Source organism: Papaver somniferum, chromosome 9 (genome assembly GCF_003573695.1).
Source record: "Papaver somniferum cultivar HN1 chromosome 9, ASM357369v1, whole genome shotgun sequence".
NCBI lineage: Eukaryota > Viridiplantae > Streptophyta > Magnoliopsida > Ranunculales > Papaveraceae > Papaver > Papaver somniferum.
The window spans coordinates 3,231,390-3,303,478 of record NC_039366.1 but is presented as its reverse complement, the minus strand read 5'-3'; the positions used below and the strand labels follow the sequence as shown (position 1 = coordinate 3,303,478).

The window sequence follows — 72,089 nt, the reverse complement described above, 5'->3', positions numbered from 1 at the left end:
TTATTTGCAACCTTATTATATCGTAGGCGTCAGCTGGAGAAAATTGTTCTTGACAAGCATGAGGATACCGTGAGCAAGATGGGAGCAATTTTAGCTACTGGAATTCTTGATGCTGGTGGTAGAAATGTGACAATCAGGCTGCATTCTAAACACAGGCATGATAAAGTCACCGCAATAGTTGGATTGGCAGTCTTTAGCCAGTTTTGGTATTGGTATCCGCTAATATATTTCATTAGTCTTGCCTTTTCCCCCACCGCATTCATTGGCCTAAATTATGACCTTAATGTCCCAAAGTTTGAACTCCTGTCAAACGCCAAACCATCTCTATTTGAGTACCCTAAACCCACAACTCCCCCTGCTACAACATCGGCTGTAAAACCCCCCACTGCTATTCTATCCACATCTGCTAAAGCAAAAACTCGTGCAAAGAAAGACGCGGATCAGAAAGCTATTGCCGAGAAGTCAACTGAGAAGGAGTCTTCTTCAGCCGATGGGGACTCCATGCAGGTATTGCTCAGCTGTGACTCTTATCTTTGGAGCATTTTAACTCTATTGGTGTTCGTGGAACTAGCCTCTTGACAAAAAAACTTGATATCGTGTTGTTGTTTGTTGGATTTTTTTCAGGTGGATGGCTCTTCATCTTCGGTGGAGAAGAAGGTAGCTCCAGAGCCAGAATCCACTTTCGAAATATTAACTAACCCTGCTAGGGTTGTGCCAGCACAGGAGAAGTATATTAAGTTCCTTGAGGATAGTAGATGTTCACCAGTAAGTTTAGCCCCATCAGGATTTGTTTTGTTGAAGGATCTCCAACCAGAAGATGTGGAAGTGCTCTCTCTCCATCTCACTGACACACCCAGCTCCATCACCGCACCTGCCACAACAGCTGCTCCGCAAGGACCACCTCTTGTAGCAGCAATGGCTGTTGATGAGGAACCTCAACCTCCTCAACCTTTCGATTATACCGCATGATCTGCTTCTTTTTGGCTTTATCACAAATCTTCAATTGCAACCACGACAGTATGCTATTCTACCGGCTAGCAGCACTTGGGAAGTAAGAAAGGAGGAGGGTATTCTTTTGTGTTATGTATAGAATGTTTATCTAGTATATTCTGTTTTTCGTCATTCAGAAATCCTGATTGTTACAGATATTTGCAATTTGCATGAATAAAGTGAATTTTGTGTGACAATGGGAACTAACAAGTCTCAAATATTTTTTTTTCTTATATATTTATCCATTTGAAAGAACAAAAATATGTGTAGTTTTGTAGAAGCCAATTATATACTTTGTGAAAAAGAATTATAACTTTGCATATAATTTGTGGTTTAAGATGTCTTGTCGTAAAAAAATCTGTGTGAGGAGGAAATTGAAATTTTGGATTTTATATAATTTGTGGTTTATGAAAAACAACTGTATCCAGATCTTCCTTGTCATCCATAAATGAGGACCAACAAGTTTCTATAAATGAAAACCAACGAGACATGATAGTATAGTCACCGAGGTGGTCATGAATGAAGTTAGCAATCTCTTTTGATGAATTTTTTAGAAGTATTTTGTAATGTTTCGGAAAGCACCCACCTTGATCTTTCATCAACAGACTCGCTGCATATACCGCACCAGAAAATAACTTTTCTCGCGCCTGTTAGTAAATAATATATTGAGTAAATTGGTAACACATAATAATCATATTAGTAGGTAAAAGTCTTTGTTGAAAGTTTCATATTCAGTTTTGTCGAGATAAAGATGGAGAGTGATGCATGGGTTGAAGCCGAATTTTAATTAATTTGGTGATAAAAATGTTGGTTTTGATGATGATCACGGTTGAGAATTTAAGGGTACCTGTATTTTGTCAATCTGGTGATGAAAATCTCTCGTAGTCTGGGGTGGCTGTGAGAGATTTGACTAAGAAACAAAGATATTTCAAGGGAAGGGAAGGACGAAAGCCATACGCAACAGAAAACTAAGACATGTGATTTGATTCCAAAATTAAGTTGTTCTTCTGAGTTCTGATAATTTCCAAAATGTTGTTACGAGTTCATTTTCCTCTGAAGCTTTATTATTCCTTTTGCTACGGTTGGTTTCATCATTCCATGTTGTTGTCTTTGCTTTTAAACAAGAAGTGGAGGCACTTTTGAAATGGAAATAAACCCTTGTGAATCAAAATCATTCTCTCCTGTCTACTTGGAAGTTAAATTCCACTGCGAGTAAAACTAATCCATGCAAGTGGCATGAATTTTTTTTGTAACAATGAGGTAAGCGTCACCGAATTGAATACAATTGGTTGGGGTTTACAGGTACGCTGCATGATTTAAATTTTTCATCTTTCTCCAACTTTGTTATTATTGACTTGAGCTACAACGAACTCTTCGGAATATTCCAACTCAAATCGGAAATCTTTCACATGGGCATTTCTTTTAAAAGCATGCCCAATCACTCTAGAAGATTTTTGGTCACAAAAGTTTCTACTCAATGTCCAGTACTACTATCCTAAAAGCTCTACCAGCTCTAAATATAAAAAGTAACTCTGCGGTGCAATCTATAGTTCCCTTGGAGGGGACTAATCAAGTTTCTCTGCATGAACCCAAAGAAAAAACATTGCCACTTAAAGGATTGGAAGATAGTTTTATTGCACTTCTGGATGATGATGATAACATATCTATCACATCATCTTCCTCCACTCCTACATTTCCACTAGGTTTTGAACCATTGACGATGGATGTACCAGATGATGCTAGTTCAACCCATCATGTTCAATCTCAAGAAGTGTATTCAAGAAGGAACATCACAGAATGCAAGAGACACAAGTTAATACTTCAGGTTGAAGCCAAAAAAAGTATCAAAAAAGAGGGCCACACTTTTAACAAATGAGTCTCAAGATTCTTACATGGAATGTCAGAAGGTTATGCTCTTATGGGAGAAGATTGATTGTGAAGAAAATCATTTCTAAAGCTCCTATCATAATTCTGCAAGAAACAAAAATGATGCAGTGCAGTGATTATTGTTGGTAGGATTGTCAAGGACTAGATTAGGAAATCTAGTTGGTTAAGAAAACCAATTACTAGTGTCCTAAGTATAGCAGCTTAAGAGATTTGTCTCTTAGAGCTAAGTTAGGAAACCCTATACTTGTTCTGGTGTATTTTCCCTAGTTCTCTCTATGGCTATTTATACACATCAATAGGACTGGACACATTCCTTAACAAGGATTACTCTTAGAGCTTACGGTGATATATAAAATTGTTATTCCTTCCCGAGGATTCAACCTCGTTAAATACTTGTTCTTCTTGTGTGTGTGATTCTGTTCTTGGCAATACTGAGGTACAAAAGAAGAAATACTTCATTCACATAGATCACAACTCAAGGTAGAAAAGTTTACAGGAACCAATAACTTTGGTTTATGGAGAACGTACGTAATGGATGCTCTTGTTCATCTTGACCAAGAAGAAGCTCTAGAAGATCGTCCTACTGAGATGTCCGATAAGCAGTGGAACAAGATCAATAAATTATGTCTTGGTTCGATACGAGGGTGTTTAGCAACTGCCGTAAGAGTTAATTATCAGCACCGAGACTTCATCTAAGGATCTCTGGGAAAATCTAGAGAAGGAATACCTTGTGAAGAACGTGGCCAATAGGATACATCTTAAAAGGAATTTGTATCGCTATAACATGAAGAAAGGTGCAACACTGACAGAGCACCTAGATTCATATAATAAACTTCTTGCTGAGTTGGTTAACTATGATGAGAAGATCAACGATGAGGAACAAGCTTTGTGTCTGATAAACTCTCTTCCTGAAAGGTATGAACCCGTGATTAAAGCTTTAATGCACGGCAAAGATAAGATGACATACGCTGAGGTCACTACAACATTGCGTAGTGAGGAATTCAAGAAGATGGATCGTGAAGAACTTGCAAGTGAAGCTAACAATGACTTGCTTCTTGTAAGGGGTCGTTCAACAGACAGGAGAAAGAAGAATAGTGGTTATGGTAAAGGTAGAGGACGTTCTAAGAGTAGAACACGACTGCAGAAAGATGAGTGTGCTTGGTTCCATGACTTTGGTCATTGGGATAAGGATTGTATCAAGCGTAAGGAAAGATAAGGAGATAATAGTATTACTGAGGTGAACATTGCGAAAGGTAATGAAGACTCGGATGATGCTTCTGATTTCTCGCTGACTGTGACACCATCAGCTTGTGCTATTACAGATGGTACATGGGTGTTAGATACTGGATCAATGTATCATATATGTCCATATCAGGACTGGTTCTCAAGTTTTGAAGAGATTGATGGAGAAGTACGTATGGGAAACAATCATACCTGCAGGGTGATTAGGATTAGTAGTGTTCGTATCAAGATCCATGATGGCATGGTTAGAGAGATGAAGGAGGTAAGATATGTACCTGCCATAAAGAAGAATCTTATTTCACTCGGAACTTTAGAAGCTAAGGTCTACAAGTTAGTCGCTGAAAATGGTATTCTAAAGGTAATCTCTGGATCTATGGTAATCATGAAGGGAACATGTCAGGTAAGGTAGATAGCCTGCATTGTAGCTCACCAAAGAAAGAACCCCCACAAACCACAATGCCCTCTATCACCTCCCTCAAGCCTCTATCAAAAATCCCTACTGCTTCCATAATGTATGCTAGCCGGAAAATACGAAGTCCAAACAATAACTTGGAAATACCCATGCATGCGCGCAGGAGTAACAATTCACTCTGAGGATCACCAAGTTTGGATAATACCTGCATCAATTCCATTGCCTTTTCTGCTCTCCTAATGGCAAGTCCCTTTATAAACCCATCATCTAGACTAACCGCGCCTCCCAATAATTTAACCCCATTGGTTGTTCGAGAGATTTTAGCAGGGAACATCCCATAACTTGACTTTCTTCCATCACAAGAGGGCTAGAAAATTTCTGTTTTCTTAATATTCAATATAAGCCCTAGCGCGAGCCCTTCCCTCTGTTTTAAAATAATTATACTTTCAGATTGGGAATTAATGCAAGAGTCATAATGATAAATTAAGATTTTTACACGCATTTATTTAAGGTGTTACAAGTAAACACTTTATGGGTTAAGATGAGGTAGGCAATTGAAATGTTAGAATTAAAATTATCTTTTGGAAATGGTAAAGATGGGGATCCAGAAATACCGACATATGGGGTCAGATGATCTGGAAATTGGAGATTGATATGTTAGATTGAAATGGTTTATATGAATTTGTATCCCTCGAAAATTTTGGTGTCCCTCATATAGTCACGAGAATTAGGGTCCGATGATACGTCCCCTGCCAAAATAATTAAGACTAATTAATTAGTCCTTAAAAAATCTCAATTATTATTCTTTTGTGTTAGTATATATTTTGTTTTTGTCATCTGAAATTCCTGATTGTTACAAATATTTGCAATTTGCATGGATGAAGTGATTTTGTGTGACGACTGAAACTAACAAGTCTTGAATGAAATTTTTCTACCTATAAATTCAATTTTTTGAAAGAACTTCAACATGTTAAGTTGCATAGAATGATAGTATACCATCTAAAAAGACAACTAACTATAGAAATATGTCATTGTATTACATAGAAGACTTAAACCCTTGTTTAAAAGTGTTAGGAGTAAAATTTTTGCAAGTTAGGATGAGGGAGGATATTGAAATGTTAGATTCAAAATAACGGACAGAGAAATAGTACTTTTAAAGTGCTAAATAAGAATAGTGGAAATAAGAATATCAGAAAGATGTTCAGCTGCAAATTTTGTAAGTTTCCCATGCTTTCAAGAACTAACAATAGATACGTCCGATATGATTAATTTTACTTTTATTAATAATGTTCTTGATATGCTACTAGGTTTTTTTCTTTTTATAAAAATAGATAAATAAATGATCCGCTCTTTTTACTTTTATCGGATCCGTAAAACTCCTCATTTACAAACAATATGGCACAAGGAGACAAATAAGAAATTTTGTTGTCCAAATTATGATTATTTGTGCTCACTGTTGTATTATTTATGTTCTCTAGATTTCCTTTTTTATTTTTCTTTCTTATTTGACACTAGTGGTAGAGATGAATATCTGCGAATAAAGCACTAGCCCCAAAATATCTTCGGATACAGCTTGTACATCTGCTTAAATAATGATATAAATTACCATTCGAAGGTCATAACACAGACCGGTTCAACCAGACCAAGTATGCTCGAATTTAAATGCATCTATCCGTGGACACTTAGGGAGGTTAACAAAAGCGTTGTTTTTTCCGGTTGCGAATTTAATTGAGCAACGCGGAAAGTAGGAAAAATAGCCGCATAATCTTCCTGATTAGCTTATTATTAATGGAAAGATGACTATCTTCTTACTATTAATTAGCTAAAATTACATCCATATAAGAATCCGAATAGCATAATAATACATACATGTATGTTTTCATCGCTCGAAATTCTTTATTGTTACAACTATTTGCAATTTGCATGGATAACATGAATTTTATGTGACAAATGAAACTAACAAAGTCTTGAAGGTTTTTTCAACTATAAATTCATCCATTTAAATAGTTCAAATGTTCATCAAATATTTTGTTGAGTTGTATTGAAGCCAAGTATATTTTTTGTGGAAAAGAAAACAACTATGGGATTACTCGTATAGACATTATATTAAATAAAAGATTTTAAATATTTATCTCGAGGTGTTAGAAGTAAAATTTTCGCAAGTTTAGATAAGGGAGAGAATTGAATTGTTGGATTCGAAATGCTTAACCGAGAAACGGTGACTATATATGCAGATCCAAAATGCAGAGACTTTGTTTTGAAAATTCGGTAATGTTACAGTTCTTCTGGACAAAATGACATTTCCTTGTTGGAAAACACTAAAAATTAAGACAAGAGGCAGTTGCAAGTTGTTATATGAATCACTGTTACTTCGAGACGCATATTATCTCGTCTGTTTGCCTTGGAAATTTTTTTTTTCTTTTTTGGTTTATCAGTGGACACTTTGGTTGGCCGGTTTTATTAAAAAAGTTACTTTTACCGGCCACTTTTGCCGTAGCAACCGTTTAGTAGCTACGTGGAAAGTAGAAGACACATCCACAGATTCTATGTTTCACCCGGTATTCCGCATAATCACCAAAACCGGAAGCATCGTGGAAAGTAAAATAAAATAATCACACAATCTTTCTTTAATCTTTCTCATTAATTTCTCATTAACTCAATCAGAATAGACAACTAAACAAAAATCCAACCACAAAATCATTTTAAGATTTGTTATTGCCCACAAACAAGATGTAAGCATCTAATTAATTCGACGGCAACTATTTATATCTTTTGTCTGAACCCTGTTTGGCAGGACCCATCGATCCAATTCCCCCGCCGTATACTCATATCTTTTCCGACATCACTGTTTCAAGAACATCAACACCAAACACGCAAACACCATAATAAATATCAGCAATAGCACCACGCTGGGGGCGCGGGCGGCGGCCAAGGACGCAAGAAATGGCACGTACAGTCAAACCTATCGCTGACTGTGCGCCGAATACTAATTTCTTTTTTATGTGAAGTATGTAATGGGTGTAGTCTAGATGAAAACGGTTGATTAGCATATTTGTACGGTTTTCTCATTTGAATTCACGATTGTTACTCCCTTCGTTACTTTTTAATTGGTCAGTTTTGTTTTTTTGAGAAATTTAGGAAAATTAAAAGAACTAATTATTAAAAGTGGTCCTCTAGACACTTTTCAATAAAAGAAGTGAAGTGAAATTGTCCTCATGACACTTGTCAGCCAAAGAAATAAGTGAAATGGTCCACATAACAATTGTCATTAAAAGAAGTTAAAAGAAAAGTGGTCCCAGAAAATCAAAGTAACATTTGACTTTCTCAATTAGGAAACCAGATTATTTTTTTGAAATATTTATTTATAAAAACTGGCCTATTAAAAAATAACAGAGGGAGTACAAGTTTTTGCATATTGCATGAATTTAGTGAATTGAGTGTAACATGAAAATATTTAACAGGTTAGAAATGTTTCGATTACCTATAAGTTCATCCATTTAAAATTAATAATAAGGTTCGGAATTGGGATTTAATGCAAGAGTCATAATGTTAATTGAAAGATTTTACACGTATTCATTTGAGGTGTTATACAAGTCAATTATTTACCGGTTAAGATGAGGGAGAAGATTGAAATGTTAGAATCAAAATGATTTTTTGGAAAATACTAGGATTTTGTTCATAAAGTTTCGGTTTGTTTATAGAAATCTAAACTCCAAGGGAAGTCAAAATTATCCCGGCATATTTAGGGGCCATTTGAAACGAATTAGGTGTCACTTTTTTGTTTCCATTCATTGAAGGAGGTTAAGGGGTGTCTTAAAAATAGAAATTGTCTATATTGTCCTTCATCTATATACTAAATCTAAACCTATATCCTTTAGTTTCATAATCATATCATTACTCTTATTCTTCTCTTTTCTATCCATTGAAAACAAAATTCCAAAATTATAATGAAATCTCAGATAAAAGGACTTAGAGCAATCAAAATAACTCAGAAAACAAGCATGACAGGAAAGCAGATCTAGAATAAGGGAATTAAGATAAGAGAAATTGACACTGTATACCTGGTGGGAGGCATTTGGATTTCCTTCTTGAAGAGACTTCAAGTGATTTTGCTCTGACACTGTTCCAAGGTAAGATTGACTGAAATTAGATTGAGCGTTATCATCCAAACTGACACGAGTATTATTTGCAGATTCCTCAAAAGGACTAGCTTCATATTGTCTTGACTGATTCATTTCAAAATGGCGGATTAAAGATTGCAGTGGTTCCTTGATAATAATTTCATCCGGGTCTACATTTTGAGCATTATAGTCATCCATAGAGAGGTCAAACTCTCCCAAAGCTAAATAATTCCTCAGAATACTCAGTTTACCACCAACTTGCTTATTTAAAATATCATAGACTGAAGAACCATGAGTATTTGCATCTTCACCATCAAAACTACTCTGATTTTGATCTGAGATATGGCTAGACTGACCTTTTTCCATTCTCACTCTTTTTCCTTTTCTCTCCATGAAATCTTCTCTCTCCCTACTTTTACTAACCACAACTTATAACATACCTTGGGAATTGCATTGAATAGTGGAGACGGGTACATCCGAGACAACTGAGTTATCCACCTGGTTGGAAAAGAGAACCGGCTGATCTTGTCCTTGAGTACAGGTCATCACTTGCTGAGATGAATAAGCCTCTCAAATATTAATATTTGCATGCGGCATATGACCTTCATTTAAAGATGGACCTACTATTGCATGGTGATTTTGTAACTCCAAAAGAGTATTTGATGGCTGAATCTGATCCTGTTGAAGTCTTGGATGCAATTGTTGTTCCACTGTGCCAGGTTTTGACCCCCTATTATCCGGATTATTCCATGATGGAGGATCAGTGAGGGAGTTGTATGAGATATACCCTCTTTGTTGTTGTAGGAGAAAGTTAGCAATCATCCCACACTCAGCATCCTTGTGGTATATAGTGTAACATCGTCCACATAGATTAAAAGGTTGCTTTTCATAAAAGATCATCAGCCACTGTTCTTCATGCACAACATTCTTAAGCTAGAAACCCCTTATTAACAGATCACGAATATCTAACAACACCAGAACTTTCTGAACTTTACCTCTAGGAACAATGAAATCCTTAGGGTCAATGTCTTTTACTTCACCCATTGCTGACGCTATGCCTGAAACTATAGGAGGATAGAAAAACTCTGGCTGTATGTTATACAAACGAAGCCACAAGAGAACTTTGGTAAGATCAACCAAAGAAAAGACTCATGGAAATACCAGAGAAAGAGGAGATTTATGAGGTCCTCAAAAGTATGTCCAGCTGGAGTTCTCCGGGTCCAGACGGTTTTCCAGTGGGCTTTTATGTCTCACAATGGGCTGTAGTGGGTGATGACATTACTTCTCTGGTGCAAACTTTCTTCAGAACCAAAAAATTACCACCTCGGTTAAATCACACTGTAACTTGTCTCATCCCAAAAACCAATCAGCCGCCAGCACCTAATGATTTCAGACCCATTGGGCTTTGCAATTGTTCTTATAAAATAATTTCCAAACTAATTATTGTCAGAATCAAAACCCTTATGAATAAAATTATATCACCTTCTCAAGTGGCTTATGTTCCAAAAAGGCTAATATATGATAATATCATTTTAGCACATGAACTAATTCATTAGATTAAGAAATCAAAAAAGAAAACTCCTCTGGTTGCACTTAAGCTAGACATGTCGAAAGCTTTCGACAGACTAAAATGGGCTTTCATAGATAAAATGTTATTTCACCTGCGTTTCTGCGAAGACTGGAGAGCCATTATTCATGAATGTATTTCGACTACTTCGATTTCTATCACACTGAATGGCAGCACTTGTCCTCCATATCACCCATCTAGAGGTTTAAGACAGGGAGATCCATTATCTCCCTATATTTATATTATGTCTATGGAGTATCTTTCCAAAGCTTTAGAACATGTGCAGCTGAATAAAGAAATACGAGGAATTAGTACTTCTCATAAGTCAGTTCCAATAAATCATCTTTTATTTGCGGATGATTTCCTGTTGTTCTTTCAAGCAACAAAGAAAGGTCTTCAACACATTTCTTATCTTCTAAATCATTTCGGTAACATTTCTGGTCAGCTTATTAATTATTCTACATCTTCGGCTTTCATCTGTGGAGATGTTTCTCAAGAAGTTAAACTATCTATTAATAGAAGGCTGGGAGTTAGAAGATTATGCTCATCAGATAAATACCTTGGTCTACCAATTTTATTAGGGAAGTCTAAAACCTCCTATTTCATGTCTTTAAAAGAGTCTTATGTTAACAAATTCCAAGGATGGAATTCGTCAACCATGAACCAAGCAGCTAGAACAACAATGGTGAAGTCAGTCTTAAATGCATTCCTTCTCATTACATGAGCAAATTTTAAATACCAAAACATACTTTAAAAGAGCTTGATGCTCTTCAAAGAAACTTTTGGTGGGGACATAAAAATAATAGAGGAATTAACTTCAATTTTTGGAACTCTTTATGCGTTTCTAAATAAAATGGAGGCCTTGCATTTAGGAATTTACAACAATTCAACTTGGCTCTGTTAGCAAAACTGGCATGGAGGCTCCATAGACCCACTTTTCGTGGAATTTGTGGGAATTTGATGATCTATAAACCGCCAAGGAGAGGGACCCGTAGGGGGTGAGACCTCATCACTCGACCGCTAGGTTATTTCGACGAAGTATTTTGATTCTATTTGTCCATCCGAGTAGGCCAGGGTTTTTCTCTTATCTGTCTTTTCTATCCAGTTCCCGCCCTATGGAGAAGCTAACTCATCATTAGAGGGATCTCCGCTTTCACTGCAAGCTGACCCACCTGATGTAACTGACAGACCAGATGGACCTAATTCCGCCTTTTCGAGAGCACCAACTACTGTTCACGAACCAGGAAACCTAACATCTCTACCCGTTGAACCACCCGACTTAACTGATGGACCTATTCCGATGAGTTCCTCAATTGCTTTCTTCCCTGCCTCCCTATGACACGCAAATCCCACAGCCCCAGACGAAGTAAGGTCGAGTTAAGCTTTCTAAGAGAAGTTCAAATCTTTCTTTACGTGGATACGAAAGCAAAGGGAGGCCTTTACGCCTCATCAATAGAACTAGGCCAATCCCTTACTTTAGAGATGGGATAAAAGTCAAGTGCTCAGTGGACTAAGAACGACTAACCAATCTAAGCCATCTCAGAAGCAACCTTTCCATAAGATGCAGTAACCAACCTATAAATGCAAGATTAAGTAACAACAACTGCACGAGATGAGCCCTCTCAGTAGTATGGGCGGGTGCGGCTTAAGGTTCAAAGTAGTAAGGAGGAGTGGGGAGAGATGCTGAAAGAGCTACTTAAGGAATAGTTGCTAATCCTGGGTAGATGCCATCTCGTGCTTATGCACCAGAGGTCGAGTTTACAGAGCCCACAAAACGGAAGAAAAAAGCTACATTCGTCTAGGGAAAAGAGAGCTCTCCTAGCTGTAAACATATCCTCTTTTCTTTCGTGGGTAGTGGCTGCCAAAGATATTCAATCCGGTAACGGGGGTTCGCAAACAAGAATCTTGGACGGCCATCTTCAGTAGAGAAGATGGGCAAGGGGAGGTTGGTTAACGGCAGAAAGAATAAAGAGGAAATGATATAATACACCTATTGGTTCGACCTCTCACACATAGCTTCGCGCTTCGACGAGCGAAAGCGAGCCATCGGTCTACTCCATCCGTAAGGAATGAATGGGCTTTAACGCGCGAATCCAGCGACCGAGGAAGGAGCACTTTGCTTTCCAACCGGCTAAGGTATTCCGATTGACCCACCCCGGAATCGAGGAGTAGGGGCGGGAAGATCTAAGCAAGCTTCGACTATAAGAGTGACATCTACAGAATTTACTTACGCTTTGCGCGGTCATAAACTCGAGTTATTCCATTCGACCGAAGATCCACTTTCAGTCTGTAAGTAGTTGATTTACATGCACTGAAGATTCCCCTTTTTTCAATAGATACTGGCTTTTAAAAAAGAAATAACAAATCAATAAGAAGTCGTTCCGTGGGTTAAAAACATGAAGCTTAAGTATTCACCTTACTGTGAATTCTCACACCTTCAGTAGTCTAATCAAAACTCGTCCTGGATTTGGAAAGGAATAGAAAAAGGTTTAGATATTGTTAAGCAGTTTTATAGATGGGATATTAGATGTGGCACTAAAGCTCTCATTTGGTGTGATAAGTGGATAATAGGATCAAATCACCCTCTGAATCCTAGTGATGATTTCAGAGAACCAGTCCAGCTGGTGTATGATAGGATCCGGAGATACCTATATATATAATAACTGCAATCGCACGGTGTCTACAATGTAGAAAGAGGCAAGTACGGGTCGTTCCCACGAGGAGCGGTGGAAATACTGTAACCAATATATCTAATCGACTAACCAATATAGATGTTTTTGTACTTTTGAATGAATAATAACAGAAAAGCAGACTAAAAGAATAAATGAATCCAATGAAAAAGTCGGTAGCAAGGGTTTGTAGTATCCACCACTATTTCTACTCAATTACTGAAATGATACATAACTCATGAATATTTATTTATCGCATATTCTATCGACATCACCTATTATATGTTTTGGAGTCGCAAATATCACTGGGACACCCTAAGCATGGCACATCAAAAGATTAAACCCAAGTATGCACCATCAAATTGAATTAGTGAGAAATTATGCGAAACTAAAATTTTGATTCACAAATATTATTTGACTCTTCTAAGCATAACCCATCAAAGAAATTAACCGAAGCATGGAATATCAAATAATGAGGCAAAAATATTTATGAACCTAACAATTAGGCACAAAGATTATATGAAACCGGTGAAGCGACAACTCGTATTTCAATTAAATTGATAAACAATATCAAGAGTTAGTTTATTCAAATCATAATAGCCTCTAAACCATATATAATCAATTCGAAAGTGGTCTAATGCTCTAAGTGGTTTCAACATAAAACCCTAGCTAAAAAGTTTAGCAACACATAGAAATGGATTTCTCAAAATCCATCAAAATGAATTAAAAGAGAAAGATAAATTAAACCGTTATTGCCGTCGTCACCCGGCAATCGATCCTCTTCTTCTTCCCTTCTTTCTTCTTCTTTGTTCCCAGTAGTAGCCGCGCCTCCTTTTCTTCTTCTGTCCGTCGGCTCTATTTTCTCCGCTCTAGTTTCTGTTCGGCGTGTCGCCTCCTCGGCCTCCCGCTTAAGAACTCTCCAATACCGGCCAAAAAGATCCCCCTTCTTTCTGTCTCTGTAGGTTTTATGTCTCCAAACTATTGCGCAGAAGTCCAAAATAAAACCTAGGCCCAATGCATTCTTAGTACCCACTTCCAAAACCGGACCCAACTTACCACTTTTTTTGTTCTTTCAGCATCAATTTTGTTTCCAAAGTCTCTCCGTCATCTGTGTCTCCACCTTGCCATCGCCAGTACCGTGCTTTCCTCCCTGAACATTGCTTTGATGCCAATCCTCCTCCACCGAAGTCCAGCCCAATGCTATCCATCTCAACTTCTCAAATATCGGTCACACTAACCACAGTACCAATCTCTTACTTCACACAAAATCCAAACAGCCATTCTACGCCATTCTTCACCGCCGACTGCCATTGTTGTACACCATACTCAAATGCTCTTCAGTACCCTTGCCTTCAAATGAGACGAACACCAAGAACCAGTTCAGCCAACACCTTTCTTTCCTTGCGTTTCAGTTCCGGTAGAACCAGGTGAACCAATCACCGAACATAGTTCAAACAATCAACAGCAGCAGCATCTTCCAAGCACAGCTCCCAGTTATGAATCCTTGAAGTCTCCATCTTCTCTCCATTAACATCTCAAATGCGAAAACTCTTCATAATCTCTTGAGCACAATCACAACGACCAAAACAAACTCCATTGATGTGTTTCATGAACTGATCCTGTTTCATTGAACTACAAAACTCCCAACAGGATCAAGCTAACCCCTGCGTCTGAATGCTCCAGACCCATCCTTCCTGATCATTCATACAACCTCGAGCTTAATAGTTGATGAAGTTCGTCTCTGATAAGAATGGAGATGCTTGGTGCTCTTTTATCAACTAGAAATGCAGTGATAGATATCTAAGCACGTTGCACTCATCCCTTTAGTGGACTCCACCACGTGCAAGAACAAAACAAAGACACTTCTTTCTTCCGTTTGAATCACATCCCTGAACCGGCGACAGCTTCACCTCGAACAGCAACCAACACCATTTACTCGAACCACAATCCCATACAGAGTACCAGTGAACGTCACTGCCTTCGCAACTCCATTAACTTCGTTTGTTGCTTCCCATTATTTCTTCCTTCACCGGCAACAACAGCAAGGACGAATTACTCCCATATCATTCTGTTCATATCTCGTCATCACTGAATTACTTCCCTTGCTCCACCTCTATCAAAAAGCACCACCACAGCTCCAGTTTCTCTCTATCTTCTCATGAGTCTCATTTGACTCAACAAGGGCCTGGCACGGTTGAACAGGCCGAGACAATTATTTGCTTTGCTTCTTGACTTCCAGGCACGTGCTTTCGCAGTTTATGTGTCTCTTTCATGCCATGGGTTGTCTTGGCCATTTTCGCCGCAAGTGCTACTTTAGCTCTCATTTAGCCGGTTCTCCTTTGGGTGATCGAATTTTCGTGTACTTTATATAAAAGCACTAAAATAGTGTCATTAGCCAAAGTATCGAGTCCTAACTAATATAAATATGGGTATATAATGTAGCACTTACGTGCTTATCAGTGTATGTTTCAGATCTCATGTTGTACAATCCGAAAAGATGGAACAAAGAGTTGATTAAAAAAATATTCCCAAACCAAACAGCTCAGTTAATTCTTAGTATGTACTTACCTCAACAAGGAGAAGATAGAATGACTTGGGAACCAAATCGAACTGGAGAATTCTCAGTTAAATCATCTTATAAAGTCATGTCTGGTGAATGCAATAGTCAATCAGGAAATCAGAACTCAATCTCATATAGCATCTGGAAGAATCTGTGGGAATCTAAAGCCCCGCATAAGATTAAATTATTTCTTTGGAAATGTCTAAAAAATATTGTTCCAGCAACGGAAAAGATAAGTCTTTACAAGAAAAACATAAGCACAATATTCCCTTTTTGTGAATCACAGGTGGAATCTCTGCAGCATCTACTCATTGAATGTGACTATGCGAAGTCAATTTGGCTAGGAATGAATGTTAACGTCAACAGTCTACATAGTCAACAGATTAGTGTTTCTAGATGGATAGCTAGCTGGTTCTCTGACTCTTCTGCAGATGATGAAAATTTGAGATGGAAGACTATTTTAATGTGCACATCTTGGCAGATATGGAAGAATAGATGCATTACAGTGTTTCATAATAAGAAAATTAGCTCTTGGTTTGCCTGTCATGAGATTACAAACCTTGTTGAGCTTTGTCTTAAAGAAGGAACACAACATCTTAATAGTCATAATAACATGCAACTACAGCAGTGGACTCCACCATCAACTAGTCAATTTAAAATAAACATTGATGCTTCTTTTGATCATGACACAAAGGAGATTGGAATAGGCCTAATTATTCATGACTCTGCAGGTTCAGCCAGGGGGATCAGAGGCAGGTACCACTATGGAGGAGTCGATCCAGAGCAGTCAGAATGTTTGTCCATGAAGCATGCAATCCTGTGGGCCAAAGAACTCAACCTTAATCTCTGCAACTTACTGTTTGAAGCAGACTGTATAAATGTTACTAGTTATATCAGCAATGCTAGCTCTGTAGTTCACTGGAGGAACCAGAGCTATGTAGATGAAATAAAGCAGTTGTTGTCCGGTTTTTCTTCCTTTAGTGTTAGTCATGTAAATAGAACGGTGAATAATGTGGCACATGTAATAGCCAACAAAGCTAGAACTACCAAGTCTTCCTTTGATTTTTTTAGTAATATTCCCAAAGATATAGCTGATCTTGTAAGGGAAGAAAGGAAGGTAAGTAAGAAATCATGTAATATGTTGGTTTAATCTAATGGGTTTTTGCATCGAAAAAAAAAGAAAAAAAGATCGTCGATCAAACAAATTTTATGATCACAGCCAGCCCTGAGCTTGATGATGCCCAAAGCAACCTTCAAAATTACTGCCCCTTGTACCATTGATTGCTAGTCATTTGACCAAGTCAACATAAGTTGACTATCAATGAAAATTATAAGTTTGATATAGTAGACCAACAACAAGAGAACATAATTGTCTTCTGCTTTGATTAATAAAAGAAAACGAGGGAAGCGCAGTAAATAACGGATGGTGTGTGTTCTTTTATTTGTGATTTATTGGTAGAGAAATTACAATATTATAAGTTTGATATAGTAGGTCAATAACAAGAGAACGAAATTGTCTTCTTCCTAATACGAGAAATAGCTATAAGTAGACTAGAAATCAAGTATATAGTTTTGATCAACAAAACTTGACAAACAAACTTGAGATAGCAACGCTTGCGAGTTCGACCGAGCAGTGTTCTAACATGTTGTTTTCTAATGAAGGTAAAGAAATCATTAAACCTTTGATGGTTATTTATTTGTTTGCATGTTCTAATTTCTATTAAACCTCTTCAATTTTTGTTTATCAGATCTGAATTTTGGTTGGGGAGAGTCTACTGTCCAACTGAGAAGCTAAGGATTTCTTATTCACTGGTGGTAAAGAAATTGAACAAATCTGTACGTGTGTGTTGCAGATTGCAGTTTTAGTTGTTGGATGTAGAGTAAATTGTAGTTGAGCAATTGTTCTTTTTTTTCCCCTATAATTATTACTCCCTCCTTCTTTAATTAACAGTCAATATTAAGAAAATGTCATGACTAACCCTTGACTAACTCTATTTAATGTTATGTTATTACCAAAACTAAAATTAATACATTAAAAATTAAAAACTGGATAGTATTATTATTTTAGGAAATATTTTAAGAAAATAAAAACAAACTTATACTCATTTTATAACTATTCATAAAAAAAAATTATTAAGAAAAGAATGACGATCAATACATAGATATTGAATAGATTTTTTCCTTACATATGGTGATAATATTTAAGATTTTGAATTAAGTTTATATTAAAAATGATTTTATGATTATAGAAAATAAAGGGTATATTTGATACAATATGCGTGCGTCTGTCTTAATTTTTGAATTATAAACGGATGCATGTACCCCTATAATTACACCCGATTTGAAAAGATATCCATGTTTTTTTGTCATTTACAATTATAGGCATGTTGGATGTATTCGTTCCACATCCATTTGAAAGTCAATTTCAGGGTCTTGATTAGTGAAAACGCTATCTAAAATTTCATCCCCATCAATCTGAATCTCTTCATTAAAAATGGGAAGTGAAACACAAAAACAAAATCTGAATGCTCCTCTACTTTTATTGCCGTAGGATGGAGGCAATAAGAAATCTTAAAATGATTTTGTGGTTGGATTTTGGTTTAGTCGTCTATTTTGGTTTAGTTGAGTACATAATCTTCTTTTGATTATTAGGTTGATTAGAAATATTTTAAATAAAGATTATGTGATTATTTTATTTTACTTTTCACGATGCTTCTGGTGTTGGTGGATGCGGAATACCGGCTGAAGGTAGCTTCTGTAGTGTTGCTATGGGAAGCACTGCCGGAAAAAAAAATAGTTTTTAATAAAACCGGCTTCCCAAATTATCCAATGATGAATTGTAGGCTTTTAAACACTTGTAAGCCTCCATCAGTGGACACTTTGGTTGGCCGGTTTTATTAAAAAAGTTACTTTTGCCGGCCATTTTTGCCGTAGCAACCCTTTAGTAGCTACATGGAAAGTAGAAGACACATCCACGGATTATCATCACCAAAACCAGAAGCATCGTGGAAAGTAAAATAAAACAATCACACAATCTTTCTTTAATATTTCTCATTAACTTAATCAGAAAAAGATTATGTTCTCAAGTCTCAACTAAACCAAAATAGACAACTAAACAAAAATCCAGCCACAAAATCATTTTAAGATTTGTTATTGCCCACAAACAGATGTAAGCATCTAATTAATTCGACGGCAACTATTTATCTTTTGTCTGAACCCTGTTCGGGCAGGACCCATCGATCCGATTCCCCCGCCGTATACTCATATCTTTTCCGACATCAGTGTTTAAAGAACATCACCACCAAACACGCAAACTCCATAGTAAATATCAGCATTAGCACCACGCTGGTGTCGCGGGCAACGGCCAAGGACACAAGAAACGGCACATGCAGTCAAACCTATTGCTGACTGTGCGCCGAATATTAATTTCTTTTATGCGAGGTATGTAGTGGGTGTAGTCTAGATGAAAACCGTTGATTAGCATATTTGTGTGATTTTCTCATGTGAATTCATGATTGTAACAAGAATTTAGTAAATTGTGCGTAACATAGAAATTTATACAGGTTTGAAATGTTTCCATTACCTGTAAGTTCATCCATTTAAAGTTAATTATACTGTCTGGAATTGGGAATTAATGCAAGTGTCATGATGTTAATTGAAAATTTTACACGCATTCATTTGGGGTGTCATACAGGTCAACTCTTTACGGGTTAAGATGAGCGAGGAGATTGAAATGTGAAAATCAAAATGATTTTCTGGAAAATACTATGATTTTGTTCTTCAAGTTTCGGTTTGTTTATAGAAATCTAAACTTCAAGGGAAGTCAAAATTATCCTCTTTTATCCAAAAAAAAACAAAATATGTGGTTTGCGTGGGAAATGACGAATACGCAAAAGAGATCGTTTTTATCAAGCTCCAACATATGCAGCAATTAACATGAGGGGAAAGAATAGTTGATTAGTCTTTAAAATCTCAATTAATACTCTTTTGTGCTAAGTATTTAGAATCCTGATTATTACAAATATTCACAATTTTCTTGATAAAAGTTAATTTTGTGCGACAGCAGAAACTAACAACGAGTGTTAAATATTTTCCTTACCTAAAAATTCTTCAATTTGAAAGAAGTTCAATATTCCTTGTATAGTCATTTTGTTAAACGAAAGATTTTAAACATTCATTTCGAGGCATTAGAAATATAATCTTTACAAGTTGGGATTTGAATTTGAAATTGTAATTTTTCTACAAAATATGTCGTCTAATCCTAAATAACGAAATCGTTCCACAACAATTCTCGCCCTAGAATTAAGTTTGTGTAATGCATGAAAAAGTTATAAAGTTGACTTCAACGGTAATATATGCATACCCAAGGTCTAATTTGGAGACCATTGAAGATGCATTTGATATAGTCTCCTACATTTTGTAAAAATTAATCAGTCATTTAAATCTCAATTGTTATTCTTTTTTGTTAAGTATAAAGTTATTTGCAATTTGCATGGATAACAGTAACACGAATTTTTAGTGACAATTTAAACTAACAAGTCTCAAATGTTTTTTTCTCCTTAAATTCATCCCTTTGAAAGAACTCAAATCTGTTGAGTTGTGCTGAAGTATATACTTTGAAATATAACTATGGAACTACCATTAATGTCATTGCAATTAAATTTTCACAAACTGAGATGAGGGAGGAAATTGAAATGTTCGATTTGAAATAATTGTTCATAAAAAGAGTAAGTATGCAGATTCAGAATAAAAAGATTCTGTTTTGCAAATTCCATAATGTTACATTACTTCACAAAAATAACAATTTGAGGTTGATTTCCAAAAATAGATAAAAATAAAATATATGTAGGAATTCTTTAGCTGGGGGAATATCTATGTAGACCTCTACGGACCGACGCAATCACTTCGTGCACGGCCACATAGTGCCGATACTGTCCCCACTTAACCACCTTGAGGTTAGGTGTGGGATTTTATTCAAAAGGTTTAGGTGCTATGTAGGGAGAATGTCTAGCTTATATATCACCATATAAATCTTGTCTTCCTCCATGTGGGACTATCTTTAGCTACCTCATGTGTGACTCACATGTGTGTATTGAGCCACACAACTCCAACAATCTCCACCTTGGCGATAATACACACCACCTCGCCACCTCCGTATACTACCAATCGGACAATGATTACTGCCACTAGATGCTCCACCTGCGACCTTCCGACTGACATTCCATAACCACTCTTCAGCTCGGCTCCCGGCAGCTCCTCCACCTTGCTCTGATACCAATTATAAGATCAAGACAACATAGTGGAGAATAACACGTAAGTAATAAACGACTACATTAATAATGATTTTCGGTGTACAAACTCTCATGGATCAATAATCTATTTATAGGTTTAACAAACTTGACGACCACTCAATGCATTTTTCTAATAAAATCAAACTCTAAGAATAGAACTCTTATAGAACCAAAACAATTTGTTTTCGGAATTTACTGGACTTCCAACTACAATCATGGTTTATTATTTCCAACAATCTCTGATCATAGTTTGTATTTTAATTTCAAATGGTTGTCTTGACTTTTTCTTTCAATTTTGATTCTTATCTATTTGAGTGCTCCCAAACAATACACCACCATTTATTAAGAGGTCGGGACTCGCGACGCATATTAGTTGGACCAGACCAGGTTTGACCCAATTTAAAAGGCTCCATCATTGGATACTTTGGGAAGCCGGTTTTATTAAAAAACTTTATTTTTGCCGGCCATGCTCCCCATTGCAACAGTTTAGAAGCTACGTGGAAAGTAGAAGACACATTCACAGATTCCCCTGTTTCAGCCGGTATTCCATCACCAAATCAGAAGCACCGTGGAAAGTAATATAAAATTATCACATAATCTTTCTTTAATCATTCTCATTAACCTAATCAAGATTCAAAAGTAGATTATGTACTCAACAAAACCAAAATAGAAAAACCAACCACAAAATCATTCTAAGATCTCTTATTGCCTCCAACCTACGGCAATAAAAGTACACACCACACACATGTAAGCATCTAATTAGCTCGGCGGCAACTATTTATATCTTTTGTCTGAACCCTGTTTTGGCAGGACCCATCGATCCATTTCCCCCGCCGTATACCCATATCTTTTCCGACATCACTGTTCCAAGAACACCACCACCAAACACGCAAGCTCCATAATAAATATCAGCAGGACAACCGTTTTATTTTAAAAATCCAGATGGAGACCATAAGAAACCAACACGTATACATAAACAACGACAAGAATAATAACCACGCTGGGGGCGCGGGCGGCGGCCAAGGACACAAGAAACGGCACATACAGTCAAACCTCTCGCTGACTGTGCGCCGAATATTAATTTCTTTTTTTAACTCCTCACTCTATAAAACCAAACCAAAATCTCTGTTCATTTCATCATCATCGTCATCCATCAGAAAATTCAGATAAAATCTCTAATAAAAATGGCACCAAGATCAGAGAAAAATGATACAGTTAGTAAAACCACAGAGATCGTTAAGGAAATACATTACAGAGGAGTAAGGAAGAGGCCGTGGGGGAGATATGCAGCAGAAATAAGAGATCCTGGGAAGAAGAGTAGAGTTTGGTTGGGTACTTTTGATACAGCTGAAGAAGCTGCTAAAGCTTATGATACTGCTGCTAGAGAATTTCGTGGATCTAAAGCTAAAACTAATTTCCCTCCTCCTAATCTTTTGATTTCTTCTGATGTTGTTGATATTAGAAAACTGAATGATCAGAATCAAAATCCTAATTTTAGTAATGAGCAGCAGCAGAGTAGTCCGTGTAGTACTGTTGAATCATCATCAAGTCCTGAGGATCATCATCATCGTCGTCCATATTTGAGCAGGAGGCAGGATCTTGATTTGATTCATCGTGTTGGTGTTTCTGCTGGTTTTATGAGATTTCCGTTTTATAATCATCTGCAATATCCTTTTCAACGACAACAGCAATTTCATCCTCCTTCAGCAGGATTAGGAGTTTACCCACACAATAATGCATCGTTTTTAGATTCGATTATGATGATGATTGATAATCATCAAAATCATTACAGAGATCAGAATATGATGAGACTCGTCAAAAATACTACTTCAACAACTCCATTATCAACAACAGATTTTTTCAAGGGATCATCAGAAGCACAAACACAAGAATCACAGAGCGATTCTGGTTCATCAACTGTTGTTGATTTAAAAATCAACCAACCCGATAGAGAACTCCTTGATCTTAACAAACCTCCTCCACCTGAAGAAATCGTTTTTTAATTATTTAAATCTCTTCTCATTTCATATCTTGTTGAATCAGAAAAAGTAAAATGATTAAAATCAAAATTAAATTGAGAAAGAAATTTTGAACAGTTTTCTGATTTTGATTGTCCAATTTCTTTTTGTATAAGAAGATGACTCTGTAAATATATTGAATCACTTCATTTTTGCCTTTTGAGTTTTGGAAAAGCAAATCAATATACAATGTTTGAATTTACGAAGAACATCAATCTGGGTTCTAATTAAATTTGTTAGTTGGAGCTGAATTTGGATCATCAGATTGACCAAGCAAACTCAGAATTGATGCATCACAAGGAAGAGAGAGATATTCGTTTTGATTTCTTTGTGGCAGGCAGAGAGCCCGCAAGTAACCCGCGTGTTGTCACCATCATGTTTGGACCTCCACGTGTACTCTCTGCGGGGGAGCGGCAGACAAGAAAGCCGCTGGAGTGGGTCTATGAAGAGAGAGACGGTGAGAAAAATCGAATAGACCACCTATTTGCATCACCTTCATATGGGAGCCGCAACGATTGGCTCAGTAATACAAAAACCAAGATTATTTACTAACGGAACCATAAATCTGTGACTCAAATGTGCAACAAAAGGAGTCTGGCTGTGGACATATTGATCGATGTGAGCCCGACACCCAAACCACAAATCATCTACGCTTAGACGGATGCTATGAAATCCAGTGTTGGAATATAATAAGTGAACCCGAATTTGCCATCTTTTTGGCAGGGACTAAATGTGTAGGCCAAAAGAAAAATACAATTCATAGTCGAAAGCAATTTTTTCTTGAGGTCTTTCCCACATTACTTGTACAATAATCTTGCTACAAATTGTACTTGTTAAATTTTTTTTTTTTTGCTCGGTCCATCTTACGGTTAAGCGAAAGGGCGTTGTTTATAAATGGTTCCTAATTTTGTAAGGTGAACATCATAAGACTTGAAACAATTCCTAACTAGACCAATCAGTTGTTTCTAACATTGCTAGAGAAAATGAATTTGAGATTTCCTGTCTTTAAGAAAACTCGTAATTTGTCACAAGCCAAGTGCGTAGTATCGTTTTGGTTTCTTGTCTAGTGTCAACCAAGGAAGAAAGATTAGATATAGTTGCGTATAATATATACGACTTCTCATTAAGAATCGATGGTTGTTTCTAAGATTTGCCATTAACATGTCTACAAATGAATTATTTATGAGGGTCACAAACCAACTAGTTCCTTCTCACTGATGTCCATTCAAGAGTTTATAAATTCTTTACCTATAAAAAAAACAATTTCCGAGCCATGAAACATATTTTAGGTAACATTACCTAATTTATGATTTCCTTCCAGATTTGGGCTATTAGAGATTTGTGAAAAAACCCTAAACTAAACTTTTTGTTTGGGATTTAGGTACGAAACGAGAAGTCAGAGAAAGCGAAGAAGAGCAATGGAAGACCTAACTGAAGATTTAATCATCGAAATTCTCATTGGCCTACCTCCAATTTCAGTCGCAAGGTGCAGGTGCGTATGTAAGTCATGGTATAAATTACTCGATCATAAATTTCATAGTGTGAAAAATGATTATGAAACTAAAAATGAAAATTTTAGACTACTTGTAACGAAAAGAACAATAATAGATAATAAATTCAGATATAACGTAGAGTCGAAAATCTAACGAGGATGGTGTAAAGATTGCCTACCCATTCAAGGAGAAGCCCTATGACCGTGAAGGTGTTGGTATTACAATTGTGGGTAGTTGTAATGGTTTGATTTGTGCATCCCATGCTAGTAACATTTTTTACGTCTGGAATCCATGTACCGGAGAGTATAAATTAATAAGCTTGCCATTTGAACTTCTGAACAGATCTTTTGGGTTCGGAAATGATTCCAAAACTTGTGATTACAAATTTGTTTCAATTTACTGGCAACCAGATATGGATGTTTCTCAAGTTGAGATATATACTTTGGGTTCGGATACATGGGAAAACCATCATTCTTACATTCCTTATGATATTAGCGGAAATCATGGGGTGTTTCTAAATGGAGCTGTCCACTGGTTAGCAAATTTGCATATAAGAGAGAAGTTTGTACAATGACTTATAATTTCTATGGATATGGAAGACGGGGTATTTAAAGAAATATCGCAACCTGAAGAGATAAAGGATTTCAGTTACAGATTTGTTGATGTGTTGAGAGGTTACCTTTGCTTGCTTTGTAGTGTTTCCGATACGAAATTTGAGATATGGGAGATGAAAGATTACGGAGTGAGGGAGAGTTGGTCTAAAGTGTTCAAAATTGACCAGCAACAACTTACTACGACAATGGGTATTCGATTATGTAAATACATAAGGAGAGTTGTATCTTTAAAAGATGGAGAAATCCTGTTGGAGATGATAGTGAAGGATGGACGACATGGTTGGTATTGTGAAAGTGTTAATGTTGTGAAAATTCACTTGGATGAGACGAAAAGAAGCCAAAATAGAAGAGGGTATGAATACATGAAGAATATCTTTCAGATGGAGGCTTACACGGAGAGTCTAGTTTCAGTTAACTCGGGTACATTTGTTTGGAAAGAACAAAAAGCTACAGGGTTGAAGAACTTTCAGATCTCTTAATTATTCCCCTTTTAGCACTCCGGGAATAAATAATGTGATCAATAAATTTGAACGTTTAATTTTTTATATGATTTTACTTATGCTGATTTGCATAGCTAAAAAGTGATGTCACATATTGCATATTTCTACATGCATCACTTAGATATTTCTTTGACTTAATTTGTGGCTGCTGGACTTCAATCCTAGTTTATCCCATAACAACAATATTTACAAACTACAGTGACTGCAAGAATTTCACAGGATTATATTCAAATTTGGTAAAACAAAATCTGTATTTCAAACTCTGACAGTGACCCTGAGAGATGGACAATACAAGTTCCAAATTTATGAAATATCATACAGGAGCTCCATGACATTCATGATTTTGATTGGAAATTCAAAACAAGAAAAAGCTTGTGATTCTTTATCTTCTTTGACTGTCTGATCGACAGATAGCCGAAATTGCAAGCTGACGTGTGTGATTAATTTACTATATGCACATCCGAAGGTTGAGAGACCGAACACAAGCCAAATCTGTTGCGCCTAGTGGAATGCAAAACGCTTTAAGACAAGGATCCTTGAGCAATCAAAGTGCATCAAACCCAAAGTAGGCATGATGTTGATAGATTTTATAGAGAGTTCTCCAAGCCAAGAGTCGTAACTCCGGAAAAGTATTAAAATTATGGATGCAACTGTCTGTTGCATATTTGGCATATGTGATCAATGTAGTACAGAATGCTAGCGGTTTTAGTATTAGTGGGGAGAATTTCATGAGTACATTTCCAAACAAATATGAATTTCATGAGCACATTTTCAAACAAATATTTTGATAACTTGAGCAATATCCATAGTCCATATCCCCCCCCCCCCCCCACCACCATTTCTAGTTGTAGTATTATTTCTGTAGAGATTATCTATCTTGGCCTTGTATAGGCTAGTCGCAGAGAACTTTCCTGTGTCATTTAGATTCCACTGAATCTTGTCTTCTTTCCCAGGGTGAGTAGCAAGAGCTAGTATGTCTTGTGCAATATTAGGATTGAAATAATTTTGGATCAGGGTGCTATCCCAGTGACCACTTGGTAGAAGAATATTTGAAACTGTTTCAATGAAATTTGGGCAGTTTATAGGTTTTATAAGACTATTTGTGATACTTCGGATCCAGTTATCATCCCAAAATTTGATCTTTCTCTCATTGCCAATTCTTCAGGCACAATGTTGTTGAATGTTTCCAATGACTTCTAAAATATCCTTCCATATTCAGGAGTCTTCATCTTTTGGTTTGAGGTCCATACTGAGCACATTTCTGCCAATTAAATACTTAGCATCCATTAGTTGATACCATAGAGAATCTTTGTCTTGCTCTTGTCTCCAGCCAATTTTGGTGATCATAGAACTGTTGAAAAGTTCCATATTCATGAAGCCTAATCCCCAGTTCTTTAAGTTTGCAAACTGCAATCCAAGCTTTTGGATAGTAACCTTTTGGGTTTTCTAAACTTTTTCCCCAGAAGAAGTCTCTTTGAAGTTTGTTGAGATCTTGGCAGGTTTGCTTTGGGATTCTGAGGAAATTCATATGGTATATACTAGCTGTTGATGTAACTGACTTGACGAGGACTTCCCTTCCAGCATGGTTTAAGAGGAGATTTTCCATCTAGAAAGCCTTATTTTTAACTTGTTAACCCTACGATTGAAGGAGTTAACTTTGCTTCTATGAGTGGAAAGAGGAGAGCCTAAGTACCTGTCATCTAGCTGAAGCACCTGAACACCCATAATGTTGCTTATAACAGGTATGAGTTCTGGTTTGGTATTTTTACTAAAGAAAACTCTAGATTTATTGAAGTTGATGAGTTGTCCAGAGTTTTGCCCAAAGATGTTTAGGATATCCATGATATTCTGAGCTTCAATCTTGTTGTCTTTGAAGAAGACCATGCAATCATCAGCAAAGAGAAGATGATTGATGGAGGGAGCATTTTTGCATATCTTGATTCTAGTGATGAGCCCCAATTATTCTTCATGAATGAAAGTTCTAGATAAGGATTCCATGCAGAAAAGAAAGAGGTAAGGAGATAAGGTATCACCTTGTCTGAGTCCTCTAGAAGGTTTGAAGAAGTCATTTGGGAAGCCATTTATCAAGACTGCAGATGAGGTGGTGGAGATGCATTGATGAATTTTATTACACCACTGTTCATCGAAACCCATCTTCTTCATGATGGTGATGGCAAATTCCCAATCCACTATGTCAAAAGATTTTGTCATGTCAATTTTGATTCTCATACTTCCCTTTTCACTTTTTTTTTACCTCTCTTGGACCTCATGGTGTGTATTATTTCATGAGCAATAGTTACTTTGTCACAGATTTGTCTTCTAGGGATAAAGTCAGATTGGTATGGGGATATAGTTTTGTTGAGATGTGGCTTCATTCTTTGAGCTAAAAGCTTGGATATGATTTTGTAGGTTGTGTTACAGAGGCTTATAGGTCTAAAATGACTTGGTGAAGAGGGTTTTTCAGTTTTACGAATGAGGGAACTGAAGGTGGAGTTCATAACTTTGAGCATGGGACTAGAGTTGAAGAAGTGTTGCACCATTTTTACAATGTCATTTCCCAGAATCTCCCAATTTGCTTGAAAGAAGTTTGGGGGGAAGCCATTAGGGCCTGGATCTTTGTCACCTGCCATGCTAAACAAAATTGATTTAACCTCATTATGATCAGGAGTCTTATTCAGCATGTTGTCAGTTGTGGTGATGGTTGTGGGTATAAGGTTGATGATTTCCGGGTTCATGTTTGTGGTTTCAGCAGTGGCTATTTCTGACAAATGATAGGTGAAACATTTTTTTACTTCTTGATAATCTGTTATCCATTCCCCTTTCTCATCTTGAATTGTATCAATCTTGTTTTTCCTGGTTCTACTTTTTGTGGCTCTGTGAAAATAACTGGTGTTTTGATCTCCCAATTTGATGATTTGATCTCTGCTCTTAGTCTTCCAAAAATTTTCTTCAATGTCCTGCCAATTCTTGAGAATTTGTCTTGCATCAGCTAGAGCTTGACCTCTGTCCAAAATAATTGTTATGCAGCCAATGAAGGCGTTGTTTGCATTCTTCTCTATTTGTTTTGATGTTGCCATAGACCTCCTTGTTCCATACTCTTATTTGTAGTTTGATATATTTTAGTCTTCTAGCAATGATATAAGCACTTGATCAAGAGAGAGATTTGCTCCAACAATCAGCTATTATTTTCCTGCAGTCCTCTTGATCCAACCAAGGTCCAAAGAACTTGAAAGGAATACCACCATTTCTCCAATTGGGATTGGAGTTGAGCATGATGGGTTGATGATCTGACCCAATGGCCAAGATATTAGAGATGGTAGTATTTGGATAGAGCAGTAGCCAACTTTCAGTTGCTAAACCTCTATCAAGTGTTTGTTCAGTGAGAGCAAAACCTTTTCTCTTGTTTGACCAAGTAAAAGGACAGCCAGTAAATCCAAGATCCACCAAATCAAGTTCAAGAATTTTATTATTGAACAAAACAACTTCAGATGAGTCAATGAGATGAGAACTAAATTTTTCCGAGTCATGAAGGAAAAAATTAAAGTCACCAATAATCAACCAAGGTAGATGGTTGGTTGTTGCTGTTTTATCCAACATTTTCCAAGAAACTGATTTACTGGCAGTATCATAAGGGATACCATAATATCCAGTGAAAAGCCAAGGGGGCTATTAACTGGGCTGATTATAACATCGATATGGTTTAGAGATAATTCAATGATATCAATAGTGAGATTACTTTTCCATATCAATGCTAATCCTCCAGCATTGCCACTTACCCCTCCTGGATTAACATAACAGTAGTTGTTTACACTAATCTCATGCATAATTTTCTTTAAATTTTCCTGCTTTTGCTTAGTTTTAGAGACAAATATGATATCAGGGTTCATTTTATTGAGCATGTCATTTAGGTACTTTTTGGCATCCCTTGTGCCTAACCCTTGGCAATTCCAAGGCAGAGCAGTGAAAAATTGCCAAAAATAGGACACATTTTGGTACTTGGATGTTAGTCTTCTAGTGATTCTATCATAGTAATTATCTAGGTGATTGGGGATAGTATAACACATATTTGAGCAAAATAATAAAAGAAAGAATAGAGAGGAGGAGTGTACCATGCTTTCAAATGTGGAAGTGTCCAAGGTATTATTACCCAAAGAGACATTTCCATTGTTCTTATTGAAATCCTCATCCAAGTCCTTGAGTCTCTTGGGATTTTCAGTGTCACTTCAGTTGAGGTTCTTGTCATCAACATTGCAAGAAGGATTCTTTCTTTTGCTTCCTGGGAGAGTGAGCATTAATGGGTTGGGAATGAAATCCTCAAATATATGATCCCTTTTCTTAGCTTTCCATGACTCCTTCTTTTTCATAACAATTTCAGCTTCCATTCTAGCCTTGATTTGGGCCAGAATAGGGAGGGTGTTGAAAGGGAAGGCCTTTATTGGTGGGGAAGCTGGGAAGTAAGTATTAGCATCAACTGGGTGTTGAGGGTTGTCAGTAATTTTGGTATTGTTTGCTTTTGCAGCATCTTTCATCTTTGGTAGTTTTTTCTTGTATGCTCCTAAAATCTTCTTAGTCATATCTAATCTTCTGTTTCTGATTTAACAAGATATGACATATGGATGTGGAGAGTTAGAATCATTAACAAATAAGTGTTGGGCTCCAAATGTGATAGGACTGCTAGAAGATGAGGCAATGTTTGTTACTGCTTTTTCGAGCTCCAACTGTTTAGCCTTCTTCATTTTTGCTTCAAATTCAGCTGCAACATCAGCATCAGTATAAGGTCTGTAAATGACATCTTTTCTAGCTTGGACAATTTTTTGTTATTATATTCTTGGTTGGGGGCTGGTTGAGGGGTTGGGAGAGTTTGATTGATGAAGAACTCTTCTCAAAGGTCATGATTTGGTTACTCATCAAGAGAATCCCAACACATATCTTTCCTGATATCAGAAACATTGTCAGGTCAATTGGAGTCTATCAAGACGCAAAAAATCCTTATGGAAGAGATAGATTTGAGAAAAATCTGGAAGTTAAGATTACCATCAATGTTACAAAATCTCTCAAGTTTGGAATTGAAGCTTTTGAAACACCCACTCTCTCCCACTGGCTAGAATGTGCTTATGCTCTAAATGGCATAAAATTCTGTAAGGTTTGTAGAATCCTTGATCACCCAGATCCATTTTCTACAACTCCACAAAACCAAAATCATCCACATCATCAAACTCTCCCATTCTCAGCTCTACAAAGTACACATTGCTGAGATAAAACCTCTACCTCGTCTTGCCAATTTGTCTAAGGTCGGGGTACGTAGCATTCCATAGCGTCGATCAAATGAAGAAGGAGATCTTTGGTGGTACAGTGGCTTTCCAGATGAAACCATATTTTTTCCCCGAACCCTAGTAAAACCGTGAAAACCGGAGCTCTAGAAAGTTCATCTTTTTTAATTTCTTTTTTTTTTTGCAACGTCAACTCCCGGAAGTGTACTTCCAAACGCGATTGCCTAATATTCGATTGAGGCAAAAATTCCGGCCCACGAGAGAATATTTTAGGTAACATTACCTGATATTGGATTCCTTCCCAAATTTGGTCAATGAGAGCTTTGTATAAAAAACCCTACACTAAACTTCTTGTTTGCAATTTAGGTTAGAAACCAGAAGTCAGAGAAAGCGAAGAAGATCAATGGAAAACCTAACTGAAGACTTGATCAGCGAAATTCTCATTAGCTGTGACTTCTATCGGAAGATGCAGGTGCGTATGCAAGTTATGGAATAAATTACTCGATCATAATTTTCACAGTACAAAACTTAATTATGATAATAATGTTGGAAAACGATTAATAAAAAAATTTTTTTTTTAAAGTTTTAATAAAAAATTATAATTTATTGTTTTATTTTGTGAATGAAACTTTTTAGTCCCACATCGTGGAGTTTCCAATATTTAGTAGTTTTAAGAAACTATATAAACCTTTTAGTCCCACATCGGGGAGTTTTTCTTCTTAAATTGTTTTATTCCATTATATAAAGAAATTCACTCCTTTTGTAAAATCTATGGGAAAGGGGTTGCTCTATATTTTAGAGGGACCCCTAAGGGAAAATATTTTATAGCGTTTTTTTTTTAAGCATTCGCGATTTTCCTTAACGGTTTTTTCGGAGTTGCCAAGCTCAAGTTGAGCATCTACTACATATGCTAGTAGTAGGTGTATTAGGGTGTTTTATCCTGAAGATATCCGTCCTGCGAGGGCTATAGCATCACTCTTGAGTGTAGCCGGGCGCTAATGTCTTAAGGACAACGTGTTGAACACGTGACTCACTCTGTTTTCCAAAGTTTTGCCTTGTTGCTGTTGCGGAGATACGGGGAGCTTGTTCGTTTCGTCAAAACAATCACTTCCATTATAAAGAAGCTAAGTATCAATAACTTTTGCTTATTTGATTTTTCTTTGTTTTTGATTATTGCACCCAACAATCTTAAGACATTAGTATTTGTAATAATCGAAAACGATTGATTGGTTTGTGAATCATGGATGTTAATTGTGGAGTGAAAAACAAAAACGAATTTCTGGTCAGCTGTAGAGTTTCAATTTTATCTTTTAATCTAGAAGTAATTTCGATGAACCCTTTTGACACAACGTATTAGACATCCTGATAGTTACCCGCGTAAAATTTCAGAATTTTTGGAGTTGTAAAAGTATTTTTTTGATATTTTACAAAACATAAAAACGTTTCTGAAAAATTCTGACGAGCAGAAAATTGTTGTTAACTAAATTAATTTTTGTGGGGTAACCATGAGTTTTTTGAAACGCTGATTCAAACGAAGTTTGTATATATAGATGTTATCTTCAAAACTCATATTTTACTTTCTGATTTGGAATTGTGATTTGTGAATAAAGGTGTCATCTCCGAGGGACATGGCTAATAGCCGCATGTGGTTGGAAACAAATCTTCCAAAGATGGCAAAGTTGAGAACATCGAACGCAACTCTAAGCATGGTCTTCATGATAAAGGTATATTTCGTAAACCTGAATCCGGAATTACTTTAGTTAAGGGTGAGTGTTATGTTTGTAAAATTTCTGGCCACGCGGCAGTAAATTGTAGACAACATAAAAACCTTAATAAGTAGAAAGTTAATGCTAATTTAGTTGAAACAAACTAGAACGAGTTTGGTGGCATGATGTCGGAAGTTATTTTAATAACCAATGTGAGAGACCAGTAGGTGGACTCTGGAGTCACCAAGAATGTTTGTTGAAACAGAGACCTGTTCACCTCCTATCATAGGATAGGGGATGTCGAGAAACTCTTATTGAGTAACTCATATGCAATAGAGGTTGCATAAAAGGAAAAGGTCGAGCAGAAGCTCATATCTGTAATGTTCTCACATTGAATGAAGTTTTCATGTTCCGAACATATGCGAAAATCTTGTATCTTGTTCTGTTGTAGATGGAAAAATATTTAAGATCTTAATTGAATCTGGAAAACTTGTTGTAACTAGGCAGTGATTTTTTAAGCAAGAGTTATAGGACTTTGGGTCTATATAAGCTTAACGGAAAAACTGATGATGTGAACGTAGTTGATTCTTGTGATATCTTTGTGTGATTGATTGTTTTACGTGGTAGACTTGGAACCGTAAACTTATAAGTCAATGCTTAACTGGCTAGCATAGGCTTCGTACCCAAATTTAGTTTGGATTTTGAACACAAAAGTGAAATCTGTGAAGAATCAAAATATGCTATAAAATCTTTTAGCACAAATGTTCAGAGTAATTCTAAGCCTTTAGAATTAATTCAGTTAGGCCTAGTTGACATGAGTTCAACCCAAAACCACTGTGGTAAAAGATGGTTATAACTTCCGTAGATGATTGTACGAGGTACTATCTTGTATACTTGCTTAGGATAAGGATGACGCCTTAGAAGCCTTAAGATGTATAAACTTGAAGTTGGAAACCAATTAGAAGCCTTGAACATAACAACCGTATCCTTAAGGAGATGATAATTTCCATGTTGATTAGTTCAGGATTACCTGCGGCCTTGTGGGGGGAGGCAGTCCTCTTAACTAGTATATCCTGAATAAAGTACCCTTTTAAGAATCAGATGAAACTCCATATGGTTTATGGAACGGTAGATGACCTTCTTATGAATGTGTCAAAGTGTGGGGGCGTTTGACTAAGATTGTAATTCCTCTTCCTAAAAGAACTAGATTGAAACCAAAAATGTTGATTGTGTTTTCGTATAGGGTATATTGAGTATACTTCTACAAATAGATTTTTGGTTGTGTGTTCTGATTTTTTCTGACATTGGTGTGAATATTATTACGGAATCTAGGGATGCTGAGTTCTTTGAACATGTTTATTCTAAACCTGTACCTCATTAGAGATGTGTTGTTGATCCCCTAGATTTATCTTCAAATAGTCAGAACTTATTTTAAAGGAAGATGAAGTTGATGTTGAGCCTAAGAGAAGTAAAATAATTAGACTTGAGACTTCTTATGAAACCGACTTCATAACATGCCTAGCTTAGTCTGAGCCACAGACTTGTAAAGAAGCCTTAATATCTACTGAAACCCCATTCTGGTAAGAAGCTTCATTTAGTGAAATGGACTCAGTCCGTTGGAACCAGACTTGGGAGCTTGCTAGTTTACCTCCAGGTTGTAAGACCATGGGATGTAAATGAGTCTTTAAGAGGAAACGATAGGTAGATGAAACTGTGGAAAAATATTAAGCTAAGTTGGTAGCTAAAGGCTATAAACTAAAAGAAGGTGTAGATTTCCTTGATTCTAATTCAATTGTGACGGAAATTACTTCCGTTGAGATACTAATTGTTATTGCTGCCATAAAGAACGTAGAGATACATCAGATGGATGTTAAGACAGCTTTTTCTAAAACCGTGAATTAGGTAAAGAAATTTACATAGATCAACCTGAAGACTTTGTAGTGAAAGGTTGTGAATACAAAGTTTGTAATTTGAAAAATCTTGTATGGTTTTCAAATAAGCACGTAAACAGTGACATGGAAAATTTAATCATGTGATAATGGATAGTGGATTTAAATTAATGAATCTGACAAGTATGTCTACAAGTAACTTGTTAAGGATGTCTGTGTAATTGTATGCTTGTATGTTGATGATATGCTTGATACAAACATAGATGTGATCAATTCCACTAAAAACATGCACTGAATGAGAACATTGACTTGAAAGACTTGGGCCCTTTTGATGTAATTAGGGATGAGGATTAGAAGATAATCAAACATTTATAAGTCTTAGTCGTTCTCATTATGTTGAGTTGTGCTTAAGAGATACAATCAGTCTGATTGTAAACCTGCTCGTACTTCGTACGATTATTCTTGTAGTCTCAAGAAAAATAAGGGTAGTGGAGTATCTTAACTTGAATACTCAAAAGTTATAGGATGTCTGATGAATTTAATGAACTGTAAGAGTCCAGACATTGCCTATATTGTGAGTAAGTTAAGTGGATATAATTGTAGTCCAGAGCAAGAGAATTCAGATGCACTGAGTAGAGTATTATGGTACCTAAAATACTCTTTTGATTTATGAAAGGTATCTTGTTGTCCTTGGGACTTTATGATGCAAACTGGATAGTTGACTCAGAGGAGTCTAAGTCTACGAGTGGATATGGTTTCACTCTAACATGTGGGTTTGTTGTTGGAAGATTTCCAAACAAACATATCGCTCAATTCATTATGGAATCTGAGAGTATTGCGTTAGATAAAGCATGAGAGGGGGCCGAGTGCCTAAGATGATTTTTAGAAGACATTCCTCTTTGGCATAGGCCTGTGCCAGCTATATCTATACATTGTGTTAGCCAAGCTATAATAGTTAAAGCTAAGAAATAACTAATCTCAATCGGCGTTATTTCCATTGATTGGATAAAGTCCAAGGAGAATATCGCGCAATCTTTGACGAAAGGTTTGTACAAAGAGATAGTTAAAAATGCATCGAAGGGGTTGGGGCTTAAGCTCATATATTAAACTTGCCATGAAGGATACTCAACCTTGCTGACTGGAGATCCCATGATCAAGGTTTCGAATGAGACAACTAATTTGTGGTGGGTAAAGGTAAACACTATCAGAGATTTTCATTCTCTGTCCCTTCCCTATGGTGTAGACGTGATAGTGTGACTGCATGTGGAGGATGACTTTTTAATAAGTCTTAATGAGTTCTATAGTTTCAATTTAAGATTGAAGTGGGGTGTAGCAGTAACACTCTTTATGGAAACTCACCTATCTGAATGAGGAAGTGGGTCGCTTCCTGTGAGAACATGGGCTGATTCTCTAGAGCATTCTGAGAAACAGGATACGTCCAGGGCCAAAACGGACAAAACGGCACGAGCTTGGCAGCAATCTTGGAGATATCACCCGTGGTTGTTATCACGAATTACATCAAATGCTAGCAGTTCAAGACATAGTTCACTGTCTCTAGCAAGTAATTCTGGTAATATCTCACTAAGCAAAGGTTCAAGACCTCATGGACACCTTTGCCTAAAATGGTATTTCCTGCGTTTTTTATGTGATTTTCATTTTGATGGTTTTGGTATTACTGGAACTTAGGACCTAAAGGTCACTAAGGGTTCACTAGTTCATGCTTTTTCACTTTGGTGAAAGATACCTGTAGTCTCACCATGTGAGAATTAAAGATGAAAGCTCTCAATACTATTATGATTTATGCAATCCATAGTATGACCCTGGGGTCAACACACTTTTGTGTGAGGGAGAGGACGTAGAAATGACTAGTATGATTTCAACACTTGCACGATCAGTCTGTTTGGATCGTGAGGTTGGGATGTTTATTTACCAAGATCTATCTGTGTTTTCATGTTTTAATGAGTTTTCATTCATGTGGGGGATTGTTGGAAAACGATTAATAAAAAAATTTTTTTTTTAAAGTTTTAATAAAAAATTATAATTTATTGTTTTATTTTGTGAATGAAACTTTTTAGTCCCACATCGTGGAGTTTCCAATATTTAGTAGTTTTAAGAAACTATATAAACCTTTTAGTCCCACATCGGGGAGTTTTTCTTCTTAAATTGTTTTATTCCATTATATAAAGAAATTCACTCCTTTTGTAAAATCTATGGGAAAGGGGTTGCTCTATATTTTAGAGGGACCCCTAAGGGAAAATATTTTATAGCGTTTTTTTTTTAAGCATTCGAGATTTTCCTTAACGGTTTTTTCGGAGTTGCCAAGCTCAAGTTGAGCATCTACTACATATGCTAGTAGTAGGTGTATTAGGGTGTTTTATCCTGGAGATATCCGTCCTGCGAGGGCTATAGCATCACTCTTGAGTGTAGCCGGGCGCTAATGTCTTAAGGACAACGTGTTGAACACGTGACTCACTCTGTTTTCCAAAGTTTTGCCTTGTTGCTGTTGCGGAGATACGGGGAGCTTGTTCGTTTCGTCAAAACAATCACTTCCATTATAAAGAAGCTAAGTATCAATAACTTTTGCTTATTTGATTTTTCTTTGTTTTTGATTATTGCACCCAACAAATAAACATGAAAATTTTAGACTACTTGTAACGAAAAGAACAACAGCAGATTATAAACTCAGATATAACGTAGAATCGAAATCGTTAATATCTAGTGAGGATGCTGTAAAGATTAAGTACCCATTCGAGGAGAAGCCCCGTCGAGGTGACGATGGTATTATCATTGCGGGTAGTTGTAATGGTTTGATTTGTGCATCCCATGCTGGTGATATTTTTTACATCTGGAATCCATGTACCGGAGAGAATAAAGTAGTAAGACCGCCGTCTGGATTTCAGCACAGATCTTTCGGGTTTGGTTATGATTCCAGAACTCGTGATTACAAGTTTGTCTCAGTTTACTGTCATCCAGATAGGGATGTTTCTCAAGTTGAGATATATTCTTTAGGTTCAGATACATGGGAAAACTATCGTTTATACAATCCTTATATAATTAGCGTAAAGCATGGGGTGTTTCTAAATGGGGCTGTCCACTGGCTAGCAAATTTGCGTGGGGAGTGGCGAGCGCTTTCAGTTATTGCTATGGATATGGAAGACGGGGAATTCAAAGAAATACCACCACCAAAACATATGGACTAATATGATTACAGATTTGTTGATGTGTTGAGAGGTTGCCTTTGCTTGCTTTGTAGTATTCCTGGTAGTAAATTTGAGATTTGGGAGATGAAAGATTACGGAGTGAGAGAGAGTTGGTCTAACGTTCTCACAATTGACCAGCAAGAACTTATGCCGACAGGGACAATGGGTATTGGATCCTGTCAATACATAAGGAGAGTTGAATCTTTAAAAGATGGCGAAATCCTATTACAGATAATGGTGAAGGATGGAGGACCTAATCGGTATCGTAAAAGAGTTGATGTTGTGAAAATTCACTTGGTTGAAACAAAAAGACGCCAAATTAGAAGAGAGTATATAAAGGCTTATGTGAAGAGGCTAAGACACCAAAATAGAAGAGACTATATAAAGGCTTATGTGGAAAGGCTTATACATGACTGTATGACGGACAACAATCTCGAAATTTCAGTCGAGATAATAAACGAGGAGGATGAGGGATGTCAAAACAGTAGAGGCCTGTATGAATACATGAAGAATATCCAAGAGATGGAGGCTTATGTGGAGAGCCTAGTTTCAGTTAACTCGGGTACATTTGTTTGGAAAGAACAAAAAGATCACTACAGATTTGAAGAACTTCCCCAGCTCTCATTCCCTGAGATTCCCCTTTGGGCGCTCCAGGAATAAATTATGTGATCAAAAAATTTCAATGTATAATTCTTTATGTGGTTTATTTTATTTTATTGATAACCATGTGAGGAGGCACCAAGAGTTAAACAACACAGCAGATCCAAAAAAAAAAAGAACAGCAAACTCTGAGGTCTTTGATTTGCTTTCGTGATTTATAAGTTTGTGCTCTTTTTTGCGTTCATTTTTACTGATTTTTGGAAGAGAAAATAATGTCAGAGTGTTAAACATGGATTGTTTGATCTTGAAATGTTGTTAGAAAAATAGTACTCCCTCCGTCCCTAATTAGATGACCTACGTCGTAAAATAGTGGAGCAATAGATTGGTATTATTATAAGAAATATGTAAAATTTGATAGCTATATTTATATTCATTAGATAGGTGTTTTAAAATCATTCCCAATGATACAAAGTTTGAGAGATAAATCATTTTTAAATTTACTAATAAATTTTTACTTGGTCATCTAATTAGGGACGGAGGTAGTATTTATACTTCTACCACCAACAACTTTTTATGGTTTCTTTTAGATAAAAACGTAGGAACCAGGCTGATTTAGCGTATGTGGTGTGAGACCTTTTGTTGAAATAAAAACATCGTAACAGTGAAGTATAAAATGATGAATTGTCTCATTCTTAGCTCTACAAAGTACACATTGCTGAGATAAAACCTCTAATACCTCGTCTTGCCATTGTCTAAGGTTGGAGTAGCATTCCATAGCGTCGCCAAATGAAGAAGGAGATCTTTGGAGACAGTTGAGAAGCTTGATATGGATGACTCGCTTTTGGAAACCTAGCTCATCCCCTTTAGGAGTTGGAACTGAATGATCAACAACTAACAAAAATAAATCTCGCTGAGTTTATTACTTCGTAGTACCATAGGATCTTCACAGCTCATCTTTTCCCATGAATAAATCGCTGCAAACAGCGCCGTAATTGAACTGCAGAACATTAACAACACATCCTCATGATTGACTATCCTGAGCAGAGCCTCGTAAAATGCTTTATCTGACACATCATCCAACCTATGAAAGGAAACTGGGCTGAATTAACAATACCAACCTATCAACCTTTGAAGCTGTGGTCTTCTCTTCGTTGTTCTTTTCCATGGACAATTCGCTGAATAATACTCCAGCCAACTCATACACCACCGGAATAGCTTCAAGCTTCTCGTAAATAGCTTCATAGCATAGAAACAGCTCGATCGGTGATATTAGAACCTTTGTACAGTAGGCCATCTGTACATGGGATCTTCACTACGTGATCAATTACCATGAATACAGCACCATGTTGATCAATTGCAGCTATATTAATATCTTCTTTACCCAAGTTCATAAAGAACCTGAACTGTTTTAGGCATTCAAAAGAAACCGCTACTCCTTGATTTATATAAACTAGCTCTAATAGTTTCGGAAATCGAAACAATACCATTCAGTAACACTTCCTTTGAGTCCACCAAAGCTTTGATGCGCCACCAGCTTGATTAAAAATATTGTTAAATATCAATGAAAAAAAGTATCAGATTCCAAACTGATCCCATCAGTTGATCAAAAACGGTGAAACCAAAAAAGTATGTTTTTCGAACCCTAGAACCGGAGCTTTAGGAATTTTGGGAATTCTCCTTTTTTTTTTGGCTTTTTTTTCATCTGGGTTTTCAAGACACGATACGTATTTTTGGTCACATGGACAATTTTCCGAGTTTAGGTACGAATTCCGGGCCATGAGACATAGTTTAGGTAACAATGCCAACTTCGGATTACTTCCAAATTTGGCAATGGGAGATTTATACAAAAACCCAACTAAACTTTTTGTGTGGGATTCAGGGTGAAAACTAGAAGTCAGAAAAGCGAAGAAGATCAAACCTGAGCGAAAATTTAGTCAAAAAAATTCTCATTAGCCTACCTCTGAATTCTATTGGAAGATGCAGGTGCGTATGCAAGTCATGTTATAAATTACTCGATCATAAATTTGTTAGTATGAAACTTAATTATGATGATAAACATGAAAATCTTAGACTACTTGTTACCAAAACAACAACAGAAGATCAAGTATTCAGACGTAAGTTAAAGATAGAATCGAAATCAATCATATCCAGTGAGGACGGTAAGATTATGTACCCATTCGAGGAGAAGCCCTGTTACCACCGTGGAGGTGATGGTATTACAATTTTGGGTAGTTGTAATGGTTTGATTTGTGCATCCATTTACGGCAGAGTATAAAATAATAAATTTTCCGTTTGGATTTCTGAACAGAATTTTTGGGTTTGGTTATGATTCCAAAACTTGTGATTACAAGTTTGTCTCAGTTTACTGTCAACCAGATGTGGATGGATATGAAGATATGGATGTTTCTCAAGTTGAGATATATACTTTAGGTTCAGATTCATGGGAAAACTATCATTCATACAATCCTTATGAAATTAGCGAAAAGCGTGGGGTGTTTCTAACTGGTCAGCAAATTTGCGTACAAGTGTGGAGGGGCAACCTCGACTTTTAATTTCTATGGATATGGAAGACGGGGTATTCAAAGAAATTCCACAACCTGAACATATGGATGATTTCGATTACAGATTTTTTATGTGTTGAGAGGTTGCCTTTGCTTGCTTTGCAGTGTTCGTGATACTACATTTGAGATGTGGGAGTTGAAAGATTACGGAGTGAAAGAGAACTGTATCTTTAAAAGATGGTGAAATTCTGTTAGAGATAATCGTGAACGATGTGGATCATAAACGGGTTGATGTTGTGAAAATCAATTTGGATGAACTGGAAAAACGCCAAAATAGAAGAGGGTATTTAAAGGCGTGTGTTGAGAGGCTTGTACGTGACTGTATGGCTGACGACAATTACGAGGTTCTAGTAGAGATAATAAACGAGGATGATGAGGGAACTCAAAATAGAAGAGGGTATGAATACATGAAAAACATACAAGAGATGGAGGCTTATGTGGAGAGTCTGGTTTCAGTTAACTCAGGTACATTTGTTGCGAATGAACAAAAAGATTTCTACAGGGGTGAAGAAGTACTTTTAGAGAGCGTAGTTTGGTTTCCCCTTTCATGGCTCGCTGAATAATTTATTTAATCAACAAATTTGAATGTTTAATTCTTTATGTGATTTTAGTTATCCTGATTTGCTTTTTTTTTATCGAAAGATAAGATATATTAAGAGAATGAGAATAAGAATGTACAACTTTTTCTACCAGTAGTAGATGAAAGAAAGAAAAACAAAAATAATTAAGCAAGAGATTACAAAAAGATAGAGTCCCACGTAGAAAGCACTGAACTTGAGAAGTTCAAGTGGACACGGTTATCTATTGCTGCTGCCAGGACAAAACAGAAGCCTTTGCATCCTGAATCAAGTCATCATCAGTTTTGTATAGGTACTTATCCTCAAAACGTCCGCAATTTCTTTCCCTCCAAATGCTATTAACAATCGCCGATGGGATTAAGCCCCATATGTAATTTCCGGTACTTGAAAAAAGTTTATGATGCCACATATCTACTAAAATTTTCATCGATCTAGGCAACACCCATGCCCATCCTGTATTTGGTAGTAGACCGGACCAAATCTTGTATGCAATTTTGCAGTGTAGAAATAAATGGTCTTGCGACTCCACACCCACTCCACACAAAATACAAGAATTATACAAATTCATACCTTTATGTTGCAGTACATCAATGGTATTTAGCTTTCCATGCAAAAGACACCACATTAAAATGTTGATCTTTGGAGGTATTGCTGGCTTCCAGATGAATTGATAAGGAAAGTTAGCAACACTAGATTCAGCAACCATCTCTGCATACAACGATTTGACTGTGAATATACCCGAGGTGTGAAGCTTCCACCTTCTCGTATCTGGCAATGCATCTTGAACTGGAGGGATGTCACCAATAATATTAATGAGAGCATCATATTATTCTACCTCTTGATTTGTCAGGACACGCTTGAAATCAAACTTCCAATTCCCTTCCAAAGAAACCATGTCTGCTATCTTAGCATTCCTACCTCTTGATAACTTATATAAAGTTGGTGAAACAGACGCAAGAGGAAGTTGTCCACACCAAATATCATTCCAAAAGGAAATGCCACTGCCAGAATGTACAAAAAGAGTTGAGTTTTTATTAACTAAACTTGCAGTTTCAGCAATACCACGCCAACATGAAACTCCATAAGTTTGATTTATATTTTCGGGAATCCGATTAGAGAACCATACTTGTCTTCTACTATATTATACCAAAGTTTTTTCTTTTCGACACCAAATCTCCAACACCATTTAGCCAACAAAAATAAATTCATTAGTATGAGATTACAAACACCAAGGCCACTCTTTTCTTTGGTTGCTTGAATAAGATCCCAGTTAACCAAGTGTGAGGTCTTTGCACCATCCCTATATTCCCATAGAAAATTGCGCATCTTCTTTTCTAGAATCTTAATAACTGAAATAGGTGCCTTGAATAACGAAAAATAATAAGTAGGTAAAGAAGACAAGATACATTTTAGAAGAGCAAGTTTACCTCATGTAGATAAAGATATTCTCCTCCAAACAGATAGTCTAGCATCAAACTTCTCTAAAATTGGATCACAAATTATTTTTGACCCATACTTAACACCGAGAGGCATACCCAAATACATAAAAGGTAAACAATCAGTTGAACAACCAAATTCTTTTGCCCAAATAGCAAGTTGAGGAACATCTCCAATAACAATGAGTCGAGTTTTAGATGTATTTACCTTTAGTCCAGCAATGAACTCAAAACTATGTAGTGCAGAAAATAGGTTGTGTAACTCCTCCTTTTTATTATCAACAAAGAAAATAGTGTCGTCTGCATAATGAAGGTGATTGACTATGATACTTGTGGCAGAGAAGCCACTGAATAATCCTTGATTATCTGCTCTATCCATGTATCTAGAAAAATCCTCCATTGCAATATTAAATAAAAGAGGAGAAATCGGACAACCTTGCCTTACACCTCCTGTACTTGTGAAATAGTCAAAAGAAGAACCATTGATAAGAACCGAGAAGGAGGAAGTAGAATAACAGAATCTCAACCAATTACATCATTTCCTACCGAAACCCATTTTATGTAGTACAAATTCGAGATATCTCCAGTTGATTCTGTCAAACGCCTTCTCAAGATCTATTTTGCATACAATACACGCATTTTCAGACCTTAGTCTAGAATCTACCAATTCATTAGCAATTAAAATACCCTCAATTATTTGCCTACCTTCAATATATGCACATTGCACTGGCGAGATAAGTTTATCCATAACGAGTTTCAGCCTTGCTGCTAGAACTTTTGCAATGATCTTGTAGACACTAGTAAGAAGGAAAATAGGTCTACAATATTTGATAGTTTTGATATGATCCTTCTTAGGTACAAGAGAAATGAAAGTAGAATTATGTTTAGAATTGATAGTACCTGTAGTGCAAAATTCATTCACAATACCCATAATATCTTCTTTGATGAAATGCCAGCACTTCTGAAAAAATATAATAGGAAAGCCATCTGGACTCGGAGCTTTGTCATTAGCTAAATCTTTGATAGCATGAAGAACCTCTTCTTCAGTGAAGTCAGATTCTAGAATAGACGACTCCGTAGAGGTGATAGTGTCAAATTGAATTCCTTCTAAATCAGGTCTTATGATTTCCTCTTCCGTAAAAAGAGTTTTGTAGTACTCCATAATATGATCTTGTAGCCTACCTCTGTCAGATACTAACTCATTGCCGATGTAGAGTTGTCTGATTCTATTGTATCTTCTTCTTGTCGAAGCATTGCTGATGAAGAACGAAGTATTTCGATCTCCTTCTTACAAACATTGAGTATTTGATTTGATCTTCCATGAAATATCCTCCATATTTGATATCTTTTCAAACTCAGCTTTGTTTTGAAGTTGCACAATCTGTTCCTCTTCAGTAAGGATATTATCCTCCGCAATTCCATCAAGTGCTTGTATGTCAGAGAGAATATCATTCAACTTTGTATTGGTGTGACCAAAAACTTCTTTGTTCCAGACCTTTAGATTTTCTTTAAGTGCTTTTAACTTTTTCCAAAGTACAATGCTTAGGGTACCTGCAAAACAAAAAGAAAGCCACCAATCTTCTAGTAATTGTAAGAATCCATTCTCCAAGAACCACATAACTTCAAACCTGAAAGGACTAGTTCCCCAAGATGGGTCGGATGTATCTAAGAGGAGTGGTATGTGATCAGAGGTAGGTCTAGATTTGGCTAATTGGGTAACAAATGGGTAGTGTTGTTCAAAAGATGGGGAGATAAGAAACCTGTCTAATCTGCACATTACTGGGTTTGCTTGTCCATTTGACCAGGTGTATCTTGCCCATTTTAGAGGTAAGTCAATAAGATCATGTTCCAATATGAATTTGTTGAACTTTTTCATGCTCATTATAATCTTCTTGCAGTTCTTCTTCTCATCACATTTGGTTATCGTGTTGAAGTCACCACCAATACACCAAGGAAGATTTATCCAATATCTACACACATTGTCAAGCTCAATCCAAAAATCAGTTCTCTCAACTGGTTATCCTGATTTGCTCAAGCTCAGGTAGAAACATTTTCCGTGCCCCGGTAAAGATTTTTTGAATCCAAGTTCACTTGTATATGTAAGTTATGTTAACAAAACCAATTTCAAAGGCCTCATGTTGTCATAAATCTTGGTTTCGCCCTGCCGCTTCCTCGAAATTCACGAATGTGAGCCAGAATCCACCCTACAACTTACTGTGGATATCGATGCCACCTTATAGATAGATCCCAATTGTCACCACGTAAGTCAAAATTCACCCCGTGATCCAAATTGTATATATAATTTGAGTACGAATTTCTGGCCTCACATTGAAAGTTAGGCCAAAAGCTTGAATTTTAGAGCTCTTGGCCCCCAACCAATAGGAATCCTTGGTTTCCTTATATTTAGCAATTTCAACTACACATCAACCCATACGGTGAACAACACTCACTACACATAACCAAGCCCTAATTCTCTTCTCTTTCGTTACATTTACTGAAGGAAAAAAAAAGGCTCTGAACCCTAATTTTATTCTCTTCTCTCAATGGTGAATAAAATTCGAGAGACGAAGCGCATCATAATAGATATGTACTTGATAGCAAACACGGTTTGTTTCTTCTCTCTGTTCAATTTAGTTTATTATATCAGTTCGTTTTGAGGTTATTATTGATTCTGGAATAGATCACTTGAAGTTTCTATTAAATATACAATAGTTATAATTATCATAAACCCAATTTTTGATTTTTACTTCTGCATGTAGAATTTGATTTTCGTCCACCATATGCCTCTCTAACCACAACATGATTATGGGTTGTTGTTTTCATATTTTTTTTTTAGTATGGGTTTCTTAGTTAGTGTTTACAGGGGTTTTGGGAGGCATGGATCTAATTTGATTTGTTTCTTTGTTGTCTTATTTTAATAAATGTGATCCATAGCCAGGAAGATGTAGCTCTCTTCTCTAAACGGAACATACCCTGGAAATATAGCTATATCTAAATAATTTCTTGAGGAAGCTAATCTAAGTACTGGTTTTTAGTATGGGTTTGTTAGTTAGTGTTTACAGGGTTTTGGAAGGCATGGATCTATTTTGATTGGTTTCTTTGTTGTCTTATTTTGGTAAATGGGATCCGTAGCCAGGAAGATGTATCTCTCTTCACTGAATGGAACATACCCTGAAAATATAGCTATATCTAAATATTTTCTTGAGGAAGCTAATCTAAGTACTGGTTGTTATGAAGACTTAGGTATTCTAAATTGTGGAAGCTAATCTAAGTAATTGTTGGGTTTTACTCTGATAAGTTATAGGAACATTTCTTAAACTTCACCAATGTAGGCTTTAGATCTATGGATCAAGTTTCAGACTTAAGAAGTCTGCACATGTAAAATCTTTTTGGATATAGTACTACCACGAAAATGCTTGGGAGACCCCGGATTCATACCCCAAAAAATATATCCCACTATGTGTCAACTTATTATTAGCTCACTTTTAAAGCGGACCCCCTGTTTTTCCCAGATGGGGAAGGGTGAGGTGGAAATATACGGTGGAGATTATTGACACATAGGGGATAAGATGATGGGGTATGGAGCCGGGGTCTCCCTAGCAGCATCGGTACTACCATGATATTGGTGCTATGCTTACTAATTCCTTGAGAAAACTTCAAATACGTTATGTTAAACTACCAAAATACATCTAATAAATCTCAAGAGAGTGAAGCAATTTTCCGTTCTTTGTGCATTTTTTCACTTAGCAGCTTGGTCATGGTGACAAATAAGTGCAGTTGTTTTTCATTGTTACTCCAAGTACTATATTCTTTGAGTTCTGCACAAGACAAGGCCTTTTAGTGTCGTTGATAGTGGGTAGTGATTTTTTGTAAACATTTCAAACATGCATCGGTGACCTATGATCTATCCGTGGATTCGTTAAAAAAATTGTGCACTCTTTACACGTTTTTCTTATTGGTGTGTTGGAAGCGGCAAATAGGTTGAACGATTTTGGGATCATGTCATTTAGGTAAAAACATAAGGAATCAGCAATACATAAGGAATCAGCTTTAAAAGCTGCTTTTCTTATCAAGATATTGACGATGGACTCATTGTTAACGAGAACCATCTTTAAATTTCAAGATATCAATTAGATAAAAAAAAATTATATAAGTATTCAACTCACAGACCTGCTAATTTGGTACGGTTGTAATTGAAATTTCCTCAATACCAACCGACTTACATGTTCAACATAATTGTTGTTATTGAAATTTATGTTCCCCGACATGTAAACCCATAGTCGTTAGACCTCATCCTAATGCAAGGAAAAATTACAAATATCTAAAATCCCCAATTACATTGAACCCTTTATTTCTATTTCCATTTCAATGTTTGTACAGAGTTAAAAAGAATTTAGTTCAATGTATGTTTAGACCTATTCCCAGTTGATCATCCTTGGAAATGTCCAGAGAATATACATTATTAACTATACTGAAATGTTCACGGATTATTTTTTGGTATTTTGGAAAGTGGAACAAAAACAATGATCTCTTCTGAATTATTTATTTGGTTGACAATTAGATTCATGTAATAAACTTTATAGGAAAATGGCAGAGATAAATGGAGTGGCGGCTTCTGATGCAACATTAGTTATGACACCTAAGTGAATTGGGTTACTGTTTCGACATCTAATATTTACTGCTTTTTGAAGCATCTATGATAAGATATGTTAATACTAATCCATTTTCAGTTGAAAGAAGAAATACGACACGACCAGTTATCTGTATGTTAGGAACTGACTCTTATGGTATTTTATATGGAATAAGATTGAGAGGTTATGGACTATGAACTCTATAAACAACCAGGACATAATGCTTCTGAGTAAAGGAGTTAAAGAGACTGTCTTAGAAGAAGGAGTTGGAGGTTGTGAGATGGCAGGTGTTCCGGTTAATATACTTGAGGAGGATCCAGCTGTGAAGATGAAGAAGATACGACTAGAATCATACAAACATATCTCAAACTCCGGTAACTTGAGATGCAGTTAACTAGAGTTCCTGTAAGAATTCAATTTACTTCTACATTAAACTACTCGATGAAATTTTTAGTTTGTAGATCCTTCTCCGTGAACATGTTGAGTCTTAATTAGTAAATTCTTTTATGTGGCATCCTTGAAAGGTTATAGTAATTCCCATCGTTTGCACAAGTGACAGGTGCAGTAGAATTTGTTTAGCAACAACATACTTATCTTTAACTTTATGTCTATCATTATTGCTTTCCATTTGGAAGTTATAGTGATTGGCAGAAGGACCTTGCCAACAAATTCAAGAACTAAGATGTAAAGCCGTGGTAAATATAGTACACCAAAGAGCACTTAATATCCCAAAAGTATAAATTCAGGCCCGTGCAGCGCACGGGCTAAGCACCTAGAGCTCCAGCCCCCTACCAATAAGAATAGAGATTTTCCGATGTACATGGTCAGGAGATTAGTCACCACTAAACGTATGAAACAAAACAGTATCTAACCCTAATTTTCTTCTCACCCCTTCCTTTCTTTCTTCGCTCCTATATATCTCTGAAAAGATCTATAGAAACCCCCAAGAAAATGGTCAAAAAGATGCTGATATACGGCCTGCTCCTACACCATAACTAACAAAGGAAAAATCTTATTTACAAATAATCAGAACCAAAAGCCAACTCCAAAGGCTCTCAAGGCAATTTATAATTGGGATTTTTTTTCCCTTCGTTGTGTTGTGGTAGATTTTTATGGACTTCCTTTCTGGATTGTGGTTAAGAATTCAAACTTTATTTTTCTCATTTGATTCAATTTTTTATATTCATATTCCCTGTACTTGATCATATACTCACTTGCATCAATATATATATATATATATATATATATATATATATATATATATATTATTGAAACTTAGGTATATCGCAAATTCATATAGGTATACTAAACTGAAATATAATGTAACCTGTATGAATCATTAGGTGTATCTTAAGAATAGCATATGTTACTCATTTCCTCTAATACTTTTCCTATTTGCGGCACAGGACTTCAAAAAATCTAAGGTGCAATAGATTGGACTAAAAGATCAAGAAGTACTGCTTGCGAGTTTAGCATATGTGGCACTCGAAAAACTTATCTGCAGAAAACTGCAATCCAAGATTTTTTTGGCTGTTGCATCATCCGGTATAGCGTCATTGTTGTTTCCTGGAGAAATGAATGTATATTCTCGGTTCAAAATTCCAATAACTTTGAAGCAATTCGACGTGCATTGTTAGTCATGGAACTTAGTTGGAAGAGTTGATATGCAAGGCTGGAATAAGAATTTTTGGATGAAGCACCGATGATTCACAGACATGCTTTTGAATCTCTAGAACGAACAATGATAGATCTCCTGAATCCAAGCAAAGAAAATTGTTTAGAGGAAAGAGCAAAAGCTCTCCTGTTAGGAGGTGATTTTAGATAAATATTAGGGTAATTACTACCAGTTATTCGAGGTGGAAGCCGTAAAAGTATTATTGATGCTTTTATTAATATGTCGAAAACTATGAAAGCATTTCCATGTATTTGAATTGTCGGAGAGCATGAGGTTGTTGAGTGGAAATCGTCGTTCCCGGAGAAAAAAATCAATGTCTGAATTCAACAGGTGGATTTTGGATCTTGGAGACGGGAACTACCATCAAAAGCAATACAGGGAGAAGGCGAAGGGGCAAGTTGGATTAAGATATCCCATGACTTGATTAAGAGTGATGAGAATCTCATCAAAAAGATGGTTGGGGCCATTTAGCATGAACTGATTCATATATTTAAGGTTAAGCATTACCCGAGGGAAAGATGCATCTTAACACCAACGAAGGGAACTTTTTAGTAGATAAAGGGATTATTTGGTGTCCATGCTTCGAAATAAAAACACATTTTTCTAAGTTCGCCATCATTAAGTCCTTGGTCTTATGACTTTGAGAATGCGGAGGCATTATTATACAATAAAGAATATACAAAATACTCAAAAAGTATCAGGAGTACCTAATCATGTGCTACGATTGAAGCTTCATGGACCAATAATGCTTACAAGAAAAATAAATCCAAGTGATGTGTTGCCTTTTATCACAAAAACACACTTACCTTTTATCCTAAGAATAATGCAGTTTCGTATTTAGGTATGATTTTTAATGACGATAAACAAAAGTCAGGGTCAGAGTACCAACAATATTGGGAATCTATTTACCGAACCCAATTTTCTTTCATGGACAGCTTTATGTCGCAGTCTCGGGGACGACAACGCCAAGTGGATTGAAAATTTCTATTGAAAACAAAGGATATGGTGCGAAGGATATACTTAGTAAGTGGTATACGGGGAAGTATTCAAAAATTTGCTTTAGGTAAGTGAGATCTCTTTGGCTCATTCCACTACTTTCGTAGTTATTCTTTTCGGGATAATTAATCTAGCAGTGTTTAAAAATGATAATGCACAATTGTAGTTGTTAGAAGGATAACTTTCAATGTGCCTAATAGAATCCCACTTTTGGTAAAAGCATTTTCTAATAAGCTAATTAAAAAAGAAATACAAAATGGATAAGAAGTTGGAAATGTTGTTTACATACCATGAATTTCATTCAAGATTTACTATTAAGCAGTCGGTGTAGAAATGGAGGAAACTTTCTTACAGAACCCTATGATTGTGAGGATAATGGCTGAATATTTTTCTGCTTAGTACTATTAAGCTTTTTTTACTGTTTTCTTTGATTCTTAAATGAGCTTTCTTACCTATATAATGGTATTACATAAAAATGGTCATAATGAATGTGAATCATGTTTTTTCAAAGCTTCCACATATGCCAATCATATGATTTTAGCTGAGAAGGTGTTATTAACAATGCTTGATTAAAAAAGAATTTCACATATTTACCTCCAATAGTTTAATCCTCTGGAATGTTGAACTTAAAAGCCCACACCAACTAAAATTAAGTAGATAAGCACTAGAAATGGTATAGTTTTACGGAAACTAGCGAGCACTCTTCCACTCTTAGAAATGTTGTATGTGATTGGATACTATATTTTGACACTATAGGAGAGACCTGTCTCTACATTTTCAGCATGAATAATGATTGATTTAACTTAATCCCGTGCAACGCACGGGGAAGACACTAGTTTTCTTAAATAAGGTATATATACTTTGTTGGTCAAAAATTTGGCCCGTACTCCGATAATTACCAGCTGACATATATAACTTTCCAATAAAGTATCAGTCAGTCAACCTATCGAATCCATAATGCATAGGAAAATCCATGTCAGTATGCATGTATTGCATGGCCAAGACAGATTCTCGAATATGTGGTGCACGAAACAGAAGCATGATGACACTAGCGAGATTCAGACCGAGGTTTTATCGATATAACAGGCTTACACTAACTTTGGTGATGCATATATGTCTAATCTCACTACATATAGTATATTTACTCAGTCAGATATGGAGACAGTTGAGAAGCATGAGATACATGACCTCCTTTTTAAAAACTAGCTCATTCCATTTAGGAGTTGAAACTGAATGATCAACCACTAACAAAAACAAAACCCCTTTAACAACTCATATAGTAATTCTCACCGAAACATACAACAAAGAAGAATTCATTCTTATTCCTTAACATTTTCTTGGTACACATCTTATTATTCGTACCATAATCAAGGATATTCATACCATCATGAAGAATTCGTTTCATGAAGAAAAAGAAGAAGAATTATGTTCTCAACCACCATTTATTTTGGCTTCAAGCAGAGTTTTCGCTGCGTTTTTAAGTGAAGACCATCAATCTGAAGTAGTAGTTGCTGCTGCTAATGGTCAAGAAATGGGACCTAATAATAATATTACAATCACCAATCAACAGAACATCAATAGTAACCATGAAGATTTTCCAGCATTAACTAACGGAGGTGACGAGAATCAAACACAGTGTCATAGTTGGATCCAAAGAAGATTACAGAATCTCAACCCTGTTCGCATGGTAACAATTTCTATAAACAATTCCATGTTGCACTCAAAATTGAGCACAAAGGTAAGTTGTACTGAAATTTTCTCTTGATATGTACATATTATTGCAGGTTCTTGCAGAGATGTTGGGTACATTCATATTGATGTTCAGTGTGTGTGGAATAGTTGCAACAACACAGATGACAGGAGGTGGAGAAGTCGGTCTATTAGAGTATGCAGTTACAGCCGGTTTATCGATAATTGTTATCATTTTCTCTGTTGGACCTATCTCTGGTGCTCATGTTAACCCTTCCATTACCTTAGCTTTCGCATTGTTAGGTGACTTTCCATGGATCAGGGTACTAATCTTATCACAATCTTCATATTGTTTTGGAAATCGAATAAAACCCACCTAATTTCTTACATTAATGTTGTTTTTTGTTCCTCATAGGTTCCGTTCTACATAGTAGCACAAATCGTGGGTTCAATTTTTGCAGCATTTGTGGGCAAGTCTGTGTATGGAATACAAGCACATCAAGTCACCACAAGGCCACAACTCCATGGACAAAAGAAAGCATTTTGGGTTGAGTTCTTTACCACCTTCATCGTGATGTTTCTCTCAGCTTCAATGTCGCGCAAAGCTCACAAAGTAAGATCGATTCATGATTGACAACCTTTTATAACAATTTGTAACAATATATTCAACTGCTGAAATTCATTTTATAGGTTGGGCAAGTATCTGGACTGGTAATTGGTGTTGCTATTTCTTTGGCAGTCCTAATTTCAGGGTAAGTTAAACTACCAAGTTCCAACTCGCGATTGATTATTGGCTATACGGTGTATGTTGTAATCTTGATTCTTGAAGTTGCATATATTGTTTGTAGGCCTATATCGGGGGGATCGTTAAATCCAGCAAGATCAATTGGACCAGCAGTTGTTGCATGGAGATTTGAACATCTATGGTTATATATTGTTGCTCCAACTGCTGGTGCTGTAGTGGCTGCTCTTCTTTTCCAGCTTCTAAAAATTCGTTGTACCGGTGTTACTCACCCGTTATTGCCTCCAAAGCAATGCCAAAAGGACTCTGCAGTAATAGATCGTCAAGGGATCTAATCCAAATGTCACCAAAAACTGATATTATTATATGACGCGTGCAATGGAAAGGATGCATATATCAAACAGAAATTGATTGAACATATAAGGTATATAGCCGCGAGCCGCGAGCCGTAATTGAAATTGATTTGCTTGCAGTTTAGAGAAAGTAACTTCGTAAAATCATAGTGGTTTTCAATTTAAGTTTTACATTGGGAATTTTTTGTTCTGTTAGACAGTATATTGTGAGACCTCTTACAATTTTTGGGAATACTAGACTCCCTCTTTGTAAGCTAAAATTACTAACAGCTTCAATCGAAAAATGTCCTACAACAGAATTGAACATACTGATTATTTCTTAGATCCTACAAACAGCAATATTATTTCAGTAGAAACCATAAAGAGCTCTGAAACAACAAAAATATCACACTATTAATATTAACTGGAATGTCAATCAAAATTTCCCAAGAACAAAAGTGAACATAGCCAAACACATCTTTTACCAAGTATCAAAGATGTTACAGTTATCGTTCTACCGTGTTTTCAATTTTGAGCCATACAATTGTTGGTGTCTTGTAACAATAGAAGAAACGTCAGATGTATCAAACAATAAATATAAAGAACCGTATCAAACAACTCTACCACGAACAAATTGATGAGGGTAGAATCAAAGATTCAACAAGCTGTCCTTAACACATTAGTTCGCGGGTATACTCTAAAGTAATGCTAAACCCCAACGTGCGAAAATGTGTCCAGGATAAGACTGCCCGATATAACTTGTATTAGCACAATAGAAGTTACCCACTCTTAAACTCAGCAATGGGGATAGAAGTAAAACGCCGTACGAAAATAAAAGCAAGAAGATGAAGAAAAGTAGACCTAGAGATGGTCGCTGCTTGTGTGTTTTGAAAAGAGATTTTCGAGTTGTATTTATAGGAAAATTAACTTGCAAATCAAGTTATGTTTAGGTTTTTTCTTATAAAACGAGTTTTGTTTCTTGTAAAACAATTAAACACAAAAAGGAATTTTTTCCATAAATAAACTCGTAAATAAATTATTTATCAAGTTAAAAACTTGCAAAAAATAATTTCAAGTAGACACGGACTTGGTGCTTGGTACACGCGCATGGGCATGGGTCGAAACATGTATTTTTCGACCTCACCTGCTCCACCCACATTGTTTTACAACATATCCATGAGAACATGGTAATATAATGGAGCACCTCTTTAGTTTTCCACAATGTGGGACTAAAGGTTCCATTTCATTCACTCAAAAATGAGTGAGTATCCTTAGACCCTTAGGTCATGAGATCAAACCACACCAAAACCAAAAAATCATTTATTAAATAACTCATTTTCTCCAACAATCCCCCACATGAATGAAATCTCGGTAAGAAATGAAAAATCAGAGTAAGGAAAATACCATTTAGGCAAAGGTGTTCATGAGGTCTTGAACCTTGCTTAGAGAGAAGTTACCGGAACTACTAGCTAGACAGTGAACTATGTCTTGAAATGCTAGCGTTTGGTGTAATTCTAATAACATCCATGCATGATATCCTCCAAGTGTTGCTAAGTTTGTGCCGTTTTGTCCATTTTGGCCCTGGACATATCCTGTTTCTCAAAATGCTTTAGAGAATCGGCTCTATTCTCATTGGAAGCGACCCACTTCCTCATTCAGATAGGTGAGTTCAATCAAGAGTGTTTACTTCTACACCCCACTTCAATCTTAAATTGAAACTATAGAACTCATTAAGACTTAATTAAAAGTTATCCTCCACATGCAGTCACACTATCACATAAACACCATACGGAAGGGACAGAGAATGAAATTCTCTGATAGTGTTTACCTTTACCCACCATAAATTAGTTGTCTCATTCGAAACCTTGTTATTGGAATCTCCAGTCAGCAAGGTTGAGTATCCTTCATGGCAATTTTAATTATTTGAGCCTAACTCCCATCCCCTTCGATGCTTTTCTAACTATCTCATTGGGCAAACCTTTCGTCAAAGGGTCTGCGATATTCTTCTTGGACCTTGTCCAATCTATGGAAATAACGCCTGTGGAGATTAGTAATTTCAAAGAATCATGTCTTCTACGCATATGTATAAACTTTCTATTGTAGAAGTTATTCTTAGCTCTAACTATTGCAGATTTGTTGTCACAATGTATAGATATAGCTGGCACAGGCCTATGCCAGAGAGGAATATCTCCTAAAAAGTTTCTTAGCCATTCGGCCTCCTCTACTGCTTTATATAACGCAATAAACTCCGACTCCATAGTTGAGCGAGCTATACATGTCTGTTTTGAACTCTTCCAAGATACAGACACACCTGATATAGTGAATATATATCCACTCGTAGACTTAGACTCCTATGAGTATGCTATCCAGTTCGCATCGCAAAATCCCTCAAGGACGGCCAGATACCCTTCGTAATTCAAACAAAAGGTCATTGTGTACTTCAAGTACTTTAGCACTCTATTAAGTGCATCCCAATCTTTCTTCCCTGGATTACAAGTATACATGCTTAACCTACTCACAACATAAGCAATGTCTGGTCTCGTACAATTCATCAAATACATCAGACTTCCTATGACTTTCGAGTATTCAAGTTGGTTAACACCTACACCCTTATTCTTCATGAGTTTGCAAGAAGAATCATATGGAGTGCAAACAGGTTTACAGTCAAACTGATTATATTTCTTAAGTATGGATTCAACATAATGAGACTGACTCAGACTATAGCCATTAGAAGTTTTTCTAATCTTCATCCCTAATATGACATCAGCGGGGCCTAAGTCTTTCATGTCAAAGTTCTCATTCAACATTTTCTTAGTGGTATTAATAACATCCATGTTTGTACCTAGTATAAGCATATCATCAACATACAAGCATACAACCACACAGGCATCCTTGACAAGTTTAGTATAAACACACTTATCAGATTCATTAATTCTAAAACCACTAGAAATCATCAAATTATCAAACTTCTCATGCCACTGTTTAGGTGCTTGTTTCAATCCATACAAAGATTTCTTCAGTTTACAAACCTTCTTATCACAACCTTTAACTACAAAGCCTTCGGGTTGTTCCATATAAATTTCTTCATCTAATTCACCATTCAAAAACGTTGTCTTTACATCCATTTGATGTATCTGTAGGTTATGGACATAAGCTATAGCAATTAACATCCTAATGGAGCTAATTATACTTACTGGTGAATATGTATCAAAGAAGTCTATACCTTCTATCTGTTTATAGCCTTTCGCTGCCAACCTAGACTTGTATTTTTCAATAGTTCCATTTATATTACGTTTTCTCTTGAAAATCTATTTACAACCTATGGCCTTAGACCCTGGAGGTAAATCTACAAGTTCAAAAGTACCGTTTTCTCGAACGGAATCCATTTCACTAATTGAAGCTTCTTTCCACCACGGACAAATTGATGAGTGATAGTCCCCGGCAGCGGCGCCAAAAACTTGGTGGGCCCGGAGATGTGTATAAAATGATGCGCAGAAAAACGGGGGCCTACAGTAATACCGCAAGTGCACGGTCGTCAGTTGTAGCTCGTGCAAGTACGGGTCGATCCACAGAGATCGGGTGTGTTTCGGAAGTGTTTTAGCTATTTGGGTTCCTAGATTTGCTTTGGGCTTAGAAGCCCTTTGGAAGTGTTGGGCTTAATGTACTATTGGGTTTGTTCACAATAAAATGAACTGAGCTTGGGCTCAGTTGGTCTTTGAAAAGCAAATTGGGCTTTGGCCTTAAAGTGAGTTCAGGTTTTTGGGTTAAGCCCACAATTAATTGAATTGGGCTTTAGCTCTAACCTATCAATACACTAGGCTTTGGCCTTAATGAAATTTGGGCTTTGGTCTTAAACAAATGGGCTTTGGTTAAGCCCACAGATGACTGAATTGGGCTTCAGTTTGAAGTGAGCCTTGGGCTTGAGATGTATTGGGCTTAGATATTGAACTAGGCCTTTTGGGCTTTGGACTCAGTTGTTGAACTAGGCCTTTGCTTGGCTGCAGGAGCAGCAAGAACTGGACTTGGCTTGGCAGCAGCAGTGGCAAGACTGCACAGGAGAAGAAGTGGTAGCAGCTTGGCAGGGCAGCTGCAACAGAGAGTGGTAAACAGCAACAGCAGCTAGACAAAGGCAACAGCAACAGCAACTGCAGAGCCAAAGCAACAGCAGCTGCAGCAGAGAAATGGAAGTGGCAGCAGCAGCAGCAAAGTTGCAGCAGGGGAAGCAATGTAGCAGTGCAGCAGTAGAAATGCAGCAGCAACAACAGCACAGGGAAAGGAACAAAGCAATAACAAAATAACAGCCAAACAGTGAACAGAAGCAAATGAAAATTACAGTGAACAAAACACAAAGGAGCAAAATGAAAATAACACAAAGGCAGTTAGCCTAAGGCAGGGGAAGAAGGTTAAGCTAACATGGAGGTAAGTTAAGGCACTCTTTTAGAGTGGGAAGAGATCTAGCTTGCTCATTGTCACTAGTGAGCACTAGTTTCCTCCCACTACTCAATTAACACTATGCAGCAAGGTTTACTCCATTTAACAGAACTAACTGAACATGTATCACACTGAATTCTTAGCTACCATCATTCTTTCACCCCTAGAATCAGTTGTCTTCTTACAGCACAACTGATCACAGATGCATTCATTTAAGTAGATATCATCAGTTCTATGACATTTAAGCACTACAATCACACACTGAACTGAGCTAACAGGAGACAACATAACATAACATAACATAACAGGAGCATACAAATTAACAGGAGACAACAGCATTAACAGAACATGGGCATTAACATAAAGTGAAATTAACAACTGAACTGAAATTAATCATGTGAACTGAAGCTGAAATTGCAAATTAAAATTTAACATTTAACAGGACATGAAAATTAACAGAACTTAGCAGTTCTGGATGCAGGCTAATCCCAACATGACTATTACAACACACCCACACCCATTTATATACCCACAACACATTAGGGTTATCACCCATTTTCCCAAAATGCCACAATTTAGCAGTACAATTAGGTTTACTGCTTATCTAATGTCATGGGTCTAATTTGAGCCCATTCCCCTACTCTAATTCTCTCCTGGTACGGTTCCAATCATGAATTAGGGTTTCTTAGAAAAAACCCCCAAATTACAGAGATTTAGGAATTGAAATTGAACTCACCTAACATGTGATTTGACGAGTCTTCTTTCGACCCATTCTTCTCCTCAGTCTCCTGCTCCATTCCCATGCTTCAATTACGTATTTCTAACTCGTCCTATTTTATTGATTTCTTCCCTAGGTTTTTAGAGAGAAATTAGGGGAGAAATCTATACAATAGGAGGCTAGAACAAAGGGGGTAATGATGGTGGAGGATAGGTGTGATGATGGTGGAGGTGTGGTGGTGAAGCGGCAGTGGCAGAGGTGGTGTTCTGGTGGTGGCAGGACATGGCTCTGTTGAAGACGGTGGTGATTCTGCAGAGGGGAAGATGGAAGAGATGGCTCGACTGTGTTTGGGGTAGGGGGGTGTGTTTGGGTTAGGTGGATGGGCTCGGGTACTAGGGTGTGAGGCGAGTTCATCGATTTTTTATGTTCAGCGAGACTAAGCCGTGGGATGCGAAGATAGTTGGTAGATCGGACGGTGATGCGGAGGCAAGCGATGAGCGACCGTTGGATTATATGATACAACAAAATGAACGGTACTTGATGGAGTTAGGTACTGTAGTGTTAGGCGGAGATATCAAACTTTGATGCACAGCAAGGGAGCGACCGTTGGATTCAACTACCATCTAATCTGAAGGCTTGGAATTTCAGCGCTGTGGTGCTTGGCAGAGACATCAGATTTTGATGCTCAGCAAGGAGCGACCGTCGGATGCTTCTGAGAACTGATCTGATGGCTGAGAACGGAGGCGCTTTTGTGTGTAGAAAATGAGGTTGTGCGCACCATTCTTCGCGGCTTCCTTGCGTAATTTCTCCCGGCTTTCCACTACTTTTCTGCTCTTTTCGCTCCGCGACTCATCCGAACTTTATTTACTACCTAAAAATGCAAAATTAATTAATAAAAATATTTATTCTTGAAAACAATGAAAATACAGAATATGGGATAAAATGTAGAATTAATGCATAAAAGATGAGTTAAAATGCCAACAAAAAGGGATAAATATATACAATATTTGGCACTCATCAATGAGGGCAGAATCACATGTTCAACAAGTTGTCCTTAACATATTAGTTCGCGGGTATACTCTAAAGTAATGCTAAACCCCAACGTGCGAAGATGTGTCCAGGATAAGACTGCCCGATATAACTTGTATTAGCACAATACAAGTTACCCACTCTTAAACTCAGCAGCGGGGATGGAAGTAAAACGCCGCACGAAAATAAAAGAAAGAAGATGAAGAAAAGTAGACTTAGAGATGGTCGCTGCTTGTGTGTTTTGAAAAGAGATTTTCGAGTTGTATTTATAGGAAAATTAACTTGCAAATCAAGTTAGGTTTAGGTTTTTTCTTATAAAACGAGTTTTGTTTCTTGTAAAACAATTAAACACAAAAAAAGAATTTTTTTCATAAATAAAACTCTTAAATAAATTATTTATCAAGTTAAAAACTTGCAAAAAATAATTTCAAGTAGACAAGGACTTGGTGCTTGGTACACGCACATGGGCATGGGTCGAAACATGTATTTTTCGCCCCACCTGCTCCACCCACATTTTTTTACAACATATCCATGAGAACATGGTAATATAGTGGAGCACCTCTTTAGTTTTCCACAATGTGGACTAAATGTTCCATTTCATTCACTCAAAAATGAGTGAGTATCCTTAGACCCTTAGGTCATGAGATCAAACCACACCAAGACAAAAAAATCATTTATTAAATAACTCATTTTCTCCAACAATCCCCCACATGAATGAAATCTCGGTAAAAAACGAAAAATCAGAGTAAGGAAAATACCATTTAGGCAAAGGTGTCCATGAGGTCTTGAACCTTGCTTAGAGAGAAGTTATCGGAACTACTAGCTAGACAGTGAACTATGTCTTGAACTGCTAGCGTTTGGTGTAATTCTAATAACATCCATGCATGATATCCTCCAAGTGTTGCTAAGTTTGTGCCGTTTTGTCCATTTTGGCCCTGGACATATCCTGTTTCTCAAAATGCTTTAGAGAATCGGCTCTATTCTCATTGGAAGCGACCCACTTCCTCATTCAGATAGGTGAGTTCAATCAAGAGTGTTTACTTCTACACCCCACTTCAATCTTAAATTGAAACTATAGAACTCATTAAGACTTAATTAAAAGTTATCCTCCACATGCAGTCACACTATCACATAAACACCATAGGGAAGGGACAGAGAATGAAATTCTCTGATAGTGTTTACCTTTACCCACCATAAATTAGTTGTCTCATTCGAAACCTTGTTATTGGAATCTCCAGTCAGCAAGGTTGAGTATCCTTCATGGCAATTTTAATTATTTGAGCCTAAGCCCCATCCCCTTCGATGCTTTACTAACTATCTCCTTGGGCAAACCTTTCGTCAAAGGGTCCGCGATATTCTTCTTGGACCTTGTCCAATCTATGGAAATAATGCCTGTGGAGATTAGTAATTTCAAAGAATCATGTCTTCTACGCATATGTATAGACTTTCCATTGTAGAAGCTATTCTTAGCTCTACCTATTGCAGATTTGTTTTCACAATGTATAGACATAGATGGCACAGGCCTATGTCAGAGAGGAATATCTCCTAAAAAGTTTCTTAGCCATTCGGCCTCCTCTCCTGCTTTATCTAACACAATAAACTCCGACTCCATAGTTGAGCGAGCTATACATGTATGTTTGGAACTCTTCCAAGATACAGACGCACCTGCTAGAGTGAATACATATCCACTCGTAGAATTAGACTCCTCTGATTCTGCTATCCAGTTCGCATCGCAAAATCCCTCAAGGACGGCCGGATACCCTTCGTAATTCAAACAAAAGGTCATTGTGTACTTCAAGTACTTTAGCACTCTATTAAGTGCATCCCAATGTTTCTGCCCTGGATTACAAGTATACCTGCTTAACCTACTCACAGCATAAACAATGTCTGGTCTCGTACAATCCACAAATACATCAGACTTCCTATGACTCTAGAGTATTCAAGTTGGTTAACACCTACACCCTTATTCTTCATGAGTTTTCAAGAAGAATCATATGGAGTGCAAACAGGTTTACAGTCAAACTGGTTATATTTATTAAGTATGGATTCAACATAATGAGACTGACTCGGACTATAGCCATTAGAAGTTTTTCTAATCTTCATCCCTAATATGACATCAGCGGGGCCTAAGTCTTTCATGTCAAAGTTCTCATTCAACATTTTCTTAGTGTTATTAATAACGTCCATGTTTGTACCTAGTATAAGCATATCATCAACATACAAGCATACAACCACACAGGCATCCTTGAAAAGTTTAGTATAAACACACTTATCATATTCATTAATTCTAAAACCACTAGAAATCATCAAATTATCAAACTTCTCATGCCACTGTTTAGGTGCTTGTTTCAATCCATACAAATATTTCTTCAGTTTACAAACCTTCTTCTCACAACCTTTAACTACAAATCCTTCGGGTTGTTCCATATAAATTTCTTCCTCTAATTCACCATTGAAAAACGTTGTCTTTACATCCATTTGATGTATATATAGGTTATGGACAGAAGCTATAGCAATTAACATACTAATGGAGCTAATTCTACTTACTGGTGAATATGTATCAAAGAAGTCTATACCTTCTATCTGTTTATAGCCTTTCGCTACCAACCTAGACTTGTATTTTTCAATAGTTCCATTTATATTACGTTTTCTCTTGAAAATCTATTTACAACCTATGGCCTTAGACCCTGGAGGTAAATCTACAAGTTCAAAAGTACCGTTTTCTCAAACGGAATCCATTTCACTAATTGAAGCTTCTTTCCACCACGGACAAATTGATGGGGGAAGAATCACAGGTTCAACAAGCTGTCCTTAACACATTAGTTCGCGGGTATACTCTAAAGTAATTGCTAAACCGCAACGTGCGAAGATGTGTCCAGGATAATACTGCCCGATATAACTTGTATTAGCACAATACAAGTTATCCACTCTTAAACTCAGCAACGGGGATGAAAGTAAAACGCCGCACGAAAATAAAAGCAAGAAGATGAAGAAAAGTAGACCTAGAGATGGTCGTTGCTTATGTGTTTTGAAAAGAGATTTTTGAGTTGTATTTATAGGAAAATTAATTTGCAAATCAAGTTAGGTTTAGGTTTTTTCTTATAAAACGAGTTTTATTTCTTGTAAAACAATTAAGCACAAAAAAGAATTTTTTGCATAAATAAAACTCTTAAATAAATTATTTATCAAGTTAAAAACTTGCAAAAAATAATTTCAAGTAGACACGGACTTGGTGCTTGGTACACGCGCATGGGCATGGGTCGAAACATGTATTTTTGGCCCCACCTGCTCCACCCACATTGTTTTACAACATATCCATGAGAACATGGTAATATAGTGGAGCACCTCTTTAGTTTTCCACAATGTGGGACTAAAGGTTCCATTTCATTCACTCAAAAATGAGTGAGTATCCTTAGACCCTTAGGTCATGAGATCAAACCACACCAAGACCAAAAAATCATTTATTAAATAACTCATTTGCTCCAACAATCCCCCACATGAATGAAATATCGGTAAAAAACGAAAAATCAGAGTAAGGAAAATACCATTTAGGCAAAGGTGTCCATGAGGTCTTGAACCTTTCTTAGAGAGAAGTTACCGGAAATACTAGCTAGACAGTGAACTATGTCTTGAACTGCTAGCGTTTGGTGTAATTCTAATAACATCCATGCATGATATCCTCCAAGTGTTGCTAAGTTTGTGTCGTTTTGTCCATTTTGGCCCTGAACATATCCTGTTTCTCAAAATGCTTTAGAGAATCGGCTCTATTCTCATTGGAAGCGACCCACTTCCTCATTCAGATAGGTGAGTTCCATCAAGAGTGTTTACTGCTACACCCCACTTCAATCTTAAATTGAAACTATAGAACTCATTAAGACTTAATTAAAAGTCAACCTCCACATGCAGTCACACTATCACATCAACACCATAGGGAAGGGACAGGGAATGAAATTCTCTGATAGTGTTTACCTTTACCCACCATAAATTAGTTGTCTCATTCGAAACCTTGTTATTGGAATCTCCAGTCAGCAAGGTTGAGTATCCTTTATGGAAAGTTTAATTATTTGAGCCTAAGCCCATCCCCTTCGATGCTTTACTAACTATCTACTTGGGCAAAACTTTCGTCAAAGGGTCCGCGATATTCTTCTTGGACCTTGTCCAATCTATGGAAATAACTCCTGTGGAGATTAGTAGTTTCAAAGAATCATGCCTTCTACGCATATGTATAGACTTTCCATTGTAGAAGCTATTCTTAGCTCTACCTATTGCAGATTTGTTGTCACAATGTATAGATATAGCTGGCACAGGCCTATGCCAGAGAGGAATATCTCCTAAAAAGTTTGTTAGTCATTCGACCTCCTCTCCTGCTTTATCTAACGCAATAAACTCCGACTCCATAGTTCAGCGAGTTATACATGTCTGTTTGGAACTCTTCCAAGATACAGACGCACCTACTAGAGTGAATACATATCCACTCGTAGACTTAGACTCCTATTGCAGATTTGTTGTCACAATGTATAGATATAGTTGTCACAGTCCTATGCCAGTGAGGAATATCTCCTAAAAAGTTTCTTAGCCATTCGACCTCCTCTCTTGCTTTTTATCTAACGCAATAAACTCCGACTCCATAGTTGAGCGATTTATACATGTCTGTTTGGAACTCTTCCAAGATACAGATGCACCTGCTAGAGTGAATACATATCCACTCGTAGACTTAGACTCCTCTGAGTCTGCTATCCAGTTCGCATCGCAAAATCCCTCAAGGACGGGTGGATACTTGGTGCACGCGCATGGGCATGGGTCGAAACATGTATTTTTCGCCCACATTGTTTTACAACATATCCATGAGAACATGGTAATATAGTGGAGCACCTCTTTAGTTTTCCACAATGTGGGACTAAAGGTTCCATTTCATTCACTCAAAAATGAGTGAGTATCCTTAGACCATTAGGTCATGAGATCAAACCACACCAAGACCAAAAAATCATCTATTAAATAACTCATTTTCTCCAACAACAATAACAAAATTGTCTTAAGCCTTGACATTCAACTGACCAAGTACAAAAATCTGGGACTTCTTATCTCACATGACCCCCCCTATCTAGTCCCCTCAAAATCAATATTATTTTTACCCTCAAAAACTTAACTGTTCCTGTATCTATCTACGCGAAATAACTAAAGTATGCTGCCTGAACGACTGGTGTTTCTACCATGTTTGTTTTGCGGAATAAACCTAAAAAGAAACTAGCTACTTTCAATGTAATGAGGTACTGTTATGATTCCATGTATGTGGCACTTTTCCCTTTCCTGAACGAATGAGCATATTATCGGATGTAAAATCCCCAGAAGATTTCTTGAAGGAATCAGGGACTCGTATCCCATTCACAAGGCCCTTTGCATCCTTTCCAGTCTCATTTACAGCTTCCAAACAAGATTCACACAACTCTATCATCAGATTCTTTAAAGAAAAATCTGGATCTGTTATCTTGTAGGTCTCCATGCACTTTTCCTCCACCATCTTGAAAACTGAATCCAGATTTGGCATGCAGAAGTGTGGCAGGTGCATTGAGATTTTAACCTCTCCCCGTTCTGAAGAAGCGATCTCTACATCAGAAGCAGATGAATTTGTAATGCTTGCAGTCTTCAAATTTCCTGAAACCCCACATGCCCTGTTATCTTAAAGAATTCAACTGAAGTAGATAATAATTTGTCAAACAAGCATTAGAAAAACCAACTCTTGAAGTTTCCTTCAGGTTAATATTTAACCAAGTTAAAGACAATAAAGAAACATAATTTTGAAAACTTTTTTCAAATCCTTCTTATAATTAGATTGTTCATAAAGCAAAGTTTTGCGCATTTGCTTCTTTGCTTCTGTTTGGGGTTCTAAGCTGAGTCATTTTTATAAAAACACTTAATGAAGCAAAAGCAATGGCCTATTTGCTAATCTATCCTGTGGCTGTATTCTGCTAGAGTAGGTATGCTTATAGTATCATCTTTAAAAACAGAAAGTTTCATGTGCTGAAAGCGAAAGTCAATGTGATACACGCATATGTTATTGCCCTTACTGTGCCAGAGATAAAACTTTCTTCCATTTTTATGCTAAAGAATGTATGCTACTTTTGATGAGCTACAATTGACAGAATTGGAATTTACAGAACCCAAATATCAATAACTGAAGATTAGAAGAGCCAAAATATACCTTCATTGCAAATAAGAGCAGATTCACTTGAGAGGAATTGGAATTTAAAAACACTTGAAAATCAATGCCCTATGTTCTAACCTAAAGGTTACTTATAACATTATCTGTAGAAATTTCATACGACTTCGAATGGGGTTTAGCTTGAACCGCAGCGAAAATCTTATATGTTGAAATCAAAACCCAAGGAGATACACTGCTACTTATATGTTCAAGTCCCTAGCAGGATATTGCTTCAATTGTCATGCTAAAGAATATGTCTTAATGTATGCAACTCCTATTGAACTGCATTTGATGGTTTGACAGGATGGGATTCCCGCATAAAGACGCAACCAGAAGCATATCAAAATCAAAGGTACCATACACTGATACACATGTTAAAGTCCCTACTAGTATGTGCCAAAGTCAAAATATTCTCTACAGAGTAATAGTGCATGCATTTTGTGTCAATGAATTCGAGTTTTGATGAGCTACCTTTGACAGAACTGAAATCTGTAAGCAAATATCAAATAACCGAAGAATAAAAGTCACAAAATTATACCTTGATTTATAATTGGAGCAGATGCACTTGGGTAGACCACTGATTTTGGGACTTTAAACTGGGCATTTCCCCATTCATCAGATGGTCTTTTTGACCCAGATATTCCCTCCTCCCTTGAGCCAAATCTACTAGAAACCAACAATTTTCCTTTCTGTTTAACAGGTCCATCTTGTGGTAAAAAACACCCAAATTCAGCTTCATCTTCTCCCCTAATCACATAGCCGCCGCCACCACCCCCTGAAGGCTCCAGTGATGGTGATACAGACAATGGAGCTTCAAAATTTGCTTCCTTTAACTTCTGGGTTTCTTCTTCTTCTTGTGATTGAAAAATTACATCAGTTAAAACCCTGTAATTATCTTCTTCAATAAATGACCAATTTTTATCATACAAATCCAGTAATTTCTTCAAATTTTTTGTAATTGTTTCAGGTGGTACACCCAATTTTCTCATAGCTTTAAAAGCGGCTGTAGCTTTTGGTTTCGTATTTGTATTTGGAGGTGCCATTGTAGAACTCAGAACCCTAGAAGATTAGGGGAAAATTGAAGAAGAAAAGGGGGATTTTTAGGGAGACAGAATTTCAAATGAGGCAATTTCAGAGAACTGTGAAGAGAAAAGAGACAGCGTTTTTGCCATTTAAAGGCTGGAGTAAGTGAGCAGAAGGGAGTGGGGGGTTTGTTTGCTTGTTAAATGTGTGGGCCAACTACTGAAAAGTTGTGTGATTATATTTGGAACATACAGTAATAATATAAGAGCTAACTCACTTTTACTCACCCCGTTTTTCTCCCGCAATGTTTCCAATTGCCAATCCAACGATCTTTAAGAACGTTCTTAACGTTGGGATAGGGATACTGGAACATGGGCCTCTATTTCTTTTTCTTACGGAATAAATTTCGGAAGAATTTGTTGGGATATCTATCATTTACGAATATTTTTGTTTATGAATATCGGGATTGACTAAAAAAAATTAGTATGAATTTTGGTATTGGTTTCTGGTATCCAAAAAAAAGCTTTAACATGTTGTTAAAAATGACTATTATAAGGCTTAATGCTTATAATTGATCATATAAATATTTCGGTATTTGTTTCAACAATGGGAGTCTTCACTTTCTGCCGTGGTTACAATGTATGTATTACCAAGTCATATCTTTGGAAGTTAATACTAGGTTAACTAATTGAAGTTCCGAATGCATTTCATTTATATGGAGTATTTTCTCCTAGAAGATAATTTTTAGAATCAAAATGGGTCCCAAGTTAAGCTGGGAGTCGGTACATCAATGCTCTTTTACATAGTATAAACAAAAAACTAAGGGTGGGAGTTTTCTCTTTGCTCAGTGGAGAACCTGGTAAGAAGTATGGTTTAATAACATGTTTTTATAAATATTTTGTACCTGGCTTCTGGATTCAACAAAACGAGAGCATATAGAGAATGACATATCTCTACAAGACATACAATGAAATGTTAGGAGTAGATTTTTAAAACATGAACTTTTCTTACTGGATGGATTGAAGCCGTAATGTTCACATCACCTGAGTGATGAAAGAGAAAACACCAAAGCTAAGATTTATGCAAATGAATAAGTTGATCAATACCAAGGCGAACAATGAGTTCCGGGTTACCCACCTGATAATTAAGTTGAACTCTATCTACTGAACTCTATATCATGTTCGGTCCTGAAACAGTTCGCCTATGTTTAGTATGTATTTGAAGAACAATTATGTCTTTTGCGTAACATTTTCCAGAGTTTTGGTTGTTTTTTTTGACTTTTTACTAATAGTTTGTATATGCCAACCATCAACTTGGTTTTCTGTACTACCAACCTATCTCCTGCCCTGTGAACTCCCGAATCCCTGATTTCAGCTCAGTTTGTACACGGATGATTCTCTTTTTGTACACAGGTGATACTGTTATTTGAGGTAAGGATACATGAATGGCAGAAAGGTGAAGTAGAGGAGTGTTCCCACAACTGTGAAACTAAACAACAAAGTAAACTGTTATCAACAAAAGGAAAAAAGACACGAGTCATCCAGAAAGGACGAAAGACGATGATGTAACTAAGTTTCTGTTTTCTTCAGCAATTTCATGAGTGCGAATGACAATACCATAGATGCTCATAATACCAAATTTTTTGGTAATGCAGTAATTGAATTTTTTGTTGTTAGTGATGAATGTGATCCTTCTATTTGTCAATTAATCTTTGAACTTCTTAGAACCTGTGTGGTGTGTTTTTGTTAAAAATGTTTTTCCTTTCTCTTTTTATGTAATTGACTAAAAATACCACATACGTAAAAACATCTCTTTTGCCTTCGGTGAAATTGTTTCTTTTGCTTACGAGGAGTCTGCTGGAATTGAATTTTAAAGTTAATTTTGATTTTATAGTAAAAATACATCGGGGCAAGGCGAAGCCGAGCCATACCAAATTAAAAATCCTAAACATATATCGAGACGGGTCGAGGCAAAGCCGAGACATACCAAATCAAAAATCCTAAGCATGCAATGGGACATAATGAGGCGAAACCGGGCCACAACAAATCAAAAACACTAAGCATGCATTAGGAGGGGTCAGAGCGAGGCTACCAATTCAAAAATGCATGACGGGACAAGCGAAGCCACATCACGCCAAACCAAAAATATGGTTAAAGAAAAAAAAATTATATGATGGTTGCATGGTTTTTGGATCCCCGGTGCGTAGCACGGGCAAAAAATCTAGTATTACCATAGAATTGTAAGGATGTAAACGTATGCTATTAGTGCAGCAAATGAAGCCTGCATCACGTCGAGACCATGTCAGTGCACCCCGGGTCTTGACAACAAGAAGTCAAAAGAGGGTAAAGAAAAAAACATTCAAGGGAAATGGATGATGGATAAGAGAAAGAGTTGGGCTTGGAGTGCCACCTTAAGCCTAGTGAATATCTTTTGAGAACGATTGTTTAGGGACCATGATTTTTTTGAGTGGACCATGGTTTTATTAGGCCACCTTCCCTATAGTTATAAGGGGTGTCTTAAAGCACTGAAATGACTAACCTACCCTTAATCTAATTTAATTTAAAACCAACCCAATAACCATCTATATATATATATAACCACCACCTCCTCCCACCACCACCTCCCACCATCGCCGATTACCACCACCACCTCCTCCGATTATCACCACCACCAACCACCGATTACCACCACCACCACCTCCCACCACCGCCGATTACCACCACCACCACCTCCAATTATCACCAACAACAACCACCGATTACCATCACCACCTCCTCCGATTATCACCACCACCAACCACCGATTACCACCACCACCTCCGATTACCACCACCACCACCACTATATATATATATATATATATAGCTTAATTTAAAACATTAACAAAGATATTCTCACAAACCCATTACTTGTCATTCGTTTTTGGTTGAATAAAAGAGAAGTAATCATTAAAATGAGTTGAAAATGGAAGTTGCAGAGAGGTTTAATGGATGGTTTTTTTTCAGAGAAAAGTTCGGTTATCACAAATTAATTTTTTCTTAACCAAACTCAGAGTTCGGTTGATTCGCAAAAAAATACTTTTAACCGAACTCCTTGTATTAGAACAACACAAGTCCATAAGTTCGGTTCCTTCGCAAAATAAGGATATCACCGAACTTTAGTTTACGAAAATAATGAGAAGTCCACAAGTTCGGTTCGTTCGCATAAATGTTAAGTTTTCTTTGTAACCGAACTCTACCTTTGAAACTTCGTAACCGAACTCTACCTAATTCGCCAAGAAATAAATTTCGTAGTAACCGAACGTTTGACTAATTGCATATATGCATATATAAGCCCAGTTCGGTTGATTCGCAAAATATGTTGAAGTTTGCGAACCAACCGAACTTCTAACACTAGGTTACTTTTAACCTGCAGTTCGGTTGGGAACTTGGTTGCGTTGAAGTTTGCGAACTAACCGAACACATAAGATGTACCCAAATAAATTGTTAAGTTCAAAGTTCGGTTACCTACTATTTTATCCTAGGTAACCGAACATTACACTGTACGACCAAAACCTCCATTAACGAGCGAGTTCGGTAACCTGCATGTTTGGAAAACGTAACAGAACTACACTTTCAGGTGTGTTCGGTTACATGTTCTTGACATATGGTAACCGAACTGACCCAAATCTACATAAAAAATTTCATTTCTTTTGAAAGTTTGGAACAATTCAACCAACATTATCTAAGTTTGAAGCATACCTGGGTACCCAAATACCCTTCCTCCGGTTGTGGTTTGGTAAAATCCATCGTTTTTCATGTTTTCCTTCTTCATCTTCTCTAACTTTACTCTCTCAATAATTCTACTTCTTTAAAAAAAAAAAAAAACCATCTGATTTTTTAATATCACTAATTATCTTTACATAACTAGTCATAAAAACCCAAGGTGACCAAACTTGTGGTACAAAAACCCCGTTCAAATGTTGGGATCCATTAAAGCTCCATCTTAAACAAAGTTGATACAAAAACCCCAAATTTTTAAAAATTGATACAAAACCCCAAATTTCAATATTGGTTTCATCAAATTCTTTGTGGTTTTTTGTGTTACTTTTGTTTTGATGGGGTTTTTGTGTTACTTTTGTTTTGATGAGTTTTTTGTGGATGGATAATGACACCTTTAGGGTTATAACTCGCGGACCGCTAAGCAACCATCAGCCGTAAGTCCAACAACAGATGTAGTGGAGTGTTAAGGTGCTTGCGTGCATAATTTTAATGATGAACAACGTATCCTTGGGGAAGCTGTCTGTACAAAGAGACAATAAATTCTCTCATCAGTGCATCAGAAAGGAAACATGTTTCTTTTACATGTTTCTAATGGTTAGTTATTTTGATCCTTTGGTTACTAGTATATAATGATTCGTAAGTTCTTGGCTTTATATTGAGTTCGTTTTCTGCGTGTTGGTGTGATTTAGTTATGGTGATTTATTCCATAAAGAATGGTTTGTGATCTTTTGGGGTTTTTGTTTGATTTTTTGTTCATCAGGGTTATGCAAATTTTAACTTGGTCAAACATAAATTAATACATTTTGATATATTTCTCTAACGACCAGCGGAAGATAGAACTTAAGAGTAGGAATGATTTGATTCGATTCGAGCTCTACACCTCTTTAATTTCCTTAAAGTTTTTTGTTCATGGCAGAAGCAAAAGGGGGAACTGAGAGCAAATAGAGGTACGTTTTAATTTTTCTTGCCTTTCTTTACATTTTTTTTTTATATTTTATTTAGGATAGTATAGGACGGCTTTTTTTAGGGTAGGCAAAAGTTCAAATATTTCAGATTTGGGCTAAAATATGTACTACTAGAGAAGGAGTTGGGAAGGCAAGGGCAGGCAATTGCTACCCTTGCCGTGGGTTGCCTCCACCACTGTCTCTAGGATGTTTCTTTATAGAGGTTTTACAGTAGAGGAAAGGCACCAACGAAGCTACTTGCAGCTAAAGTAGGTTGGCTCATTTTATAGTGTTTTTGTGCTTTGCAATTGAAATTGAAATACAAATCTACTTTAAAACTATAGGTAATGGTGTCGGAGAAAGTAACCAGATATACTGGGACTGGGTTAAAGAGAGTGACAGATGATCAACTGCTCTATTTTTTGTGGTTTTGTTGGATATACTAGGGGATGCTAACGTAGTACGTAATTAATTGATTGTAAATTTGTGCAAAAGAATCGGGTGATGAGATAATGACCCATATGGAAGGATAACATAGAATTGTTAACGGAAGGATAGCGTAGAATTGTTAACAGTCTGCTCATGATTAGACGATAAGTTTCAAACTTGTAAATGTTTTGGATTTAAAATGTTATGTAGGAATTTTGATAACTTATAAATGTTTTGGATTTGAAATGTTATGTTGGAATTTTGATAAACCAGAAGTTGTGTGTTTGTTGTTAGTTATTGGCTTGATTTAGGAAACATCATGTTTTAGCAAAGATCAAACTGATTTCCCTAAAACAGTTTTGCACCTCCTCAAGTATTTTAGGAATCTGTTTTCTAAGTTACATTAGGAAATAGTTCTCTATTTAGGACTTCTATTTCTAGGCAATTCTAGATTATTCCTAGGCCTATAAATAAGAGTGTAACCCTTTGGTTATTGTATCTCAGTCTGAATTGTAGAGGTGTGTGAAGAAGTCTATTCTCTAAATTTCAATAAAGAAGTTTATTGCTGCAGTGGAGTAGGCACATTGCCGAACCACTATAACTCTTTGTGTTCTTGTTTAATTCCGCACTAGTTTTCTGTTTTCTGTGTGAAGATCTTGGGGTGTTTAGGAAGTAGTTAATCTTAAGCATAACAAACTGGTATCAGAGCCAGTTCTAGGGTTTCGTCTAGAATTAGCTTGTTTGAAGTCAGAAACAGAATTTGAAGGAGAAGATGTCGAAGTCGATGTCGAACGCAAAGTTTAAAGTAGATAAGTTTGATGGTAAGAACAATTTTACCATGTGGCAATGTGAAGTTCGTGATGCTTTAAGTCAGCAAGACCTAGAGA

General features: G+C 36.7%; 6 protein-coding genes across 6 annotated transcripts in view; 5 read left to right on the top strand and 1 right to left on the bottom strand.

Annotated features, from left to right (window-relative positions):
- LOC113308114 (26S proteasome non-ATPase regulatory subunit 1 homolog A-like) overlaps positions 1-1,187 on the top strand; it is a 6,563-nt gene extending 5,376 nt beyond the window's left edge. Inside the window, exons 12-13 of the mRNA XM_026556600.1 lie at positions 27-507; positions 625-1,187. Coding sequence (XP_026412385.1) covers positions 27-507; positions 625-969 — 826 coding nt within the window. The 3' untranslated portion in view covers positions 970-1,187. The remainder of the gene's footprint in view (positions 1-26; positions 508-624) is intronic.
- Positions 1,188-21,502: 20,315 nt separating this feature from the next.
- On the top strand, positions 21,503-23,047 carry LOC113313392 (ethylene-responsive transcription factor ESR2-like). Its single transcript, XM_026562151.1, has one exon. The coding sequence runs from the start codon at positions 21,924-21,926 to the stop codon at positions 22,740-22,742; it is 819 nt and encodes a 272-aa protein (XP_026417936.1). The 5' UTR covers positions 21,503-21,923; the 3' UTR covers positions 22,743-23,047.
- Positions 23,048-24,842: 1,795 nt separating this feature from the next.
- LOC113311178 (F-box protein At3g07870-like) lies at positions 24,843-25,343 on the top strand. The gene has a single exon (XM_026560028.1). It carries the CDS (start codon positions 24,843-24,845, stop codon positions 25,341-25,343), a length of 501 nt encoding a protein of 166 aa, XP_026415813.1.
- A 4,626-nt stretch (positions 25,344-29,969) lies between these two features.
- LOC113311177 (F-box/kelch-repeat protein At3g06240-like) lies at positions 29,970-37,429 on the top strand. Its single transcript, XM_026560027.1, has 2 exons — positions 29,970-30,055; positions 36,874-37,429. Exons 1-2 carry the CDS (start codon positions 29,970-29,972, stop codon positions 37,427-37,429), a joined length of 642 nt encoding a protein of 213 aa, XP_026415812.1.
- Positions 37,430-51,150: 13,721 nt separating this feature from the next.
- On the top strand, positions 51,151-52,770 carry LOC113308088 (probable aquaporin NIP7-1). Its single transcript, XM_026556562.1, has 5 exons — positions 51,151-51,593; positions 51,691-51,918; positions 52,011-52,208; positions 52,286-52,347; positions 52,444-52,770. The coding sequence occupies exons 1-5, from the start codon at positions 51,294-51,296 to the stop codon at positions 52,670-52,672; spliced, it is 1,017 nt and encodes a 338-aa protein (XP_026412347.1). The 5' UTR covers positions 51,151-51,293; the 3' UTR covers positions 52,673-52,770.
- An 11,331-nt stretch (positions 52,771-64,101) lies between these two features.
- Positions 64,102-66,089, bottom strand: LOC113311176 (probable inactive histone-lysine N-methyltransferase SUVR2). The gene is made up of 2 exons (XM_026560026.1): positions 65,585-66,089; positions 64,102-64,499 (listed from the first exon to the last, which is right to left on the bottom strand). The coding sequence occupies exons 1-2, from the start codon at positions 66,087-66,089 to the stop codon at positions 64,102-64,104; spliced, it is 903 nt and encodes a 300-aa protein (XP_026415811.1).
- Positions 66,090-72,089: the final 6,000 nt, after the last annotated feature.

What these genes read in the sequence shown, in the direction of transcription:
- LOC113311177 (XM_026560027.1), top strand. Translation starts at nt 29,970, where the DNA reads ATGACATATGGATGTGGAGAGTTAGAATCATTAACAAATAAGTGTTGG. An exon ending in CTGCTAGAAGATGAGGCAAT is followed by an intron (nt 30,056 to 36,873) that starts GTTTGTTACTGC and finishes TGAAAATTTTAG; the next exon opens with ACTACTTGTAACGAAAAGAA.
- LOC113311178 (XM_026560028.1), top strand. Translation starts at nt 24,843, where the DNA reads ATGGAAGACGGGGTATTTAAAGAAATATCGCAACCTGAAGAGATAAAG.
- LOC113311176 (XM_026560026.1), bottom strand. Translation starts at nt 66,089, where the DNA reads ATGGCACCTCCAAATACAAATACGAAACCAAAAGCTACAGCCGCTTTT. An exon ending in TGCTCCAATTATAAATCAAG is followed by an intron (nt 64,500 to 65,584) that starts GTATAATTTTGT and finishes GTGGGGTTTCAG; the next exon opens with GAAATTTGAAGACTGCAAGC.
- LOC113308088 (XM_026556562.1), top strand. Translation starts at nt 51,294, where the DNA reads ATGAAGAATTCGTTTCATGAAGAAAAAGAAGAAGAATTATGTTCTCAA. An exon ending in ATCTCAACCCTGTTCGCATG is followed by an intron (nt 51,594 to 51,690) that starts GTAACAATTTCT and finishes ATATTATTGCAG; the next exon opens with GTTCTTGCAGAGATGTTGGG. An exon ending in TGTCGCGCAAAGCTCACAAA is followed by an intron (nt 52,209 to 52,285) that starts GTAAGATCGATT and finishes TTCATTTTATAG; the next exon opens with GTTGGGCAAGTATCTGGACT.
- LOC113313392 (XM_026562151.1), top strand. Translation starts at nt 21,924, where the DNA reads ATGGCACCAAGATCAGAGAAAAATGATACAGTTAGTAAAACCACAGAG.